We start from the raw sequence: 72,089 nt of genomic DNA, 5'->3' as shown, positions 1-72,089 counted from the left end.
CTAAATACAATTCCTATGTTTCGTTTTATTCGATTGTGACTTATTTTTAATGTTTTTTATGTGTTTGTCGATGTGGAACAATACAACACACATATGTCAAGGTTGGTAAATTGAATAATTTACTCTCTAAAAGGTATACTAAAAAGGGTAAAATATGTTTTTCATCCCTGCAATTATAGACCATTTGATTTTTCATCCCAGAGCTTACTAATCCTCCCATTTTGCCCTTGTAAAAATTAATCATTTGAAAATTCATCCCTCGTCAGATTTAATCACTGCCATGTCACTGATTTGATGACGTGGCACTGCTAATTGAATCATATGCACGCGAAATGACCAAAATGCCCTGACTCATTTTGAAAATTGTTTTTAAAATTAAAAAATATGAAAATAAATTTAAAAAACAATTTAAAAATTCTGAAAATAAATTTTAAATATTAAAATATTTTTCTGAATTTATTTTTTTTGTATAATTTTCAAAATAAAATTAATTTTTTTGAATATTATATATTCTGAAATTTCTGAAAAAAATGATTTTTTTTAAAAAATTAGAATTTTCATAAAAGAACAAGAAATTAGATTTTTTTAAAAATTATAATTTATTTTCGAAAATTATTAAATTATAACTTTTGAAAATATAATTGTCATTGTTTTCGAAAAAAAATTTAATATATAATTTTCAAATTAAAAAATCTATTTTTCGAAAATTAAATTTTCACATTTTTTTTCAAATTTTTTAATTCTAACAGGTTTTTTGTCAAAAAATTAAGTTTTCAAAAATTATTATTTTCAGATTTTTTTCGGAAATTTTTTATGATTTTTTATATAATTTTTAATTTTTTTATGATTTTTAATATACCAGGGGTATTTTTGTCAATTCCCATGCCATTTTGCTAATTTGATGATGTGGCAGTGATTAAATCTGACGAGGGACGAATTTTCAAATGATTAATTTTTACAGGGGCAAAATGGGAGGATTAGTAAGCTCAGGGATGAAAATCAAATGACCTATAATTGCAGGGATGAAAAACATATTTTATCCTATTAAAAATGCTCATAGTTTACCAAAACTAAAATAAATAACAAGGTGGGTTAAACTACTAAAGTGTTGGGATAAATTTAATTATTAAAGGGGAAAAGTTGAAGCTTAAAAGTAATGTTTCCAAATTAGTTTGGTAAAATAACGTCATAGTTTACCAAAACTAAAATAAATAGCAACGTTATATAAACTTAACATCATCCATCCATCCATATAGGAAAGAAAGACAAGAAAAACAAACAAATTTACATCATTGTTGGGAGATCGTTTTATAGATTGCAGTCTTTTTATTTACTTAATTTAATGGATTTTGCAAAGAGCAATGTTATATCTTTAGAAAAATAACATCAAGAATTCTTCAAGAATAAAGAATAGCCAATCACAATGCACTATTCGCCACAATTCAAGAAGGTGTTGCTGAAAAATAGGAAGTGAACAAATAAATCATCCAATTAAAATTTGCCAACTGTGTCTTGAAAAATTCTTGAAGCTATTTTTCTTGAGAAGTAACATTTTACCTGGGAAGAACATAAATATTTCCAAATACCTAGCAGAGCCAATAAGTGTAACAACTAGAATTTTTTTAACCCAAAGATTTTTCTTCATCTCCTCAACCCAAGTTCCTTCAATCTCATCGCTTATTTTTTGCCCCACAAGTTCTTTCTTTTCCTCTATGATCCCACTTAACTTCATTGAATATCAAGGTAATTGGAGGGTGGGATATTATGATGTATGAAAATAAGGTTGTTTGGATTTCGCAAACAACAAATGTTTATTTTTTAGGGACAAATAATGTTTTGTTTTTAAGAATTGAAGCTTCAAAAATATTTTAATTTTATTATGCATAGAGAACTACTAATATATATTAAATGAACTAAAACAAAATAAACTTAACTATTCCTTTAAAAATTGTACAAGAAGCAAAAAACGAAAAGAGGTCAAAAAGTTTGTTTCGTTGTCGGAGGGAAGGAATACAATAAAATAAAATGATTATATTATACATGCAGGTTCTAGCTATATTGTACTCTACATTTTTATTTTATAGATTACTACAAAGTAAAACTGGACTGGACATGTCAAGAATGAACTTCATCTGTTAAAAAAGAGAGAATGAACTTATCATTAAAATATATTTTATCCACTTCCTATAGTTATATATAAATTACACAACCTTTTCAAATGGAGGACTGAATATTATTTTAAAAGAAAAGATCAACTATCAAAAGCAGATAATCATCTCCCTTTACCCTCTTGTTTTAAATGAACTAATTTATATTACAAAAACATTGTCAATCAGTTACAATGATATAAAACTGGACTTAATATTAAAAAAAAAATACAATGATACTATTTACATGATTATTTTGTTATCTCACTAGATTCATCGAGGTGAATCAATTAATAAATGAATTGACATTTATATTTTATTTATATATGTGTATGTTCAGTTTTTTATATGAGGAAGAGAGAGATTGGGGATGGAAGAGATGCAAATGCGCGTGTAATGGATCTAAATATTGTGAATGTGTGGGTGGGGTTAGACGTTGGAATATAAACGATGTATACAATGTAATACTGGTGGTAGGGTTTGAAACTTTGGACATCTCTTTCTGATCTTGTGGGTTGATTGATTATATACTAACTATGGTTTATGTAAGTTGATTAAGTTAAGGTTAGAGCTAATTTTTATCATCATAATATAATAGTATATAGCTGGAAGCTTGAAATGTGAGGAGCTGCTACCTTTAGACTAATATGAATATGATATGATTATTTAATTGTAACAATTATAAACGTAGTCACATTCGATAAACGAGGGAGGGAGGGATGGCCTAATGGCTAATGGGCAAGTGGGAGATGGTGCTGCGGCGGGTGGATCCCACTCTTTGTCTTCTTCCTCTCCCACCATCCATGGAAGGACCCTTATTCCTTCATATTTTATAGAGAAATGATATTTTGACAACCACTTGTTGACAACTTTTGAACAACTTTCTCTCTCATACTCACATGATGTTGTTATTCTCTCTCTTCCTTTTTCTCTCTCCATTGTTTTTGACCAATAAGAAGTGAGAAAAACAAGGTTGTCAACAAAGTTGTCATCAAATAGATGTCAAAATATCATTACTATATTTTATATAGTCAATTCTAACGTGGAGAAGTAACGAGTCTTACGTGAGTTAATTTTCATTATTGGATTAACAGAATTTGACCATTTAATTAAATGTTATATGAAGTGATTTGTTGATCAAATGGTAAAAAAATATTTGTACATGTTGTAAGACCATTTTAAGGTATTCATATATACACGTTAATTACTAGTTTTTTATATCAAACATAACTCAATCAACATGTAAGGCAATGAGTGACACTTTTAAAACTCATTTAAGTTCTTATGTTTTTTTTATGTTAATTAAAAATTAACCCACTTGAGTTAGTCCAGTGGTATTGACTTGCGATTTGAGGGTGTGTTCCTTAAGGTTGCAATTTCAATTCTCTCGAGTGCTAATTAATCTAAGCTTTAATTAATAACCCTCATCACCAACAGGGGTGTTTTTAAATTAGGAGGATGTTTTTAATTACTATGTAAATATGTTATTCTTAGTTTTTTCGAAATCCATTCGATTTTTCAAATTTTAGGTTTTAAGTGCATCTCCAATTGCTATTTTTTTAATGAACTCATTTTGAGTTTCATAGAGTACCACCAATAGGTAGTCTGAAAATGTCACCTCATATTTATGCTACTTATAGATATTTTACTTCCAATTTAAAAAAAAAAATGCAATTCTTAAACAACTCACATTTATTTTTCATTTCTACTTAATGTTATCTCTAATTAAAATATTATTTGATAAATTTCTATAATGCATTTTATGTAAAATACTTCAACAAAATTTCTATACTACTCATTTTGTTACATCAAGTTCCTCCAATAGATTGAAAAACTAAGATCCAGTTCATCAACTTATGAACCCTCTATGACATTTTCATTGAAGATGCCCTAATCAGCTTTGGTTTGATCTCCTTAGCCGTTTCTTTATTTTCAATATTTTTGAAGTGTGCTACAAGTTATAATCGACATTATGATGTGTTATATATAAATGAACTTTATGACACCAAAAAGTATATAAATCAGCTATATATAACTACGAAACTTATCATGCATATGATCCTTACAAATCTTCCATCCCTGTTCGTGGTTATAAATGATTGTTATGTATTTGATCGATCCTAATCATTTTAGATCTTGGGCCGGAATTAAATCCTTCTGTTGCTGTATAGCTTAGCTTGGGTCTTGTAGCAATGGCATGTGTTGTGCACCATGATTTAAAAACAAGAAAAATATGATTCTCTATCAAAAAAAAGAAAAATATGATTCAAAGTCATACAAAAATCAGAATATTTTATGAGAGCAGGTGGGTCTGCTTCTTCAACTCTTAATTATGGAAGATTAAAGTATTTATGGATAACTTAATAAAATAAACATACTCTGTCGAAAATAATATATATTTTATATGTAACCCCTTCTATATGTTTTCTCTTTGTTTCTTCTTTCTTTAATAAAATATATAAATGGTTGTCTTTAATTATTCCTTGCTTGTTTAGAGGGGCTTAAGGTTCCTAGCTTGTTTAGAGGCATTGTTTTACAATTTTCTGAGGTTACAATTTCCTAAACCAAAGCCAATACTAAATAAAATTCTCATAAAACAATCTAGTACTACAATAAATAATTAAATAAACAATGGCGTTGGATGTCACATACCAATTTTCATCGTAACAATTAAAAGGTTCTTTGGGCATCAAGAAACCACATATAATTCCCTTCATAAGAAGAAAAAGGTTCTTTAGACATCAAGAAGCCAAAAACTCCCTTTTTATATTAGTATAACAATCAAATATTATTTTCATTCTATGTTTTTTTTTTATAGATAAAAATTGAAGCACATAAATGGAAGATTTATGTTCGAATCTAGATAACCACGAAAAAATTTCAACCTAACAATCTCGACATTGTTAATTGAATTAAGTATGACCGATATCCTATGTTCATTTTATTAAAGGGCAACTCACGCATATGTGATGTTTGGATAAACAACTTAACCTTCAACTTATAGAATAAGCACATATTGTAATAGTACTTATGAATACATTATTTCTAAAGTAAGAGATAAAATAAAGTTAAATTATTCTCGTATATAAGCTATAAACTACTTCCTCCGTATTTTATAATAAGCCGTTTTGACATTTTCACACATACTAAGAAACGTAGTTAATTTTATATTGTAGAGAGAAATTATGAATGATTTTACAAGATTGTCCATTATAATGATATGTGAAAAAGACAATAAAAAATGGAAAGAAGAGAGAGTAAAAAATGATTAAGAGTATGATGAAATATATTATTAATGATATATTGATATTGTAAAACGACTTGTAATAAAACCAAAATATTTTTTAAGGTGACTTATTATAATAAACACTACAAGAAAAACTGCATTTTGCGACCTTTAAAATGGCAGATTGCGACTGTTAGAAGGGTCGCAGATGTACAATTACGACCCTTCCCCAACAGTCACGGATGTTGGGGTCGCAAGTGTCTTTTGCGACCCTTCATAGAACAGCCGCACCAACTGCCGCAAAAGGCACTGCGACAGTTGCTAAGGGTCGCAAATGAGGAGATTCAAATGGATTTCAAGGGACTTGCGACAGTTGGGGAAGGGTCGCAGATGCATACAATTTATTTATTAAAAAAATATTGCGACAGTTTGCAAGGGTCGCAGATGTTGAGTTAATTTAAAAAAAAAATCAGTTTTTTCCTGAATTTTTAATAGAACTATTTACCAATAAAAAATATATAAAACTAAAATAATTCATAATAAAAAATATGAACAAATTCATAAACTAAAATATGAATTTTACATTCATATAAAATACCAACAAGTGATACAATAAGGTTTCTTGAGTTCCTAACATGAAAATTTAATCAATTATGTAGATGATATTTGGCGAGGAAGTTGTTTTGATCAACTAGAGATGAATAGACTTCAAAGAATGCTATGCTCTGTTTGGTGATTCTAAGTCTTCCACCTAAAAATAAGTCAAAGATTATATAAGACACATCAATTAACAAAAATAAGCAATAATGTCACGCAAGTCATGATTCTAACTTATCGCTCAAACATCATAAAACTCTTAAAACAGAAGCATCTCATAAAACTGAAGAGCATCTGCCTACTCATCCTTTGTACCATCTCCAATTAAAAGAAAAATCAATATGAACCTAACACTGAAGAGCAGACCTGCCAAATTTGCAATGATAATTCAGGGTGTTAGAAAAACACAAACTTCTTTGAGAAAACAGGTTAACATAAATGTAAACATCACAATACTCATCTTCTTATGATCAAACACACACACATGTGAACCTAGTTAATCTCAAAAGGGCTTACATAGTTACACACAAACACATTCACATCACAGTTACACACTTGTGCAAAACATTTATAAATCTTCATAAAAATAATATTCATCTCCAAAAGAGCTTACATAATTACTTTATGCTAACTTCACTCATCAAATATCCGACAACTTGTTCCTTCAAAAAACAATATCCAACAACTTCCTTCTATAATATTGACTTTTAATAATCAGAGTTCAGGTTTGATGAAGCATCAAGACATTGCAAGTCATCACAATTAGCATAACAAGCCAAATAATCAATTATAATGAAATCCCCAATATCTAATAGCAGCTTTTATAACCCTTCACTCTAAAATAGACCCCTTTTTTTTACTGAACAATCATAAGTCAAATTGTTGGCTTGTTAATAAAAAAAATTCAAAATATTCATCCACATGCGGGTAGCAGGGGCCTACTACTCATTCACTTTCACACTCCTACTTCGAATTGCCTATATAGTTCCAGCCCTAACAAGTTTAAATTTAAATCTAACTACAGTCAAATCCCAAATAAAATATAAATTCTATACTGTAAGACAAAAGGAAATCATCAAACAAGGGTGTACCTCCATTTCTGCATCGTCTTTCAATAGCTTTGTGGGAACCTCACGTTGGAAAGAGATTCAACCTTTACTCAAGTAGAGATTTGAGATGGTGTTTTCCATTCCCAAGTCCTATGGAACGCAATTCAGCAAAAAGAAAATCAATTCAATAGCATATGTAATCAAATTTGAAGATACAATTGAATCCAATAGACACAATTCACTAAAAAATCAATGCAGTAACATATGTGATCAGATCTGATTTGCATATTACATATCTGACCAAAACAGATATAATGCAAATAGTGACTTCTAAGTGAAGTGTGCGTGAGGATATCTGTGAGTATTAAAACTTAAGCTTACATTTTTTTGACAATTCTTTGGCGTGATTCAGGCGGAAATTGACCTCTCCAATCACTATTATCCATATTCAGTTCAGCAGCTTGATTATTGGTACCATTGAATGTAAAAAATCAAATTAACTGAAAACATGAAAAAAGAAAATCCAAATCAAAGTAGAAGCCAAACTCGCCAATACAACAAATGTTTCAATTACTAACAAAATAAACTATGCCAGAATACCTTTCAAAACTCGCCTACGAAAACTAGCAGTTGTACATTACCAAATCCTAGACAATCGATGCCGCACAACAAGTACATATAAAATCCTAGACTATCCTAGATTCCTAGCCAATAACTCACAATTATAACTCCCAATGCTAAAATGGCACTCTGTAACAAGATTAACTATACAAGTTACTGCTATTTTTTACACCAATGAACTCTTAAGCTACATATACAAGTTAAGTAGACGGGATGAAGTGCGAACGACAGCAAAACTCGACGGCGAAACCCGATTGCACAAAACTGAGAACACAACACAAATCAAGAAATTAACAAAAAAAGAAGGGCTACAAACATGATTAAAACAACAACGTGCTCCTTCTCCTATGCATTTCCAAAGGATGGTTACAAACAAGAGATAAAAGAAATCATGTAAAATGTCTGTAATAGGATTCAGGGCCTTCATATTTAATAGTGTATTATAACAAAGAACATATCATAAAAAATGAGTAATATTAAGATCACACTAACCATTCAGTTTCAAAATGCTCAAAAAAAATTTTTTTTTTTAAATAGTGTGAAAAATGCCAGAACCTATGGGCATAAGAGGGTGACTCTACTACCACATGATGTGACACAATATAACATACACACAAAATCAAATTCCACAAACTAACATAACAAGAACCATTCTGCATAAACAGAAGCTGCTAACTGAAAAACAGATAAGTTTATTGTAACAGACCGGCAAAAAAAAAAGGAGAAAAGTAACAGTCTAGCGGCATGTGCGCATACACGCACACACTTTAACAGCAATATAATTATCATCAATTAATTCATTCACTATACAATAAAGAGGCAACATATCAATAGTTGTTGAGTGTTGTCTTAAACACAACTGCATTCGTTATTAAGATTGATGAATCTTAATGGTTTAAGCAAAATCAAATTAACAAGAAATAATCAGCAATATAGTTATCATCAATTAATTCATTCACTATACAATAAAGAGACCACATATCAATAGTTGTTGAGTATTGTATTCAACACAGCTGCATGCTCTTAAATACAAGACCGACATAGCTTAAACAAATAAATACATAAAACAAAAAGTTATAGGCATATTCTATATTATACCCCCACGTAATAAGAAACAAAAATTCCATCCAAGTTGTTCATAAACTAGATAGACTCATAGAATTCTTTATAGTAGTGTGCATAACTCAGGTCTATGCATTTCACTCAATTCATTTCATGTATCAAACTAAATTTACAAATACTTACAAAACTATTTTTCAAGGCATGTAGCAGTTCCTGTCTATCAGCATAAAGTATATTCATAGAATTTTAGTTTTAAAGTTCATGTTGTTCAATCATAACAGGCAGGAAGACACAACTTTACATGGCAATTGTTTGCAAAATCATAGTTAGAAATTGTGATAATCATGTTTCTTTTCATTGTCAATAATGATAATAACAATAACTCCTAATACCATAAACACTTAGGCACATCTTAATGCATAACAATTAAAAAGAGAACAAATTTATTGTACGCATCAAATTTAAAATCTATACAAATGCACATGTGTATAAATGTTTAAGGATATATGGATTTCAATTAAATTGTCACAAGTTAATTAAACATCAATGTTGTTTTTTTCTTTCCAAGTAGCATTGATCATAAGGGATACTTATCTCGCTTTTCAAAACAATATTCTTGTGTAGTGTATTATACTATCACACATCATTATGATCTTAAACCATTAATCAAACTTGATTGTCTTATACCTTACACATTAATATAAAGATCTTCTTATGTAAATAAAAAATTAGCTTCATAAGAGATATTCAAGCAAGCTGAAGACATACCTCATCTCCTTGCTCAACTAAGTAAAGGCTGCTTGCCTTTCCATGGCCACTAAATAGTATAGTAAATCTTTATCACAGTATACAAACTTCACACCATAAAGAAATAGTTATGTAATGCATTATCTTCCAAATTAATATACTCCTATGCAAGAGAACTCATTAAGTTCAGCCTTCAATATCATTCCACCATGTGATCCTGTAAACCTCTTTGGATGTGAATTCGCATCTAATTATGATGCAAATCCACTTAGACAATGTTAAAAGTTGAATTGTTACAAGAATGCACTAACCTTCATTAGTGGGCTTGCTTCTTATGATTCTGAAGCGTGAGCAGAAAAATCCAGCAAATGAAAGAGCAACAAATCCACTAAAATTGGCATTAGTGGTTTATACCTAGAAAATCAACATAAAGACCATTTTTAAAATATAGTCTTCGCAAAAACAAAATAAATAAATAACTTTCAGTATCAGTATCAGATCAGTTTCCATTCTTTTTAAATATCATTTCCCATTCAAAAAGAATAAGGATTTGGTAATTTACACATGATATTCATATTCTTCGTTTGTTGCATGATCATCATGTGAGTCAGAATGAGAGCAGTTGTTTATAGATTTAAATCTCTTCTGCCTCATAACTCTATCCATTATCATATTTCAAACACTGCAGGCATATAGTATATAGCTGAAATGTCATCATCATAATTCATAAGGTTCACTCACACATGAAATTCATTCAATTGCAGTTAGGAACCAATCGGATATTTCAAATTCATTTCAGATCTAAGTATCAGTCACATTAAATTCAGAGGAAGAGTACGGTGGATTTCAAATTATCAGTTAGAAAACAACATATGAGAGACAGAACAGTTTCAAAGAGGGCTAAAGCAGAAGTATCACCAGCAGAACAGTTGGATTTGAATTTGGAACAACCAAAAAGTAAAATAAAACAAAAATACATTTTTTTCAATAGAAAAGAACCCATAATAATAAAGATAGAATTTTGATTGAGAAATCTCTCAATACCTTGGCACAGTACGGTGGATCTAGAAGAAGAAATGTTTCGAAAATCCAAAGGCAACTGAAGCACAAGCAATCAATCCTACTCGCTGCAGTTTCCATTCTTTTTAAATATCTTTAAGCAGTGATGGAGATCGAGGGTTTCTCCTTGAGTACCTGAATTCACCTTAAGCTGCAATCGGTTCACGTATTTGTGAATATAAATTCAGCTATCGTACATATTAATGAACAAATTAATGTTAGTTTCAGAAATACCAGATCTAGGGTTTGAGAGGATTCGACCGTGGGTTCACGGCGGATGAACAGAAAGGGTTTGCGTTGAAACATAGGCGCTTCTGTGATTAGTGATGCAGATCGACGGTTTCAACGGCGGATGGGTTCGACGGAAGGACCACTGCATGGCGGAACAAAAGAAAAGGTTTGAGGGTCCGATGCGGTACGATGGGTTCCAGTGAAGGAAGGGTTTGGGGTCTCTAGGTTTGAAGAATAAAAGGAATGGTTCTTGATTTGTTCAAGAAGAAAGGGTTGGATGCAGGGAAGAAAGGGTTCGTGAAGAAGAAAAGGGTTCTTCTCTGGGTTTGTAAAGCAGTACAAAAAAAGAATTAATTGAAAAAGGGGGAGTGAATAAATTGGGAAAGAGTGTGAATGTGGTATAACTCAAAACCTGCGGCTGTTTGGTAAGGGTCGCAATATTTCTCAAACCTGCGGCAGTTGGGCTTAAGGGTCGCAGAAACTGTCGCAAATGTACACTTTGAGGCAGTTTTAAGGTAAGGGTCGCAGATGAAGTGTCGCAAATTGAAGATTTTCTTGTAGTGAAAATACGGATAGAGTATTTTTCATAAGCTGTCTTGAAGAGCTTACAGAAATAAGATGCAAACAACTTATAAACATATGACAAGTTGTTTATCATAAACTTTCCTTACCAATCTTATCACAAGTACGTACGTCAATAGATAAACTCAAAATAAGTCAAATCAAACAAATTCGTGATGGTTCAATCGATTATGCATCCATTTGATGATTATTTCTTTTTTTTTTTAAAAAAAAAAAATCAGATTGAGTACATGCATTATAATTACAAAGTTCAATACCAAATGAATTATCCTCTAAAAACACATCAAATGAGTTATACGGAGGTGTTTACAATTTATTCCATGCTACTAATAATTTTCCATACCCTAACAAATTAATTACTTTACTAATTATAAAAAAGATATAAACAAATAAATTTTTACATATAAAAAAGAGTCAAACATTTAAAAGTTTAAGCATAATTAAACAAATTTTTACTTAATAGAAACTAAAACTACATGTTGAAAATTTTTATACGAACTAATACATGTAACTTTTGTTATGAGGATTAAATTTTTTTTTACTAAATTTATAGAAACCAAAAAATTATTTAACAAAAAATAACACTTTAATTTTCTTCGAGAGATCCTTTTATTTTGAAGAGGTATGTTATTTTTTTTTTAAATGGCAAAATATATTATATATATATAAGGGGAATAAATCCCAAGTATTACACCAACATGAGAAAATAAAACACCAAAAAAAACCCCAAAGAAAACCACCAGCAACCCTCAAACTGCCGTAACCCCTAACAAAAGCTCCTCAAAAACCACACCACCAAAAGTGGACAATCAAGCACCCGATAATGATTTTGCTTCAATACGCTCAACTTCGACCACCACTCAAGTTCCGGCCAATCGAAGGAGACATCACAATAATGACCTAAGTAACAAGACTTGCTCCCGACCTCGAATCAAAAGCGATCGGCCCACAAGACTCCCAACACAAGTCAAAGAGGCAACCCTCAACTCACGAACCACCAGAGCAGACACCTAAATAGACGGAATAGTAGCGCGAAGTGAACCAACTCGAACACAAACTCAAAACAAGCCACCAAATCACCCTGCATCACCACCACCCGAGAAGAGATATGTAATTTGAACAACCTTTTGATAGACAACTTATTTGACAACCATAAATTTACACAGAAAAAGTAGGTTTTAGTACAAAAATCAAAGCCATAGAGAGATAAAATGAAAACATATGTGAGTAGAAGAGATAAAATTGTCAAAATAATTGTACAAATATCATTTCTCTATTTTGAAATAGTCATTGAAAAGAAACTTTTGACTTGTTAAAGAAATAACTTGCTTTAAATATTAGTGGAGCACTGACGAGGTGATGATATGGTAATTTACTTATTAAAGTGTAATCAATATATGCTTTAACTAAACTTTTATAATGTTGGATATGACATATACTTGGTCTATCAATTAAATGGATGATTTGAATAAATGAATAAAGGGTTAATTAAGTTTTTAGCTCCTGTAAATATTCACAGTTTTGTTTTTAGTCCCTATAAAATAAAATCACATTTTTTAGTCCTTGTGACATTTTCCTTAAGCATTTTAGGGACCAAAACTATTGATGGAAATTTTTTACAGGGAATAAAAGGGCTGATGGAAAAATTTATAGGGACTAAAAATGCTGATGGAAAATTTTATAGAGACTAAAAAGTATGATTTTATTTTGTAAGGACTAAAAACAAAACTGTGAGTATTTACAGGGATTAAAAACTTAATTAACCCATAAATAAATAAATTATGATACTAGTATTCAATGCACTTGGTGAAAACTTTAGTAGGTTGAATAATATCACATCACATAAAACAAAAGATCTATAGCAGGTGAAATGGGAGAGTGTACGGATGGATGGTATGTGGCATTTGGAGGTGCAGTGCAGTTTAATTATTTGGCAGTGTTAGATAACACTTATGGTTGAATACATTGAACGTGAAGGACATGCATAGAGTTTCATTTGTTATCAAAACTTCCATTTTTTGTTTTTCTGTTTCAAGTGTTAACTATTACTCCATCCGTTTCGGAATATCTGACTCATTTACTAAAAAAAAGTGTCCCAAAATAACTGAGTCGTTTCAATTTTCAATACAACTTTCATCATTCCCAATACAATATAACTCTAATTAATATTACTTTCATCATTCTCAATTCAATATATTCCATTTTCCCCTTTATTTATACATTTTTCTTAATCTGTGTGAAAAACCAAACTGGCTCAGATATTCCGGGACGGAGGGAGTACAAAGGATTCAATGAATATATATAGTTGAATCAGTTACAACTTCCTAACTGACTCAAGAAACTCACACTGTATAATGTTTACTAGTACAATTATGTAATCCCTTTTGCCTATGCTCTAATATATCCCCTACAAACCAGAAACCATTTATAGTTTGTGTATTATTGAAGCAAAATTGCAAGGAGAAAGAGGCTCAGTGAGTGGATCTGCTGGTTGATCCGTTGCAAGAACATGATGCAATTTTAAATAGGAACTTGACATCAGACGTATAATTTCCAGCATATTTTATTTAGTTTTCAATTTGATATTAGTTTTTTTTTCTCTCTGATTCGAACACAATGAAATTGACCGTATTTCATACGTTGTTGAATATATATATATATATATATATATATATATATATATATATATATATATATATATATATATATATATATATATATATAAAGTTTTGTGGAGTAATGCCATAAAGTCATCCCTAACTCTATAGCACAACGGCAAAGGCTACGGTAGGCAACCTCCTTAGGTCTCCTACCGTAGGAGACTTGTTGTTGTTTTTTTTTTTTTTTGCAAATTGGATGTGAACCATTAGATATAGGAGGAAGCTTTTGAATGGATGAGATTTTAGGTCATGTGATTTACTGGGATTCTATTTCTTAAACATATACAATGATTTTAAAAAATTTAATTGATTTTGTAATCACATTTAACAAAGGGTATTTTTGGCATTGTTGAAGAAATTATGTGACGCATCAAGCTCAAACGTGCCTCTTCTTAATTCTCTCTAGGTGCACACTCATCCAGTGCAATTGCATGAAATTGTTCAAGAACAATTATTAGTCTTTACCGACACCAACGATCTTGAAAATTTTCACCAAATAAAAACCTATAAAATAAATTTTCTGTAATTAACAATGTATAATAATAAAAAATTCAGATGCATTAACCAAAATATTCAATAAATATATTTCGTTGCAGCCAAAAAAATGATTAACCAAAATACTGAATAAATATATTTCGTTGCAGCCAAAAAAATGATTAGTATAGAAATGGCAAAAAAAATAGATAATGTTAAAATTTATTTTGGCAATTGATACCGAATCTGGTATTAATATTAACAATTTGATAAATAGTTTGACCAAACTGTACAAAAAAAAAGTATCTAATTTTTATATATAATTTGTATGATGTGATTTATATCAGAAGATACTCCTTCCGTTCCTTTCTAAGTGTCAGATAGTATTTGTATTATGTGATTTATATCAGAAGATATGATGTAAATATTGTAGGAGTGTTTTAACGTCAAAATCATCGTCGATTGTTGTAAAAATATTTAGTTATTATAATTATAAATGATAAAAAAATATCTTATTATCTTAAAAAACATAAGTCATTTAACTATTAATTTAAGGAATTGGTGTACTAGTACACTTAAATTTTTAGGTGTTCCATAGAATTTGCTTTAGTCTTCTCGAGACAAACTTACTCTCTATATGAATCTTTCAAAATACTAACTTCCTGTCCATGCGAATCTTCCAAATACTAGCATCTGTTTTATTAGAATATTTCAAAGACTAATTTCTTATATTTAAGAATCTTTCAAATGACTAACTTTCGTTGTATGAGAATCTTCCAAAGACTAACTTTTTTATCTATAAAAATCTTTCAAAAAAATAGTATCCGTTCTATGAGAATCTTCCAAAGACTAACTTCTTATCTCTAAGATTCTTTTAAAAGAATAACATCCGTTCTATGAGAATCTTTCAAAAACTAACTTCTTATTTATAAGAATCTTTCAAAAGACTAACATCTGTTCTATGAGAATCTTTCAAAGACTAACTTCTTATCTATACGAATCTTTCAAAAGACTAACATTCGTTCTATATGAGAATCTTCCAAAGACCAACTTCTTATCTATAAGATTCTTTGAAAAGAATAACATCCGTTCTATTTAATCTTTCAAAGACTAACTTCTTATTTGTACGAATCTTTCAAAAGACTAACATTCGTTTTATGAGAATCTTCCAAATACTAACTTCTTATCTATAAGAATATTTCAAAAGACTAAATTATTTACATAAAGTTTATCATGTACACCCTTTAGTCAATATTATAAGCAAAATTTATTTACATAAAATTTATAAATTAGTTTTCCTTTTAAATCTTTAACAGGTACACCCTTTAATCAATATTATAAGCAAAATTTAACATTTTAGGTTCATAATTTTGACTTATTAAAAATAACAAAAAATTACACTAAAAGTCCTTTATCTTATTTATTTGTAACACTTGAGTTTTTTTATTTTATTTTTGTCCCAGTCAAGTCCTTTATCTTTTAAAACATACACAAATCAAATTATTTATTTATTTTTATTAAAAAAAGGCTGAGTTGAAAAGCCACATCGGATAATTTTTTTTATAAAAAAAATCTCTTTATTAAAAAATAAAAAACCAGGAAGATTATGAACATCATCACCATCTTCATATCTTCATCATCTTCTTCCTTAAACAAAAGAAATAATAATTACTCAAATACACCTCCAAATAGAATCTCAATATAATCTTCATCTTCATTCTCTTCTAAACTCAAAATTCAATTCCCCCAATTTAAATCTCATTCAGGCTGAATTGCGGCTGCTATGCCAAATATGCTACTTTTGTTTAACACCAATCCATTTTTCCTCATCCATGTACAATCTAAATTAACCACAAAATTCAAATCTCATTCAGGCACAACTTTGTCACCATATGGCAAATGCTTGTGGAAGAACAAAAAGAATGGTAATGAGTAAAAATAGAAGTCATTACTGTACAATTCCTTGATAAGCGATTTAGTAACAAAATTAGGGAACTCAAAATTGGTTGAAGAACCCTAAAAATTAATTTGGGGTTTTTCATGTAAAGGGATAAGAAATCAGAATACAGAGAAGATTATGAAATTAAAAGGCATGAAGATGAAGTACGGGGCTTTTTTATTGAAGAAAGAAGATTATGCAATTTGGGTTCTTTGATGTTGTTCAGGGAAGAAAAGAGAAGAAGAAAGATGTAATACAGAGATAGATCTAGTTGGGAAAAAAAATTATTTAAGAGAAAATCCCAATATTGCCCTTCAATTAAATGAATAAACTTAAATATAATTGACCTCCAACAACAGGTTACTAATGTTTACAAACCTGTAAAGACAGGTCATTGTAGTTACAAAAAAAAAGAAAAAAAACTTATATACACTCTCCTACCGTAGGAGACCTTTCCCCCTCTCCTACGGTAGACGCCGCCATAGGACAACCCAATTAGATTCCTAAGACACCGTTTGGAGTCGTTGCACTTTTTATAGTTTTGAAAGTTAAATTTGAAATGATTTATTCACTTACATTTGAAAAAATTTAAATTAAATTTTCACTTAAATCTCAAAACTATAAAAATAGGTTTTATAATTACATTTTTGTTTAACCCCCAACACGTGATCATCGACCACTACTCCGACCACCTTTGACAGGGACGGATCCCTTCAAGGTTGGGTGTGGCTATTGCCACACCAGCCCAGCTCATTTTTATTTTTATTTTAATATTCAATCCTAAATTTTATATCATACTCATATTTTTAATTGAAAATATAATTATATATGATGTATTGTCCCCGTGAGTTTAACTCAGTTATTAAGAACAATGCATAAAATATGCAAGGTCCGGGTTCGAACCCCGGCCACCACAAAAAAAAAATGATGTATTGGTTTAGTGGTCAAGTGCATGTTTTTCTAACTGAAAGTCTTGGGTTCAAGTTTGGACTATTGTTTTTGTCATTTTTTTAAAGAATTAATTAATATGATATAAATGTAAAAAAGAACATGACGGAATCCACACGGCATAAACTTCAATAATAACTCATCAACCATTGGACTATAGTGTTTGATATGTTTTATTATTTGCAACATCATCATATATTAAAAGTTTGTAACTTACTCGTACGTAATCAATAAATATATATAAAGGGATACATTTTATCAGGTGATATTTTTTACTTCGAATTGACCATTTATTTAAAATAATTTATCATTTTTATAATGTTATTTAAGTTACAATTAAAATAGGTTAAATTCCACTAAAATATGAACATTTTTTTTAGCTTAATTAACTTATCTAAAATAATTAGCCACGTTAGTAATTTCATCCCAGATCCGCCCCTGACCTTTGACCATCATTCTAATAATCACCACCTCAACCACGACTATTACCATCGTTGACCACCACTTTTACCTTTGTCAATCACCACAAATGACACTAATATGACCACCATCAGTCGCCTTTTGGACCACTGCCAACCATCACCAATCATTGTCGACCACTACTAATCACCACTCCATAAAACCATCCTGAACAAGGTCTAAGATAATAAATATTTCAAAAATGTCACTCATTTTGTCAAATGTTACTCATATTAATCATTTTATCAATATTAAGGATCAAATTGATAGTAAATTGATTGCAAACATGTATTTTTCTTCTAGGTTCAAAACTTGACCTAGTCAAGAATGGTGTGTCTGCTACCACGAACTATAAAAACATATAAGAACATAAAAAATCGGAAGGTCGAACAATATCAAATATAAATGGAGACGTTTCGATATCATTTTGTGAAAATCATTAAGATATTAGACCAAATTTCATTTTTTTTAAATCGAACCAAACCGCATAAATAATTTTTTTTATTTGTATAATATATTACATTAATCTATTTTTTGTTGTTTTAAATTTTTTTAAATGGAAATGTTAACGAGTGCCCCCGGGGCACTCTTTAAGACCTTTAAAAGGTAACATTTTTTGAAATTTTTTGTAATCAATGCATTAGAAATTGAAACATTTGACTTTTTTTATGGAATAATTTCTCATTTTAGAATGCTTAAAGAGTGCTTCGGGGGCAATTGTTAACAAGACCCATTTTTAAAAACAATACATATTAGTTGGGTTTAATCTATATTTACTACATGTGGAAAATAAAATTAAGTTTTTAATCTATATTTTCACTCCGGATTACTATATTTTACTAAAAAGATTTTAATGAAAGGATAAGAATATGTCAGGCTTGAAGAAAGAGAGTCTGACTCGTCAAAGATGGCAACAAAGAGAGGTTTGTGAGAGTGTGGTTCTGTCACTGTGCTCAGGGCTCTCACTCTTAGAGCATCCACAATGGTAGTTTCCTAACAAGGACTCCTTAAATGGACCCCACGTGACACATCACTTATTTATAATTTTTTAATAAAAGTATCTATTAAGGACTCAATGACTCCAATGGCAATACACTAATAAGGACTCCAATGAAAAATATTTAAATATGTTCCACTATATTTACATATTAAACAAAATAATTTATCTATTACTGATTTTTACAAGTGGGACCAAGTAGTACACATTTTATTACTTCTTTATGCAAGTGGGACCAAGTAGTACACATTTTATTACTTCTTTATGCAAGTGGGACCAAGTAGTACACATTTTATTACTTTTTTAAACGTGGGACCCGTTAGTTACTCAGGAGAGAGAGGGTCCTTATATAGTTGCCCGTTCCTTAACGGGGACTCAATTTTTCTTCCTCCAATGGAGGGTCCTTAACGGGGAGTGATCCTTGTTAAGTAAGGACCCCCCATTGGAGATGCTCTTAGACTTCCTATTTTTTCAGAGTTAGGATTCTTTCTCAGGTCAGTTGATGATGCAGGTGCGACCGTCATAATTGCTCCACATCACATACATCACATTGTTGTTACTACTAAAAGGACAAACCCACGAGTGCTGACCAAATCACTACACATTGCACAATCCAAGTGTAACCCTACAAATTTGATTTATTTTTAATTTTTTTTAAGGAAAATTAGATTTTTTTTTATTAAATACTTTAATTCTTGTAAAAAAAAGTAAATACTTTAATTTGATTTTGTCAATTTAATTTGGGTGGTAAAAAGTTAACTTTAATTCGATACAAAATAATACTCCTTCTGTCTATAATCGTAAGATTATTTATAAAAAAAGTTTTTTTTTGATAATGTTATAAAAAAAATGTATCATTAAATAATAAGATTATCTATAAATTTTTAGATGTATTTATTACTCCTTTTTCAAATATACCATTTATTGTCCCCGTGAGCATAACTCAGTTGGCAGGGACATACATTATTATATGCAGGGGCCGGGGTTCGAACCCCAGACACCCCACTTATTCACCTTGAAAAAGGTGAATTCTAGCCACTAGACTACTTGACAAAAAAAAAACCATTTATTATTATTATTAAATGTATTTCAGAATATGATAAGTTAACATTAATATATCTATGTACAAAGAACAATTTGATAATAATTAGAGGTTTTGTTCGGATGTATTCAAATCATTTTCTTACTCAACCACATGATTTAGTTTGGTTTGTTGTTTTATTATACCAACCGAACCAAACCAAACCAAGGTAAACCACAACATAAGAAAAACATTAGTTAAACATATGTCACATACCAATACTTATAAAACCTCAATGAAAATTTTAATAAAATGACAAAAATAATTTATTCTTAAGTTTCTTCATTACTTTTTATTTCAAAAACGTATTTATATATGTGCTACTTAAACTTTTAGAGAATGACAAAATATTAGTCTTGTGCATTTCTTACAAAATATGATTACTTTCTGACCAGGTTTTTAATTTGGTTTATGTTGTTAAGAACATTGTTAAATGAAAATAAAATTATAATGTTTGATGAAATTTAAAACATTTTTGGAAACATTGTTAAAAGTATGTTGTGTTTTAGCTTTTAACTTGACTTTAATGTTAGAAACAAAAATTGCATTGATTTGGTTTACTCTGAATTTTATTTTAAAAGTCAACTGAACCAAACAAAACCGTATGATTTTTTATTTTGCAGTTCGGATGACTTCTAACCTCAAAATCGAATCAACACACACCGCAAACACCCTCTAGTAATAACAATCACATACAACTGTGACTAATTTATTATTACAACAACTTTCTTAATACCCTTGATTTTTGTATAATAATTCTATAAAAAGAGACGGAGGGAGTATTGTTTATATGTTTTGCACATACCTTTTTTTATGCTTCGATTTACGTATATATTTCAATATTTCATTCACAAAGTTTTTTATTTTATATAGTAGCAAGAACACACTTCAATTCTTCATGACCAACTTATATAAAACGATAGTAGTAGACAACATCTAACATGTTTCGAATAAATTTAAAAAAGATATTGTCAAATAAAAAAAAATAGTCCGTGCTTTTTCCTATGGTCTCAATCATTTATTTTTGTTTTTTTAGGCTAAATTAACGACGCAATTAGTAAAAGAGAGAATTGGGGTTTGGATAGTTCTATGAGTTAAGTGTAAAATAAATAGAGATCTTGGGTGAAAATTTTGTCGAATGAGAAAAAACTAATTTAAAAATTAATCATTAATATTGATCATTTAAAAATTAATAAAAGGTGAATCAATATATGTATTGTGGAGGCTTAAAAGGTGACACCGAATGAGTGTATATAGACACACAACAAAAACTCGTCTCTTTGGTCACTATGCACGTGTTCTTGTAAGTATTAAAGTTTTTACAACCATTTAGAAGTCATTAATCTCCATCAGCGAACCAATGACTTATATAAAATAGATTTTCTTATTCTAACCAGATTTTTTTTCATACACATGTGCGAAAATTGAATCTTTCACAACATATTTAAGGAATCTAAGTCCCTTACAACTTAGGCAAATTCATTGTTGGTTGTCTTTTTAATATCAAATACTATTATATTGATTCTTATTATTACAATAGAAGAGAAAAGTTTAAAGAGAAATGATATTTGAATATCTATTTTGTGACAACTTTCATACTCACATTATTTTTTTTGTTTTATATCTCTATTATTTTGGTTTTTGTGGAAATACCTTTTGTTTCTTTATAAATTATGGTTGTTCCATAAATTATCAACCAAACGGTTGTTTAAATAACACTCCTTAAGTTTAAAATTATAAATTTATAAAACAATAAATAAAGAGTAAATAATCACTTTGCCTGACACTGCACCTCAGTGTCACAAAGATCCCTAGATATGCATTCCTATTAAATATAAAGTAGTCTCTAAATATGCACTTCCGTAATTATTTTAGCCTTTGACATTAAATAATTCTGTTAACTAATGACATGACAAATGTTTTATGTGGAAGAAAATATAAGGTGGAGGAATCAAAATGACCATTTACTAAATAAATAAATGAACACATGGAAGAAAAGACGAGACAATTAACAACCACTACCTTTGACCTGATGATTGGACATGCAAGGATATGTAGTTAGATAGGAAGATATCCACTAGAATACAACCTCGTGTAAGTATAAATTCTCTTCCTCCAATCAAACCTACGAGTACATCTCTTTCTCCCCTTCACATCTAAATTAACGTGTCCATTAATGAGATTTCAAAACCCTTAGCAACTTGGTTCGGTTTGGTATATGCTCTGTTTTTAAGACCTACCTTTATATATGTTGCTTAACCTCTAGGTATCTGCATGCAGACCTAGCTAGCAAGTATATGTATATCGTCGACGTAGTTATTTCAGATATTGCAGGACGAGCTTCCGGATTTCACGGTTGGCAAGAAGCGTTGCCGTGCGCCTCTCTTGCATGTCAGGTTGCTTAACTGCTGCTCTCAGCTCACTCTTATACCTATGTCATGTGATTCTTGAATTTCCACTCCTTTCCTATAACACTCCTTTCAAATGATGCAGTGGTTTTGGTGACGGATAAGTCATTATGGTTTTAATTATTTTTTTTTTTATTTTATAAAAGAGATATATAGATAAGATGTGAGAGAGAGGGGAAGGGACATCACAATAAGAATAACACTTATTTGTGGTGAAATTAAAATACAATTGATAGCCAAAAAAAAAAAAAACCTTACATATTATTGGTTGAAAAAGCTTTCACAAAAGTTAAATTTCAACTTAGTGTGTGTTTGGTTTAGAGTTTGAAATCTACCAAAGGTGAAAAACCACAACCTGTATAATGGTGGAGTGAGAAGTTAGAAATTTCAGCTTCAATCCAAACTTGCGTCTAGCCTCTCCAAAAGCTACACCAACCAGAGGCTTAGTTGTTATTTGTAGCAGAAGAAATTGTCACAAATAATAAATAAATTTTGTGAAAGACATTTCGATTGGTGAGGGAAAAAAACGGTAACAAACCATGTGGAGGGAAAAAAATATTTGAATTAATGACCGTTAAAAACAATCACAAATGCTTATGTCATAAAATTGACATTTGTTGTCTTTTATTCCACCACAAAATTTAATCCTTTGTAACATTTGTGTTCGAAAATCTTAGATTTTGATTGGTTTATTTAAATTGTCATATCCGCTATGCTAGCTCAGATCAGATTTATGCGCAGTCATAGACTGCATGTAGTCATGCAATCGGTAATCTATGACCGTCTAATTAAGATCAAATGTATGATTCAAAATTTAAAGTCGATAACTTTAGTTTTTAATAAATCAAAGTATACTTATCTTAGGATTGCTCGATCTCAATCGAACGGTCATAAATGTGCGACTACATGAGTGCATATTGTCGTGACTGCACCGAGTCCAATTCCTTGCTACCTCTCACACGGAGAGATTATAGGCTTAAACATGAACATCTTGATGGCATTATTTTGCCGGCAGCATATTCACTGTTGCATTGGGCTCTTGATTGAACACAAGGAAGTAGAATGCATGAAATGGTATTTCAAAATGAGCGAATAGCCATTTTATTTTCTAATTAAATTTATAACGAGTAGCCATAACAGTGTATCAATGTATCAAAATTGTAAAATAGTCTCTGATCGTATACTTCGTTATTTATTTTTTGAACAAACAAAAATGAAATTATATTAACACCAGAAGTAGATGCTTCTATAACACAAGATGTATCAAAGAAAACAACTAAAGTTTACAACAAAGTCCTCACTGAATAATAGAAAAAAAAAAAAAAAAAACTACTCGATACCCAAACATACAAGCGGGCACGACAACCACCGCTAAACACCTAGCACAACTATAGCATTAGCAGCCTATAAGAAAAAAACTAACACATGATGTATATGTAAACTATGAGCAATCCGGATACTCCAAAATGGTGTCGTACCCGTGTCGGATAGGTATCGGATATCGATACTCCGCGGATACTCCCGGATACGTATCCCAGAAGTATCCGAATGATTTAATTTAATTTTTATTTAAAAATATATTGGATACCTTAAGGATATGTTAAGGATACTCTCGGATACGTATCCCAGAAGTATCCGAATGATTTAATTTAATTTTTATTTAAAATTTTTATTTGTATTTTGATCACAAGTATTAATTTTTGTAAATTGGGATCATTATATTGACCATTACTTGAAAAGGGTGACTATCTTCATACTACCTTGGTATCATCATAGTGCAGGTTGTTTATATGGTATGTTTTGGTTTAAAGGATATCTTAGTTGGTGAATGGTCCATTGTATTTTGACTTGGTGTAATTAGTTTTAAGATTTCACGCTATTTATTTTTTGTACGTTTATGTCTAATATATATATATATATATATATATATATATATATATATATATATTAAAAAAATTGTAAACGTATCCAAGCCGTATCGTATCCTAAATTTGAAATTTTTGACGTATTCGCGTACCCGTATCGTATCGTACCCGTATCCGTATCCGTATCGGGGTTTCATAGGCTATATATCAAGAAAGATTTTATCAAGAAAGATTCAAGAATGACATGGCAGAATAATCACCCTTAGATTTTATCAAGAAATTGCCCCGAAATTAATGTTAGCCAATAAAATCTCAGCATGACCGGAAATCATGGGGTGGTGGGTGTTATGTATTTTTTATTTTATTTTTTATGACAGGTTAATAAATAAGACTGAAATCTAAGGGTGATTATTCTGCCATGTCATTCTTGAATCTTTCTTGATAAAATCATTTTTGATATCTAGCATTTTCCTAAACTATCAAAATAAACGGTCAATTTAGGGAGAATCAGTATCAAATCTTGGCTTGAAGAAATATTTACATTTCGTATGCGACACGACCTCAAATAAAATTAAAATTGTAGACCAAAATTATGACAAGCTGGAAAAATAATTGTAATTTATTTATGGTGAACATAATATCATTTTATATATTATATTAATTTAATTAGTTAAATTATCATTTTGATATAATTGTTACTACTGAGAATTTTGATATTTTGATATAATTAGATACAACAAAAAATAGCAAAGAATTTTCCTTTATTTATCTACTTCCTCCGTCTTATTTAAGTTATGCATGATTTTTCCCCTCAAAAAAAAAAAGTTATGCATGATTTTTAAGAATAGTTAGTTTTACTCATTTCAATGGTAAAATGGATTTTATTTATGAATGTAGTAACTATTAAAAGTTAGGAAATAAGTACATTAAAAGTTTTAGTTTAAACTTATTTTTACTTACAAAAATGTATTTTTATCTTATTAAGACACAAATGAGTTGTTTATATATTTAAAAATATATAATACATGTATTGATCAAGTAATTTGGCTCAAGTGGTTAATGAGTTTCACCAATGACTAATTGTTCAGGAAAACCTTCGTTTGATTGTTTACTGAAACAATTATTGTCTAAACTTTACTCATCTTTCGATCGAACTCCGAATTACTAGACCCCTGAAAACCGGAGGTTTTTGATTGTCACCCAGCATGGGGAACACTATAATTATATACTAGAGGTTTTTGATTGTCACCCAGCGTGGTGCAATGCGTTTGGACTATATTGGAGATTAGAATAAAATAGAGATTTAAGAATGAAATGATGCTAGCAAATGTGGTAGATAGAAAGCAATTTCTTGTCTTATAAACGTTTTGGGTTCCATTTCAAAAAACTTCATACGGGCCGCAAATTTTGGCATCAAGAGGCTCATTAAAACTTAAGAATTTGAAAATTGCTCTTTAGGCTCCTATTGATTGCTCACAAGCACCTCCAACTGATGAAAGTATCTCAAATGACAATTAACTACCGTCCACTTTGAAACAATAGTTAAAAACCAATCCTAAGAATTGCAATTAACTGTCTTTGGCAGGAACTGTAGTTAGTAATAAGTTATAGAAGAAGAAAAAAAAATAGTGTAGTCCTTCCAATCTCTACGCATTTCATCGCTCCACCGGAAAATTCCCTCTGCCCCTACCGTACTCTAGCTTAGTAGTTTTCACCACCTGTCCAGGGTTGAACCCTGGGATTTGACGGCGAACTTAAAAAGCCACCTACAGACGCTTTAGCATAAACTCATATTTTTGTGTACATTTTAGACACTACATACACAAACAGTCATCCATACCTTAAAATTAACATTCATTTATTCATAAAATTAGACACAAACATTCATGCATTCATTCATAAAATTAGATTGAGAAATCTTAAACGATATTTGACCTATTGAAAGTTGCCATGACTAATCCCCTGTGTTAGCCCTTCCTAATTTTGAGGATGAATTTGTATTGGAAACAAATGCTTACGTGGCTGGTATCAGTTGTATTGAATCAAAGTGAAGCTTCATTTTCCACTTTAGTAAACACAATTTTTTTTGAAAGACTTTAGTAAACACAACTATCTTGCACGAACTTTGTATCATCACTTCCGCTGTAAAATAATGGCATACATACCTACTCCAAAGAAAGAACCATTCATACAAATCAAAAGATACACGTGCCAAAACAAAAATTCTATTTCGCAAAATTTTTGGGCTACTCTTACTTGATAATTTACAAATTGTGTGCACAAAATAGGGAGAAACATTTGTGTGGACCAAGACCAAGAATTTTGGTTTGGTCACATACAAAGAGAGAAGAGAGAAGAGAGAGAAGAGAGAAGAGAGAAGAGAGAGAAAATGTAAAAGAGAGAAGAGAAGAGAGAGAAGGAGAAAATCTTGTGTGTGTGACCAAACCAAAATTCTTGGTCCTGGTCCACACAAGATTTTCTCCAAAATAGGTGGTCGATTTCTTATACATATCACAGTGAGTGAGTTAAAGAATACATTTTAGTGTAAAAATAAACATTTTGAGGGTAAAGCTACAAATTACCCAAACACATAAAAATTAATCGAGTGGTATGTCTCTAGAATCATTTAATTAGCCACTTTCATACTCACCTACCTACGATATACTCCCTCAGGTCACTATTATAAGCAAAATTTTACTTTATAGATACATTGAATAATTAATGTATCTAGTGTATGATAAAGACTAGATACATTAATTACTCAATGTATCTAAAAAATGAAATTTTGCTTATAATAGTGACCGGAGGGAGTATGAGATTACGAGTAATGCTAGTAATATTAACTTTTAGCATTCTAAAATAATGAAGCCTTTAAAGAGCTCAAATGAGTGTTTCTAGAACTTTTAATGTGATGATTTCATGTTCATGATTTTTGGTAATTTGATATTCTTTCATTTCTTCAAATAAATGGAGGAAAGATTTACCATAGAGATAAACACGTTTTTAAATGATTTTCAAAAGTTTAATAATAAAAATAATTTGATACTTTGTCTATGTTTGTCCTGATTGAGCAGTCCATTTCCAATCTTTGTACTCTCTTAATTCGATAAGTATTTTTAAGAAAATGTTAATGAGTGCTTTAAAAACATTTTTTAGCAATAAAAAGATTTTTTGGTACACATGTTCAAACTATCTTTCACCTAATGTTTGAGTCAACCCTCACATTTAGATTAGACATCTAGAGTGTAACTCGTATGATATAGTAAACCTGATAGAATGTGGTTCAATAGATCTTGGATATGTCCTAATACCATATTAAAGTTTGAGTTGAACCTAACTCAATCTTACAAAACTAACTTAGTAAGGTGATAATTGAATTGTGTTAAGAGTTTCACATTTGATGAAAGATATCATGAACAAATGCTTTTAAGTGGTGGAAGTCTTCACCTTACAAAGTCTATTTTGAAAGGTCGAATTAGGCTCAACCTAAATTCTGAAATGGTATCAGAGTCTATCCAAGATTAATTGATCCCCATGTTATCAAGTTTTCGTTATCGAGCCACACATGTCAAACTCTAGATGTCCAACTTTAGACAAGAGAGGTGTGTGTGCGCTAGTCTCACATTGAATAGGAGATGACCTGCACATAATGATGAGTTAGGTTCAATCACAATCTAAGAGTTCGTATCACGGGTTCTCCTACCACATGGTTAACATGACAATTAGAGATGACAAAACAATGATGTGCAATATGATTCGACGATGTTGAATTATCATCAACCATAAAATTAGTAAGTTCAAAAATCTATTTCGTAATTTTATATAATGAATATAATATCATATTTTGAAGTTCAAAAATCTAAATAAGAGATTAAAATAGCGTGATTTTAAAATGTAGAAACCTATTTCGCGAGGGACTACAAATAAGATCAAAGTTATAGTAGTTACACCTTAAAGTTTATTGTTTAATTTGTCAATAAAAGTTATGTTTCTTTTAGGTGAAAAGCTCTCTTTTAGGTGGAAAAGCTCTCTTTTAGGCGGAAAGCTCTGAAAAGTTAATCAAAACTCCAAGATCGATCGAAGAAGAGGAGAACGTTGAACTATTTTTTTTCCCCTTCTTCTAAGTAAAGTAAATACTATATTCAAACATATAATCAATAAGGATACTTTAACCCAAATACAAAAATATATATAAACACGGTAAAATCTGTATCCAGCCTTTCCACCTTCATTTGATAAATAAAAAAATCGATGAAAGATATCACTCTCATTGTTGGCAACATCTCAATCCCACGTTTTATACTTTTCAAAAGGCCATCGGAAACATTTGTCTGGTAAAATATTTTAAAATCAGTGTTCAGCAGTAAAGGTAGCAGTTCTTTTATATATTTTAATATACGTTGCATTAAAAAAATTAAATTATTTTGGAAATGTCTTTGTGTGTGTGTCTATATATATATATATATATATATATATATATATATATATATATATATATATATATATATATGGATTTGCTAGAACACACCCACTATTTTTTATGTGGGAGTGTTTTAGCAAGCTACACCTTAGGGTATATTTAACTACTTTTTAGTTATAATTTGCTAAAACACACATTCTAAAAATTAAGTGGGTGTATTCTAGCAAATGCCTATAGGAGTTGCTAACATACACCCACTTATTTTTTAGAAGGAGTGTTTTAACAACATTCACCTTAAGGTGTATTTAACAACTTTTTGGTTATATCTTTGCTAAAACACACCTTAATAAAAACTAGTGGGAGTATCCTAGCAAACCCCATATATATATATATATATATATATATATATATATATATATATATATCAATATTTTTTTTATAACCACCCCTCAAAAAAAATTTTCAAACTTTTTGCATGTTAGGTCATAGGAATCTGAAATTGCAACTCCAACCACTTCTATTAATAACCTTTGTTATGATAATTTTTGGCATAACTTTTTCTTACTAATGTTGTATTTTTACACTCTTTCTATATATCATTTGAATATTCATGTCAATATTTATATTTCACGTAAATTATAGGGTCATAAATAATAAGAATCTCGAATTACACGGTTAGAATACGTGTTTTTATTTTATAGAGTTATTTTTCAAACTTTGCATATATTACACGGTCAATTTCAATAATTAACTATATTATTATCACCTAATAAGATTCTCTGCAGTCCATTCCAAGGGGTCTTTTTGAATTCAAAACAGTGAGATGGATTCCTCAACATGACATCACATGATATTTATTCCACATTCCCAGCTCGAGGGAGACCATACGTAAGAGTATAGATCTTGATAGATCGATACCATTGTATTTTGCTTTGTATTTTTACGACTGGTTGTATATATTAACATACCTTTTTTCAATGATAAAATTTATAAATTAATTAACTTTGTTCCTATCCAAAGCATTATTACTCCATAAAACACTGCAATTTATTATGAAACCAAGATTTTCCCCACGTGCTTTATTTTAATAAATTACTTAATAAATCTTGCATTTATGTTCTATGGAGACTGTGTGGCTAGTGGCCGTTGAGGAATTGAAAAACCTACCACTATATTATAGAGCAAACATAGGAGTGAAGTTCTGAAGTACATAAGCTAAGACTGAAGTCTCACTCTTCCTTGTTTCAAGTAGCTGCACTACACTTCAGTACACAAGTGTTACTCTTTCAGTTTAACCTTGTGACTCATGGAGCAAATCAACAATACACCAATGAACATATCAGCAGACAGAACCTTGTTATTTGATTTGGTGAGAAATTCATGCTTCCTGTCTCTCAAGTTTTTTTTTTTTGTCTTTACCCTCTTGTCTTAGAAAGAGATCGGGTAATTTGTAGTTCAGTCGGACCGTAAATAAAGTTTAGCTAGTTGTTTCAGTCAAATTTGAACTCGGATCCTCCTGTATTCGTGCGTTTTGTTGTGATTTCCAGGAGCTTTAAATACTAGCTTGACTCTTTACCGTGATTTCCATCAAACTCCGTTTTGCAAACGCAATATCAAACATGCACTTTGTCTTTATAAGAGTTCATTAACCACTTCAGTTGGTTCACAAATGATTTAATAATTCTTTAATCATCGTGCAGGAAAAGGTGGATGAATACATGTTATTTGACAAGGAATGCTACTTGAACTTGCTTGATGCTGACGTGGTAGAAGAGTTTCTCTCACGTGACATGGCTAGTGCCATTGCCTTTGAGGAACAAAGAGAGACTCTACAACAATGTATTTCCACCACTCTAAGCGAAACATTCAATGGTGAAACAAGTTTTGAGTCTTTTGACTTTGATTTTGAGAATCCAACCAAGAAGCTGAAATTTTTTGATCAAAGTAACAACATAACCAAAAGCTTTTCACAACAAATTTCCGCATCTCCATCCTCTTTTCAGTCATCTCAGATTCCGTCTTTTGACAACCCAAACCCAACAGATTTATACGGGTTTGATCAAAAACAGAAAGAACCCACTTCAGTGTCATTGCCCAATTTGGATAACACACGTTTTTCAGCACAACCCTCAATTGAGTCTTCAAAAAATCAGAACTTGGAAACTAAAACATCACAATCTAAGAGGTCTTCGGCTCATGTAAAAGATCACATTATGGTTGAGAGAAAACGAAGAGAGAAACTCGGTCAAGCCTTCATTGCTCTTGCAGAACTCATTCCTGACCTAAAGAAGGTAAGAAGTAACTGTTAGATAAATGTAGATCTAGTTTCAAAAGAAGTGACATTGTTGATTGTTGCAGACATGCCAATACACATCTTTAACCTATATCTTTAACCATGTATTAGCAAAACTTATAAATATTTGATATTTTGAATATATCCGTCGAAACAAATCTAACATTATACTACCATTTGTTTTTATATATAATAGTAAAAGAATATGGTCAAAGTATCTTATTCTTATAACGACTCACACTTTAGATCGAAGACATACCAGGTGTCTCGGTCGAATATATGTTAATGCAGTTAAATTTGACCACTTTAATTTTCTTAAATTATATAACCTATGACTATGTCTTACTAGTCACGTGTAAAATATGTTAATTAGAAGGACAAGGCTTCAGTATTAGCAGATACAATCAAATACCTCAAAGAGCTTAAAGAGCGTTTGTCAATTTTAGAAGAAGAAAAAGGGAAGAACACAAAGGAAGATCAATCGATGGTGGTTTCCAACAAACCAGACCACTATTGTGAAACTGAAAGTGTTGGTGATGCTACTGCTATCAGGGTAGAAGCAAAAGTGTCAGGGAAAAAGATGTTGATTAGGATCCACTGCCAAAAGCATGATGGACTTCTTGTTAAAGTCATCACTGAGATTCAAAGTTTTCAACTATTAGTTGTCAATAACCGTATTTTAGCCTTTGGAGATTCTTTCCACGACATTACAATCATTGCTGAGGTAAAGGACATTCTCTTTTAATAAAAGACTCAGATTTTTTTTCTTTCTTTCCATTTATTCTCTACATCATCTTTTAAAAAAAAAATATTAATACTCTTTTTATATATCATTTTTTACTAATAAAATATCCAAATCATAGAGTTTATTTTGTTGTGTATTTTTGACTTTGTTTATTTTGTTGTGTATTTTTCACTTTTGTTGTTGAGTAGTGATATTTATAGAACTATTTGATAACATCGACAACTATTGTGACAATCTTCTTTTTTATCTTTTTATTGGTAAAAAATAATAGAGAGAGAAGTATGAACATGGGCGGATCCACGGGTTCAATTGGGGACAGCTGACCCATAAGCTTGATTACTTTTTAACCAATCATTAAATATTTTGATGTTTTGCTCTAGAGGACTCTCCCGTCACAGTCACTATAGCAGATTTGCTCCCCTTTCAAATATTGTGTTGCCCCCACAATCTCAACTTATGAAAACATACGATTGAAAAAAAGCTATAACCATGCCAGCTCGGTAACCAAAACGTTTTCATTATTTAAGAGAAGCCATGCCATTATTCTCTTTGTCAAAAAAGGGATGCTAATAAATAAATAAAATACTTCTCCACATACTACCACACCCAAAATACAAACTGCAAGCTTTTTACTCGTATTTTTTGTATCATGAACTTAAATTGTAGGGCTTAATACAAGTAAAAAGGGTTTTCATAGTAATAAATTTTGTGAAATATGAACTTTTCATAGTTTATATGGAGATATTTTTGAATGATTGTCTAGAGTAGTAATATTTGATAGTGTTGAAAGATAGTTATCTAATTTTTTTTTTTTTATATGTAATGCTATAATTTTTTTATCTCCATTGTTTTTTTAAAGAGAATGATACCATCATTTTATCGCTTAAACATTTATATAATTTTTGTATGAAAACCACTGTTCTCTCATTTATATTTGAGAATCTATTTCTCAAATATTCACTCATTTTATAAAAAATTAGGTCCATATTTTAGGAATAGATTCTACGTAAAGTCGTGAAACCTATATGAATTTCATCTAATAAAAGAGTGAATATTTGAGAAAATGTTCATAACTTTTCTCTTTTTGTGTGGATTTCTTAATAAATAAATCACTATGGCCCCATATATAAAAATTTCTAGACCCGTCACTAATGACATGTTTGGATCAGCGTTGGCATGCCAAATTTCACTTCCCAATGCATGTTAGACGTGATATTTATGAAGCTACAATATGTAGCTTTTGCTTTGCCATGGGAATTCACCGCACTTTTGTAAAAACAAACGTGTATCTAAACACTATCTAAGTATGAATGAGAAAGTTGTTTAATGGTTGTATAATTTCTCTCTGGCGTCACCACTTATTTGTATTGATTGTTAATTCTATTATTGTTTTACAGATTGGTGAAGGCTACAACTTGACCTTAAAAGAACTCGTCCAGAATCTACGCATGGCAGCATTGAAGTTTATGTCATCGTAACATTAACAAGACATGCATCAGTGTTGTTGTTGGGGTGTGCCTTTTGACATAAATTGATATATTTGTACAATCATTTTGTGATAATTTTTTAACAACTCTCTCTCATACTCACATTATGTCCTTACTCTATTTCTTCAGTTTTCTTTTTCTATTGTTGTCGACAAATAGAAAGAAAAAGTTGGCACAAGAGTTGTCATTAAATGGTTGTACAAATATTATTTCTCATTCGAGTCCCACACATAGTGGAAATGATGAATTCACATGAATATCTTTCAATAATCAAGTGTTTTGAAGAGAATTAATGTGTAGTTTCTTTTTTAATTGTAGCTTAATTAGTAGTTTAAACTCTTCCGTTAAGTTTGTTTATAATGGATCAGCGGTGAAGCGAGCAACAAATTTACGGAGGGGCCAACTATAAACAAAAAATAAAATATTTTAAAACCAACGTATTAAATTTAAGGATAAAATATGTTTTAAAATATGTCTTTAGTCGTATAAATTATAGTTTTTTAGGTTTAGTCCTTCAAAAAATATTCAATTTTTGTCTCGATTTTTTAAAATTTTAAAAAAGAAGTGTTTTTAGTCTAGGATTTAATCCCTGTAACAAAAAGTTAAGAACTAAAATTTAACAAAATCTTAGGAACTTAACTTAAAAATCGCAAGTGTTGTAGTGACTAAAAACAAAGTAATCTGAAAAATTAGCCAATACAATTAACTTAGAGCAACAACAAATGATAAAAATTGACAATAGCTATTCAGAAAAGTTGAACAAAATGCTTTTCAAGAAGTCAATTTTATCCATAATTGACCGTTTATAAAATAGATTAATAATGTCTTTTATGATGTAAAGAAATAGGCTATTTGCAAAAAACTCATAGCCCATTTGAGAATTTTTATTATTGAAATTTTTTTCTCTATAATTGTTATTGAGACCGGAAGTACTAAACCAATACAAATAAATCTATCAATCATGTAGTAATTTTTTTTACTTTTTTATTTATGCTAATTTCCGACAACTGAACTTGTTTAGCGTAATTCATTGTTTATTATTAGAGGTAGCTGAATATAAATACATACCAACCATTTCAAGAATAGTATTTTTTTGGAGTAGTCAAGGGTACCCCTTCTACATGAAGGGCTACGCCCCTGTAATGGATTATGGTCTTATCGATTACAGTCAATAATTTAAAGATTTTTTTTAGATATTTATAAAAAAAGTGTAATATATTTATCAAAGTCAGTTTTTTTTAACGATTCGTCCTACTGAAAGTTCATTGATCATTCGAGTTCAATCATTTGGTTAGATTTTATTTTTATTTATGATAATGATAAATATAATCACTTTTGTTTTAAATGATTTAGCTTTGTTATACAACTGTATTAATAAAAGTGATATCCTCTTTAAAAAAGTGATTTTTATTTGTTAAAAAATGAGAAATGTTATTTGAACAATCCTTTTGTGACAATTTTTGTGACAACTTTCTCTTTCATACTCGCATTATGTTTTTACTTTGTCTTTTTATTGATTTGGTTTTTGTGTCAATACTCATCATTGTATATTTAGGTTGTCCCACAAGTTGTCAACAAAAATGATTGTTTAAATAACACCTCTCTTAAAACATTATGTACACCTTTTGACAATTATTTCTCTGTCTTTTATTTTTTATTTCTTTCGAGAAACTAGCTTTTATATTTGTGTAGCACTTTGTGTAACGCCCCGTTTTCCCAACATAAATAAATATAAATAATATCAGAGTTTCTTATCAGAAACAGAGCATCACATTCATCTTACAACATATTCCACAATTATAAATAGAGCAAAATGTTATTTATTAAATAACCAGTCTTTATAAAAATCCAATAATTCAATGCAGCAGAAATAGTTTTACATCATCTTATAAATCCTTGGCGCTAAAAGGCCACAACTTAACATCTTAAAATAGTCTTCATGAAATTAGTCCAACAATAATAAAAGAAATACGTAACAAGGAAAACAATGCATCAAACAATCCCCATCCCGTTACGTATCAGAACATCCTAGACGACACGACGGAGATCACTCATAACTGCACTATTCTTCGTTACCTGCAAGTTACTCATACGAAGAGCAACATTTTCAAGCAGAAGGGGTGAGATTTCACATTCATAAGAATAATCAACAACATATATTTAACATTAATATCATCATTTAACAACATTTAATAAGGATAAAGCAACAACATCCTCAAGAACAGAAACATCTTAAGCAATCATCATTTATTTCATGTTATGACGACTCTACAATGCAACAATAACTCCTCGTCTTAAAACAACAACACCTTAGACAAATTCAATATGCATGAGGTACCACCAGGGCATTAAGCCGTCATCTCTAAGGTCATAAATGGACCTGTCGGGCATTAAGCCCCCATCTCTAAGGTCATAAAGGACCTGTCAGGCATTAAGCCCCCATCTCTGACTATGCAACGACACAACTCTAATGCAACGACTTCATCTTTAACGTTAATTTCATCACAAATTATTCACAAGGTATCAACATATCAAGACAACACTACTGGAACAACAATTTAATCAGTAACGTCTTTCATATATACATCAGAATCTATCTCATCATGGAAACAAGCGAAAATACAAGAATTCGCAAAAACAGCAGGTCTGTACTGCACTAGCTCGCGAGGTGAGCTACACTACTCGCAATGTCGAGCACAACAGGGGAGCTCGCGAAGCGCATGGAATCACTCGCAGTGGCGAGCTAAGGGTCTACTCGCGAGGTGAGCATATTCACTCGCAATGGCGAGTGATGACAGAAGGGTCTGTCGCAGACCCTCTGTGCTCAAACTCAGACATCCAAATCCACTACCCAAGCCCCAAATTCGACAGGAATCATCATCTACACGTTTTCTATGTCTGATTAATGTCTTTCTACATCAAATTACACAAAAGTTCACTTAAATCTTCCATTTTTAATGATTCTTCACCTAATTCCCAAATTCCTAAAACTACCACAATTGACCAAACTTCATGAATCAAAACTTGATACTAATGAGAGTTAGTCTCACCCTTACCTTAGATTATTTTTCTGAATTCCAACGGGTGCGTTCTTCGTTCTTAGGGTTCTCTCTGACTTCTCCTCTTTTCTCCTCTTTTCCAAATTGTACGCGTTATGATTTTCTTTCTCTCTAACTGACTCTTAACCCCTTCTCTAATTGCTCTTCTCCCTAAAAACTACTCTCTTCCCAAATAATTATTTATAATAATACTCCTCCCCCACATAATAATGATATTAATACTTATAATATCAATTATTAATATATATTCCATCAAAATATACACATAATAAATCATATAATATTCTAATAAAAAGGCAATAAATCAACTAAATAATAAATATTAAAGTAGGTGTTAAAACTCTCCCCCACTTAGAATATTTACGTCCTCGTAAATGTACCTTGTTCAAACAACTCTGGTTAGGATTCCCGCATCTTACTCTCCGATTCCCACGTCAAACTTTCACCAGCTGCTCCTTCCCAAACGACCTTCACAAGGGATATTTCCTTGCCTCTAAGCCTCTTCACTTCACGGCCTTCTATTCTCACCGGTAAGGTCTCAATCATAAGGTTGTCCCTTACTTGCACATCATCTCTTGGGATCACATGGGATGGATCCGTCACGTGCTTCCGAAGTTGCGACACATGAAACACATCATGCAAGTTCGAAAGATGTGGTGGCAATCCCACCCTATAAGCAACCGTTCCAATCCTTTCTGAAATCTAATACGGACCAATAAACCTCGGAGTTAACTTCTTTGACTTCAATGCACGTCCAACACCTGTCACAGGTGTGACTCTCAAAAACACATGGTCCCCTTCTTGAAATTCAAGATCCTTCCTGCGCTTATCATGATAACTCTTCTGTCTATCTTGCGACTCTTTCATCTTTTCTCTAATTAATTTCACCTTCTCGGTAGTTTGTTGGACAATTTCTGGTCCCAACACCACACTCTCACCGGATTCAAACCAACACAACGGAGTTCTGCATCTCCGACCATACAAGGCTTAGAAAGGTGTCATTCCAATACTAGAATGGTAACTGTTGTTGTATGTGAACTCTATCAGCGATTGATAACTATCCCAAGTTCCACCTTGCTCAAGCACACAAACTCTCAATAAATCCTCCAGCAACTGAATTGTCCTTTCCAACTGTCCATCTGTCTGCGGATGATATGCTGAACTCAACTTCAAATTAGTACCCAAAGCCTCATGCAAACTCTTCCAGAACCTAGACGTAAACCTCATATCTCTATCCGACACAATGCTCGATGGGACACCGTGTAGCTTTAAAACATCTCTAATATGAATCTCTGCTAACTGAGACACAGGAAAAGTAATATTAATCGGAATGAAATGAGCCGACTTCGTCAGTCTGTCAACAATCACCCAAATCGCATCATGTCCTCTTAGAGTGTTCGGCAAGCTTGTCACAAAATCCATGGATATACTATCCCACTTCCACTCTGGAATATCTAGCGGTGTCAACAACCCAGCAGGTTTCTGATGCTCAACCTTCGACTTCTGACAAGTCAAACATGCATACACAAATTGTGCTACATCGCGTTTCAAACCAGACCACCGAAACATCTTCTTCAAATCTTGATACATTTTCGTAGCTCCCGGATGAATACTCAAACTACTTCTATGGCCTTCTTCAAGAATCATCTTCTTCATCTCATCATTATCAGGAATACAGATTCTTCCTCGAAACCTCAACACTCCTTGATCATCAACCTTAAAGTCACTGTCTACAGCAGGATCGCTTGTAACCATTAAATCTACCAACTTCACATCTACTTTCTGAGCCTCTCTGATACTATTCAAAAATTCACTGTTTATCTTCAACATCCCCAATTTCACACTCTGTGGCGACACTTCACAAACCAAACTCAAGTCTCTGAACTATTTAAGCAATTCCATCTCTTTAACCATCATCGCCGACAAGTGTAAAGTCTTTCTGCTCAAAGCATCTGCAACAACATTAGCCTTCCCCGGATGGTAATTCAACCCAAAATCATAGTCTTTTAGTAACTCAAGCCATCTTCTCTGCCTCATGTTCAACTCCTTCTGATCAAACAAGTATTTTAGACTCTTATGATCACTAAACACTTCGAATCTAGCACCATAAAGGTAATGTCTCCAAATCTTAAGTACAAAAACAACTGCAACCAACTCAAGATCATGAGTAGGGTAATTACGTTCATGAATCTTCAACTGCCTTGATGCATATGCTACTACTTTACCATCTTGCATAAGTACACCACCTAAACCCAGCTTGGATGCATCACAATAAACAACAAAAGGTTCGTCAGACTTTGGCAAGATCAAAACTGGAGCCGTCGTCAACTTCAACTTCAATTCGTTAAAGCTGCTTTCACACTGACCATCCCACACAAAAGCTCTACCTTTACAGGTCAACTGAGTTAACGGGAGTGCTAACTTGGAAAACCCCTCAATAAACCTTCGATAATAACCTGCTAGACCCAAAAAGCTTCTAACTTCGGTAACTGACTTTGGAGTCTCCCATCGTGATACTGCATCAACTTTAGATGGATCCACTGCAATACCACTACTAGAGATAATATGGCCAAGAAAACTTACTTCCTTCAACCAGAATTCACACTTAGACAACTTGGCATATAACTTCTTTTCTTTCAATACTTGCAAGACAATCTTCAAATGTTCAACATGTTCTTCTTCAGACTTTGAATATATCAAAATATCATCTATAAATACAACCACAAAACGATCCAAATAGTCATGAAAGATACGATTCATGTACTCCATAAACACACCTGGTGCGTTAGAAACTCCGAATGGCATTACAGAATATTCATAATGTTTGTAACGCGTCCTAAAGGCCGTCTTCTGAATATCATCATCTTTCACTCTAATCTGGTGATAAGCTGACCTCAAATCAATCTTGCTAAATACATGTGCACCCACTAACTGATCCATCAAATCATCAATTCTTGGAAGGGGATATTTATTCTTTATCGTTACTTTATTCAACTGACGATAGTCAATGCACAATCTCATGCTCCCATCTTTCTTCTTAACTAGCAACACTGGCGCTCCCCAGGGTGACACACTTGGCCTTATAAACTTCTTATCTAGCAAATCTTCTAATTGCTTCTTTAATTCTGCTAACTCCGAAGCTGACATACGATAAGGCGTCATAGACACTGGCTTCGTTCCTGGAACAAGATCAATCGTAAATTCAACTTCTCTCTCCGACGGCACATCAGGAATTTCATCAGGAAATACTTCTGGAAATTCACACACAACTTGCAACTTATCAATCTTTGCTTGGTTCTCAACGGACAAGGATGCCATCAAGGAAAACAATTGGCTTCCATCAAGCATCAGCTGCTTCAACTGCTTAGTAGTTACGAATTCAGTCTCTGCTTCTTCTTCTGGAGAAGAAAACCGCACCGTCTTGTTGAAACAATTTATGTGCGCGTAGTTGCACTCTAACCAGTTCATACCAAGAATCACATCCATTCCTCTCAATGGCAAACAAATTAGATCCATAGCAAAATCTCTACCATACATAGACAAAGGACAACTCAAACACACTCGAGAGGTAGTTACCGAACCATTAGATGGGGTTTCGACAACCATCTCTCCATTCATTGGTGACACATCAAGACTCAACCTCAAAGCACAATCAGCAGCAATAAAACAATGTGTAGCACCAATATCTATAATAGCAATTAAAGGAATACTATTAATGAAACAAGTACCTCTGATCAACCGGTCTTCACTAGCTGTCTGAGTACCAGCTAAAGCAAACACCTTACCCCTAGCCTGGGTCTTCTTTGGTTCGGTACACTGAGCAATAATATGTCCCTTTTCACCGCAATTGAAACAAATAATGTCGTCATGCTTGCATTCTGAAATTGTGTGCCCCTTAACGCCACAACGGAAACACCGCTTCACTTCATTCTCACCACAAGCATTACTCTTGTGACCTTTTTCTCCACATTTGAAACAAACAATCTCAGCAGGAGTCTCATTCTTCCTAGGCCTTCTCTCATCATTCACCCTTTGCTTTCCCTTATCAGTTGGAGCACTATAAGGCTTCCCACGACTTTGTTGTTGCTTACTCCTCCTCTTATTCATGATCTTATAGTGAGCCCTTGAATCTTCCTCATAAATCCTGCAGCTACTCACCAAATTAGAAAAGTTGCGGATCTTCCTCATTAATTTTCTTAGAAATACGGATGTGGATTTTTCCTCGGTTAGTGAATTCCCGTTTAATTGACTTACATAAGTTTATCATCCTTAAAAGAAAGTGAGTAAAAGAAATATAACATTTTATTGAATTACTATTTAGGCAACTTTTATTATAAATGAATACTAACTTAATTTTCTAGAATTGAATCAACTAACATTTAGTAATTATTGTTTTATCTTGGTTTTCGGGTGTCAAACATTGATTAAGTTTGAACCTTTTTAACCGGTGATATCTCATTTTTTCTTGGGAAGGGAAAAAATAAGCAAAACCCTTGAGAATCGAGGTCCGGGAGTTGTTTTCGCTACGGAAAGGTGTTAGGCACCCATAACGACTATAGTATTCTATAGGAACCGTCTTTACTTTCTACGCGCGCGCTTTATTTTTAAATGCTATTTTGAAAGATGATATTAAGCCTAAAAGTATTCTAAGTGAAGAATTGGAGGGAGAAGAATGTTTTTGAATTTTTATTTTAGTTGAATTGAAGGAATTTTGTTCCTTGCCTACGTACCCGTTTAAGGGATCAAATCCACCGTAGTTCTCTTCCAAAAATGTTTTTGTTTTTGTTGGTTGATTTTAAGTTTGAAAATGAATTTTGAAGAATAGAGATTGAGAGGCCTCAAGGGCATTGAGATTTAAGAAAAAGTGGGGTGGAATTAGTTATTTGCAAAATATGGTCTAAGTATGATTAAAATTCTTTAAGATTTTTGTTTAAGAAAATAAAAGGAAAATTCAATGGGATTTTGATCCCAAGGTTTCTTTGGAAAATTATTTGAGTGATGTTGTTCATATTTTTTGGAAAATTGATTTTTCTAAGTTTGAAGCCTAAACATTCATCTAAACATACAATCCTAAACATACATCTAAACATGCATATTCTAGCTATATATCTAAAGTGGTGTGTGTGCATGTGTCGGTGCTTGTGTCGGTGTACATCATTAGAGTCCATTGTCCTTATTACATCATGCCCTAGATACATTCTATGGTCTTGCAAGAAATTTAAATTGCATAGAAGTAAAGTACAAAGGAAAATCCTAAATGTTACATTCTAAGTCTTGGTAAAAATTTAAAGTGTAAGAAGTAAGATGGAGAGGGAGATGAAGTGAGAATGCTTATGAAAAATATGAGACATGAAATGAAATGATTAGTAACACATGGTAATATCAAAGGAAATAAAGCAAGAAACACACTATAGCACAAAGCATAGAAAATAAACCAAAATAAAGGCAAAATGAGTGCAAAACATGACTATAATTTGCTCATAAAGTGCAAGACTCATGTGACCTATAACTCTCACATTCCAACACATCTTTAAAGGTTTAGAATTAGATTTTGGAATGGGAATTAAGGCAACATGGTTAACTTGACATTTCGGAAGCAAACTTAGGCATATTTGCATTATTCATTTACACAAGTAACTTGTAAACTAAGTAATCAATCAAAATTCACACTCATACAGCAACATCAAACACAAATAGTAGCTAAAACTTCATAAAAATCAAGTGGTATAAGTCACAAATGTTCATCAAGAACTTGGAATTGGGATCAAGCAAATTTCCATCCATTTTTTAGCACAAAACATCACAAAATAGCAAGAAAATTAACCACATTATTCTTACCAATTTTAATATGCAAAAATCACCACAAGAATACCACAAAATTATCAAGAAGTGTGTATGAAAATTTTTAGGGTTTTTTGGAGAATTTTTAGACACAAACATATGTAAAATTTCACAATTTTTAACAAAAAATGGTAAACTTTTAACAAGAAGATACTACATATTTTTTAACCATGATTTAACACATAAAAACACCAAAAAAATGTCAAAAAACAAACAAGAACACATAAATTTTTTTAGGATTTTTATGAACAATTTTTGGACAGGCAGGGGTGTATGTAGCAATTTAGCAAGAAAGGCTGGAAAAGGGGGGGTGCGCGTAGCACCAGATGCCACAGACATGCAGGAATGGGCTCTAGGGGGCAGGCTAGGTCGGGCAGGGTTCAACCCATGGGTTGAACCGGTTTGAGGGCATATATATAGCATGAACCGATCCAAACTATCATTTTAACCCTCCCTTTCTCTCTCTTACATTCTGCAGACTCTCTCCCTCTCTCTCTAGGACAGGACGAAGAAGATGAACAGAGTGGTTTTCCGGTGTGGTGGCTGCCGGTGGCGCCGCCGCACCGGAAAACGAAACTTGCTCCTCTTTTAAAAATTTTGTACCAAACTAAACCTCTTCTCTTCCTCTGTTCGAATTTGCAAGCAATTTTTAGAAACAGTCACGCACACGATCTAGATCTACAATCTAAGTGGCGAAAATTTAAAGAGGGGAAAAAGTGAAAGGAGTACCAAATTGTTGATGCCTTTGAGAACGTTGTTACGTGGCCACTTTGTTTGGCTTCGTGTTGTCTTCTTTGTCTCTTGATTCTCTGGAAATTGCTTTAACCCTAACTGGTTCAGTTTTTTCGCAGATTCAAGGTTGTTTCCTTGCTAATCTTCGGTTTGAGGCTTAGTACGAAGCCTTAGGGTTTTGGATTGGCTCGAATTGAAGTTTGATTCTGTTTTGTCGAACACTTTGTTTCGGTTTTGGTGGAACTGGTTCGATCTTGATGAATCTGCTTCCGTTGAACTTGATTCGATCTTGATACTAGTTTTCTTGATCCTTTTCTTCTTCTCTTCAATCCTCCTCTTGTGATCGCATTCGTGCTCGAATTACAAGAGGAAGGTTCGATGATGATGATTCTCGCAGAGAATCACTGAGAACCTTCGTAGCTTCGATCGAATTTGGTCAGAATTTGTCGAATTTGGAATCTGGTTCGATGGATGATTGCTGAAATGAATCTGTTGTGGTTGAATCGATGAGAATTGGTATGAATTTGAGAGGATTTGGAGGATTTTGTGGTGATCTTGATTCAGTTAGGGTTTGAAGATGGTGATGATCTTCATCGTGTTCTTCATATTTGTGGCTTTTTGATCTGTTTTTGTGGAGAGAGGGAAAGTGAAATGTGTTTTTGTGAGTTGGCAGAAAATGAATGGGTCAATCTGACTTTGACTGTGATGTGGCCTTTTATAGGTGATGACTTGTGCAATCTGGACCAATAAGGAAAAGACACGTGTACTTGGACTGTAACTAACTGGATCAATGAAAAATTGACACGTGTACTGGACTTAACAAACTTTTGGACTAAATTGCAAATGACTAAAAATAAAGGACTGAAATGCAAAAAATGACAAAAAAGGACTTAAAAGTAATTAATAATAAAATTGGTAAAAAACGTAATTTGGAAATAAACGTAAAGTGAAACGATTAAAATTGACAAAACGGACTAAAACGAACCAATGGCCTAGATAAGGTACTTTAAAGTAACCTCTCTCTGCCGAAATTTCGTGTGAAATGACCAAAATGCCCCTGGTGCTAAAACGACTCAAAACGACTCAGATAAAATTTTAAAATGGATTTTTAACAGGGAATTGAAACAAGAGCTTATTCAGACAAATTAAAAGACTCAGAGACAATTTCTAGAATTAAACAGAGCTTTAACACATGAAAAGACCAAAATGCCCCTAGGGGCAAAACTGACTCAAAATGACTTCAAATGCAATTTTAAAATGGATTTTGACATAGAATTGAAATGAAGACTTATTCAAACTATTTGAAAGGACTCAAACAAATTTTTAAAGATTGAAAGAGATTTTATCATGGGAAATGACTAAAATGCCCCTAGGGGCTAAACTGACTAAAAAATGACTCAACTGATATATTTTTTTGAAATGAATTTTGACATGAGATTGAAACAAGGACTTATACAAACCAATTTAAAAGACTCAAACAATTTTCAAGGGTTAAAATGAATTGAATGTAGGAAATGACTGAAATACCCTTTTCCATGAATTTTGCAAACAATATTGAAATAAAATGCAGAGAAAGATGCAACTGATCAGAGACAAATCAAATGACTTGAAATGCAAGATAAGAAGAAATGAGTTAGTATTTTTAGGTCCAAAATTAGGGTATAACAATTATATTTTAAAACAAATATAGTTACACTTTTTTAAAGAAATAAAAATTTTCTTTGTAATGTCTTGGATGGAAATTCAAAGCCTTACATTATCCTTCAATATTTGTTCTATTTCTCTTCACTACATTATTCATAGTGACTATGACTCAAGAAGTCACTTGCTATATCTTCTAAAAAGCATAACACAATTATAAAGTTATCTGGCTATGATGAATTTGATTTGGTCAAAAGTTTTCGATGCATAATCTCAGTAAAAAGGCAATTTCTTAACTAAAACATTCTTAAAAATGAGTCAAATAACTCCAAAATTAACACTAAACACTGCTACGAGTGAGATCAAATAACTCTATTTTAGTTATCAACATTACAATTATCAGACATGTCATCTCATTAACCTTGTTTAGTAATGATCATTGACAAAATGACAAAACTAACATTTTACAACAATAATGAACATATTAATATATTCATAATCTTAAAGACTAAATTGAGAGCGTCCTACAAAACTATAGATCTAAGAGTGTCCTTTAAAGTCTCTTTTAATAGTTTACTTTTAATAAAAAGGAGAATGCTAACTTATTCCTTAAAGGCACAAGTTAACGTGTCAAATGTGGAAATATGTTTGTGGAATCCATGTTATGAATTTAATTTATTTTATTTTTAATTAATTAAATAAACAAAATTTAAGAAAATATTTCCATTTTTAAATTGCCTATAATGTATCCTTAGAAGACAAGTTAACATGATCTTAATAAAAAATACTAGCAATTAAATATGTTTGTTGGGTATGATATTGCACACATATAAATGATACCCCAATAAAATAATAAAAATTTTATCAAAGAGACCTAATTGTTGACTTGATTCGACTCAATTATTGAGATCGATGCCTTAACATCACATGATTCCTATTCCACATTTCCAAATACAGAGACAGAGAGGCACACAGATAAGAATATAAATTTCTTTGCATCTAGCTTGCTAGTATTTATCGTACCCAAGTTTTTAGGGAAATGATCTCTAGAAATTATTCAAAATTCCATCAAAAGGTGGGGTATAATAAAATAATGATCTGTTACCGGAAAAGGAAGATTTGAATTCCGATTCTCTCCATCGATCCTTGTTTAATTGGAACCGGTTAACAATCTTGTTTGGACAAGAACTAGCAGTTAACCAATTAGAACTAACATACATCTAATACTTTTAAGGTTTAATTGGACATTTGATCCCCTATGTAATTTGTTGTTTTTATTTTGATCTTATAATTCGTAAAATCAACGTTTCAGTTCCTCTTGTTTTGCTCTGTCAATCAAAAAGATCCTTTCTATCAAATAAGTCACTTTCCCGTTAGTGAGTGCACGCATGGAGGATCCAACATGACACGTATATAAGGCATATTCTTAGACTTAAAGAGAGAATACAAAACTAGATTTAGAAAGTAGAAAGGGTTTTTAGAGAGAGAGAGAGAGATAGAGAGAGAGAGAGAGAGAGAGAGAGAGAGAGAGAGAGAGAGAATATGAACAGTTGAAGAAGAATCAAAGAGGAAGAAACTTCGATTTCGCAACTTGAAGACGGAAATGGCTGCAGAAGATGACGATTTTGAAGGTCCAATTGACGAGGTATGCGTTCACCCTCTTGTTTCTGGGTTTTTCGTTTTGGTTAGGATTTGTTGATATTTACAGTTTAGGGTTTTGGTTTCTGGTTTTTCGTTTTGATTTCTGGGTTTGAGATGTGGTTTAGGTTTAGGGTTTGGATAAAAAACATTATTTTAATCAATTTTTTAATCGGTTTTAGGGTTTTGAAAAAATGATTAATATATATCGTTTTAATCTTGTTTTTTATTGGATTAAGTTGGTTGTTTTCAACTTGTAACAGTTGGAAGGTAGATTTTTGGTTGTGCTTCACCATTGGGGGGGGGGGGGGGGGGTAAATTTCACCATGTTGATTATGATGGCACACTAACTGTGTTAGAATGTGACCTACATTTTTGGAGTTACTTTTTTTTTGCTAGCAACTATTAGGAGACTAGGTTACCCCATGATTAGGAGCCTTTGGTACCATGACCGTCATCTAGTGGAAGACTTGGTTAGGTTGAGAAATGACAATGATTGTAGAAGGATGCAACATATAGTAGAAATGAATGATGCGTTCATCTTTATGTAGTACACTCTGTAGACCAACCAAACATTCCTAATTTGAACCCTTTAGATGAAGCCAATGACTTCCTTGTACCAAATGTTGGAGTTGTGTTGGAGGAAATTGCAAAGGATGTGGAAAATGTGGGAGGTGCAATGTTGAATGTTCATATGATTGAATACCCTGTAGAAAATGTTGTTGAGATTGCAGTGGTAGAAGAAAATGAGAGGAATGATGGGGATATTGTGGAAAATGAGGGAAATGAGGGTGGTAACGTGGTAAATGAGGGGAATGAGTGTAATGTGGTAAATGAGGAAAACCTAGTAGGAGGTGAGGGGAACATCGATAGTTGGCATTAGCCTGTCAAAGAATGCCTTTTTATCCACAAAATGATTTGCGGTTGTTGGGAGGCCAATAGAGTTATGAAATAAACCAACCCTCATAACTCGAATAGAACCGTCTGAGCTCGACTTGTTCGACTAGTTTAAAATTCACGAATAGTTCGGTCCGGCTCATAAGTTAAATTCATTTGTTCAAATCACATAACTCAAAAGTCAATTTTTTTGTCAAAACAAAAAACAAAATGAAGAAAGTAATGAAACGAAGAGCAAACATTATGAAGAGATTATAAATTATTGGAGAGAAAAACTACATATGAAGTTTGAGTTACTACTGAAACAAGAAAACGAAGAAGAAATAATGTTGATCTCTAATTGCAATAGTAATTTAGGTAAAGATTCTAATTCTAAAGGATACACACAGAGATGAGGGGTATCTAAATTTGAATATATAGGTGAAGGAAGAGGAAGAATGAAGAAGGGAAAATGTTTTCGAAATGAATTGAATGAAGAAGAGGTGTATTAAACGGTTTGAAGAGGAGAAGGCAATAAACGTGTGTTGGTTTTAGCGACCGAAAGAGATTTTTTTCATGATAACACTATATATAAAAAACTGAGTGCAAAAAAAAAAAAATTGTCCCCTTACAAACCTGGGTCTTAGGTGGTTGCACCTCAAGCTTAAGCCAAGGGCCAACCCTATTTTTCACAAGGAACCAACAACAAGAAAAAAACTTTAATTAAATTCACATCTCTTCCGCCGATAATACACTATCGTTGAAGGTTTTGTCATTCCTCGTCTTCCAAATCCCCTACAAAAATTAAAAATAGTGAGCAAGATCAATTTAAACAAACTTTTCGCCTTCTTGCAATTTCTAATCCCTACTAGACTTGAGAATAAAATTAGCATATTTGGTGGCAAAATTAGAACTAATCTCAACCATCAGAAGACTAAGTACCAAATCTCTAAGAAAAAATTACCACATTTCGGTTTGGAATTAGCCAATTTAATATCTGGCAAGGAATTCATGCTTTATCCTATGAAATTTAGCAAATGAAACTTGAGAGTGGGTTAATATAAAGAGGTAGTTAGTGTGGTTCTCTCAAAATAGTTATTGCCTGCAAAAGAAATGAAATCATTGCCTACAACTACTTGATGTATGAAAAGAAATTTTTGTTATTCACGACTACAAAAATGGGCTTATATAGCGCTTTTTTTTAGCTTTAGATAGCGCTTTTGAAGCGCTACTGTAAATGGCGCTGGTAAAGGTAATATAGTGCTTTTTTTATGTATAAAGCGCTATCTAAAGCAGGGTTTATATAGCGCTTTATGTCAAAAAGCGCTAACAAAGGTTCTCCTTAGATAGCGCTTTCAAAAACAAACGCCAACTAAAAGGGGTTAAAAATAGCGTTTTTTGTTTTAAAACGCTATGTAACACTAGGTTTAGATAGCGCTTTATACAAAAAAAAAGCGCTAGGAAATGCCTTTAATTTTTTTTTGGTCAGGCTTTTTTTTTTTTTACAGATAGCGTTTTTTATTAATTTAAAATAATATATATAATTTTTCTAAGGGAAATATATATATTTTTTACACATTATAATTGAGACTATTATTTATCAAATAAAACTTAGATATATCATAAAATGTATGTATATATAGCATAAAAGTCAGAAATGTATAGCCACTAATTTGGTAACATGGATATCTCTAAGTTACAACTAATTAGTTAACCTAAAGATCAAAATCTTCTAAATGGTAGCGTGCAGGACTTTTCATCTATCTTCTCGGTCGTCTCAACATTTTTATCCAAAACAAGCAGGCAAATCGTTACTCATTTCCGAATTTCGTTAACTCTCTTCCACCTGAATATATAGCAGAAAACATCATTAAGCAATAAGAAATAACACTATTATATTATATTAGAGGAAAATTCAAAGTACTCATGAGTACAAATTCAAAGTACTACTTATGAGTATAAATTAAAGCAAAATTATAATGTAGATTAAAACCACTACCACTTTGTTTTATCTTGGTCTTCGGGTGTCAAACATTGATTACGTTTGAACCTTTTTAACCGGTGATATCTTATTTTTTCTTGGGAAGGGAAAAAGTAAGCAAAACCCTTGAGAATCGAGGTCCGGGAGTTGTTTTCGCTACGGGAAGGTGTTAGGCACCCATAACGACTATAGTATCCTATAGGAACCGTCTTTACTTTCTACGCGCGCGCTTTATTTTTAAATGCTATTTAAGAAAGTGATATTAAGCCTAAGAGTTTTCTAAGTGAAGAATTGGAGGGAGAAGAAAGTGTTTGAATTTTTATTTTATTTGAATTGAAGGAATTTTGTTCCTTGCCTACGTACCCTTTTAAGGGATCAAATCCACCGTAGTTCTCTTCCAAAAATATTTTTGTTTTTTGTTGGTTGATTTTAAGTTTGAAAATTGGAATTTTGAAGAATGGAGATTGAGAGGCCTTAAAGGCATGAGATTTTAAGAAAAGAGTGGGGTTTGATTAGTTATTTTGAAAAAAGGGTCAAGGTATGATTAAGATTCATTAAAATTTGATTAAGAAAATAAAAGAGAATACAATGAGATTTTGGATCCCAAGGTTTATTATAAAAAAAGATTTGAGTGACATTGTTCATATTTTTTTGGAAGATTGATTTTTCTAAGTGTAAACCCTAAGCATTCATCTAAACATTCAATCCTAAGCATACATCTAAACATGCATATTCGAGCCATACATCTAAGGTGAGGTGTGTGCATGTGTCGGTGCTTGTGTCAGTGTACATCATTAGAGTCCATTGTCCTTTACATCATACCCTAGATACACGCTATGGTCTTGCAAGAAATTAAATTGCATGAAAGTAAAGTACAAGAACTCCTAAGTGTTACATTCTAAGTCTTGGTAAAAATTTAAATGTGCAAGAAATAAAGTGAAGGAGGAGGTGAAATATGGAATGCTCATGATGTATGAAATAAGAAGTAGAATGGTTAGTGAAATTAAGGCACAAAATGATAGAAAGGTAGGCAAGAATGCACTAAACAAAGAATGGTGAAAAAATGACAAGAATAAAAGTGTCAAAATGTAGTAAAAATTCACCATAACCTCTCAATAAGTACATGACCTATAATTTTCTTATTATGGTAATTTTCAAAGAGTTTTATTGTAGCCATAATATGGGAATTATAGGAATATACTTAAGTCAAAAGGTGTGATACATTTTTTAGACACATTTGACACTTTGTTTTCACAAGACTTGCAAAACAAGAAACTAACAAATCAATCATACAACAGTGGAATGGACATAACAAAACAGTGGCAAACACATCTTAAAAACACATATTAAGTACCCATATCATGCATCAATACATCATGACCAAAATCATAGCAAAATTCCTCGAAAATTAACAAGAAAAGTAAAAAAGTAACAAGAATTAATACACACATTTTTTGTCAAATTTTATTATGCAAAAATATTGTAAAAAACACCAAGAAAATCATCAAGAGTTCATAGAAAATTATTTGGAATTTTTGCACAAAATTTTGGCATGCAGAAGGTGTAAAAAGCAAAGTTCAGTACTGAAATAGCAAGACCAAAGCAAAAGAACGAAAATCCAGTAAAAAGGAACTCAGGCCCAGGGTCTTTGATGGATATGGATCATCCAAACACCTTGGAGGCGTTGGATTAACCCAATCACACCAAAAACCCTAAATCCAAGGGTCAGGAACGTGCTCCACATGGTAAACTAATTCAAGTGCACCGAAACCCCACATCATAAGCGTACACGTGATGGACCCCTTGATCTAACGGTGAGGAATCAAGGATATGCCAGACCGGTATGAACCAAACTGGTTTGCATGAACCGGTTTGGTTCACACACACTATAAAACAAAAGGAACCGGTCTACAGCTCATATCCTTCAATCCTTTCTCTCTCTAGGGTTTTTTTCAAAGCAAGATGCTCTTCCTTCTCTCTACATCCCCGACGGGTTTCACCGCCGCCGGCGACGATTCCGTCGCCTTCTACCTTTGTAAACCCTAGACTCTCTGATCTATGACTCATCTCACTCATCTTTTCACAACAAACACGAATCCATGGCTTAATAACACAAGAGCTCAACGAATCAGTGTAGATCGGGTTCAAACTCTTACGGTTTCGAAATATTTCCAGATGTTAAAACCTTTTTTGACGAAAGCAGTTCGAACTCTTTTGATCTACACCGATCTATGAATATACGTCATACATGCGCCTTTGTTGAGATCTTGGAAGAAAAGAGAGAAGATGAAGAGTTTACCTGTGGTTAGATCGGAGAAAGACGAGGCGAAATGCTTCAGAAAACTTCGCAGAAACTTCTGATTTCTCTGGTGAGTGATTTGTTGTTGTTAACACCGAAAATAAATCGGTGAAATTCCACTTTCTTCTTCTCTGGTTCAATTCTTCTTTGATTCCTCTTCTTCTCTGACTTACACGCGCCTCTGTGATCTGTGCTTGAGCTTGTTACACTTCGTAACGAACTCGCACTTGAATTGCAGAAGTTGCGTGATTCTTGCTCGATAATGATGAATTTCTGAGAGCTTCTGTTGATTTTGACCAACTAGATTGAACTTAGGGTTTTGATTTATGGATTTTGTTGGAAAATTGGGCGGATTAGTGTTTGTTACGATTCGTAACTAACTCAGATGGTGTTTGTTTCTCTGGAATTTTGAATTATGGCTCAGTGATGACGAATGTTGATGATGAATATTGGTGAATCAGTGACGAATTGTGATGATTTCTGGGAAATTTGATGAATTAGGGTTTGAACATTCAAGAGTGTTCTTGAATGTTCTTGAGTTTTTTTGTGATTTTTTGTGGTGTTTGATCGAAAAAAGTGTGGAGAAAGAGATGAAAAGTGTTTGTGCTGATTGTTGCTGAGTTGTTCAAATCTGAATGGAATGGTAATGATTGGGGCCTTTTATATAGTTGACATGTGTTCTGATGCTCCAATAGAATGTTGACATGTGGACTTGGACCCTAACTGATTCGGCCTTGGTGTATTTTTGGACTCAGGGACCATCCTGCAATTTTGGAACTTAAGGGACCAATCTGCAATTTATGGAAATTAGAGGACTAGACTGCAATTGACCCAAGAAAGGACTTAAAACAAAAATTGACTTAAAGGACTAAAAATTAAAATAAAAAATCTTAAAAGAAATAAAATGACATAAAAGGACCAAAGTGCAATTTCTAAAAGTTTAGGAACTAAAATGAAAATAACAATAAAATTGGAATAAAATTGGTAAATTGGAAATAAACGTAAAGTGAAACGATTAAAATTGACAAAACGGACTAAAATGAACCAATTACTTAAATGAGGTACTTCAAAGTAACCTCTATCTGTCGAAATTTCATGTGAAATGACCAAAATGCCCTTGGGGCTAAACTGACTTAAAACGACCCAGATGCAATTTTAAAATGGATTTTTAACAGGGAATTGAAGCAAGAGCTTATACAAGCAAATTAAAAGACTCAGAGACAATTTTAAGAGATTAAACAGAGCTTTCACACTGGAAATGACTAAAATGCCCCTAGGGGCTAAACTGACTCAAAATGACTCCAAATGTAATTTCTGAAATGGGTTTTGACATGAGATTGAAACAAAGACTTATTCAAACTATTTGAAAGGACTCAGACAATTTTCAAGGACTAAAATGAGCTTAGACACAGGGAATGACTAAAATACCCTTTTATATGAATTTTGCCAATAATATTGAAATAAAATGCAGAGAAAGATGTAATTGATCAGAGACAATTCAAATGACTTGAAATGCAAGAAAAGAGGAATGGAGCTAGTATTTTTAGGTCCAAAATTAGGGTATAACACACTTCTAGCAAATATATTTAGAAACATGAAACTCACTTTATCAAAAAAATATCATATAACTCTTAGGTTGATCATGAACTGACACCATTCTTCTTGGATTTCTATTAGTTTATCTTTTGAGTATGTCAAACACTTGAAACCATCAATGTACTGTATGTATTATAGCATCAAAAATAACCATGTTACTTAATAAACCTAATTATATACAAATATTATACTTTACTATAAAAATAACATACCAGCTTTGAAATCTCATTTAGATTTGAAATGAGAATCTCTTTCATAAACCTCATCACAAAGTACCCGCAATCTATACCATTTTCTTGGCGAGGACACTACAAAAATAAAATTAGTAATTGTATTAATAAAATTATTTATATTTATACACAAATTTTTTAAAGTGGTTATGTTATATTATTAACACCTGATATCACCTACACAAATGTCCCCTACAACAATAGTTTCTAGTGAATTGTGTGTTTGGTGCATTGAGCTTTCCTAATAATAAGCATTATGGTCACTTTTCAGCAAGGAACTTCTAAAAAATATCCCTAAATCCACATTTGTAATATCCAGTTTACTACAACAGTATTAGCGTAACAACAACAGCACACCAGTAAGTCCCAACCCCATATTCCATACCTTGAAGCACAAATATAATAGATGACATCATAATATTTTCCTTAACATGGCTCTTCCTCACACTATATGTATCACACCTTTCAATATTCAATTTCCTTAGCATTAATCAATTCAAATATGCGGAATTTTCATAGTTATAGTGAACTTAACATCAAGCTACATCTTCATAATATCTGGCTTGTCACATCCAATAAAAACTATTATCAACTAAGTAAAAACTATCACACAATTTTCTGCAAAAAATTCAAAGGAGTTGCATCATCTATTTAAGATGAGAATAGTCACATTGTTTCTAAAACTTCATGTCAATTTTCCTTCTTATTACATGTTAAAGAATATTTCCAATTTAAGTTACTTCTAAGTTAAATTTATTAATTTTTCTTGTAGGGGGAATTGAAGAATAATATATCAAAAAGAATTTATTAACTTTTTCAGTATGTTATAATATGACTTATCTTATATACAGATCTTCACTGCAAAGATCTTATAACATGGTAGTTTAGAAGCCTTTTATTTTGAAATAGCTTACTAACAAGGATTAGTCTCAATTGTGCAAAAACTTTTATAATTAGACACTTACTGTCATACCCCAATTTTTGACCCAAGATATTACAGACACGTGTCCTCGAACCCTGATCAGTCTTAGACTTTTCAGCGAAAAATTCGGCAGAGAGGTATTTTAAAATACCTCATATTTGGTTCCGAGTCGGGCCCTCTTCTCTCTTTTTTATTTATTATTAGTTTTAGTTTTATTTATTATTCTCATTATTATTCTCTTTATTATTATTATTATTATTATTATTATTATTATTATTATTATTATTATTATTATTATTATTATTATTATTATTTATTTATTTATTTTAAGTCCAAAAATATCCAACACAGGCTGTCGCAGGCCTGTCAAGCATTTCCCTTTCATTCCTCTCCAAGCCAAAACAGCCTGTCGTGTTCCTCTCCAAGCAACACAATGTCTCAATCCAACTCTATAAATGCAAGCACCTGCAACCAACAAAAATTACACAAAATTTTCCAGCAATAAACACAAACACATAAGCCAGAAACAGAGAGAATTTTCGACACAATTTTCCAGTAAGAACAACAATAAAAATTCTTCCAACAATCCACAATTCATCAATCTGAAATCACAAACACATATCGGCTTCCACAATCAAACCAGCAAGCATATTTCCAATCAATTCACAACACATACACAAACACACGCACACAAACACACTCACGCATACACACACACACACTCACGCACACAAACACACGCACTGCGACACATACACCGTCACGTACACACACACTGTCACATACACACACCGATTCAAACACCCAACCACCAACATCTTTCAAACCAATAGCCACGAATCCCTTAACCAGAAGGTAGTCCTTTTCTCATTTTGTTTTGTTTTTATAGATCTATAAGTTTAGGTTTCGTGTTTGGGAGTTTTGGAAAAAGAATCACGTAGAGGAGAGAAAAAGAGTGAGGAAATCGCAAAAAAATAAGAAAAGAAGAGGTTTAAACCTCCGGTGCGGTGGCGCCGCCACTCCGGCCGGCCAACCACCGCACCGGATAAAAGAAGAAGAAGAATGTTGAGGGGAGAGAAGAGAGAACGGAATAGAGAAAGGAGAGAACTTCTCTCACTAGAGAGAAGGTTAGAGAGAGAAAGAGGGTGTAAAAATGAAAGAAAACCAGCAAACCCCTCTTTATACTCTTCTCCTTGAACCGGTTTTATTTAATTAAACCGGTTCACTCTAAAAAACCGAACCGGCCCAACACCCAGCCTGCACTACTTAAGCCCAATCAGCCTTCATTTTAATTCTTGCACCCCCCTTTCTATTGCCTGCACACCCCAGCATCTAACTTTATTTATTTTGCATGCATTTTAACATCCTCTTGCAGTTTCATATTTTCTTTTGCATTTTTATTCTTTTACTTTTATGTTTATTACATCATCATGCATATTTAAATTTTGTCCATTCCTCAATCCAGAGTGCTCTGGTCCATTTTATTTTCGCATGCATTTTATTTTACTTTCGCATTACATTCTATTATCTACTATTATCATATGCATATTTAAATTTTGTCATTAAATATACGCATCAATCCAGAGTGCTCTGGTCCTAAATTAACTATTAATATTATTTTATTCTCCAGAACAATCTGGTCCTTGTTAATTAAATTTATCCAGAGTACTCTGGTCCTAAATCTATTTTCTTTCACGCATTTTAATTTCTCTAGCATTTTTATTTTCGTTCTCATGCATTTCTATTTTATTTCTTGTTCGTATCTCATCTCATCTTATTTTTTCATCGCATGCATTTAAATTATTGTTATTTCTTTTATTTGCAAAATTTAGCATGTAATTAGGGCCAATGTAAACATAAACGAAAAATAGCGTGCGTGTGTGGGTCTTTTATTTCTTTACAGCTTTATATATTAAAAAATGCAAAAAGATTAGGTTAGGGACTATGTAGTAATCCAATGTCATTACAAGTCCACACGTTTTTTTATTGCTCTGTTAAGTCTAAATTTCAATCATTATTCAAAAACAACAAAAAACATGCAAATATATCAAAATCACAAAAATATTTTCATAAACAAACCTTGATCTTAAATCAAGTGATCGTGCATTTTTGTTTCCTTTCTTAATCAAATCATCAAATCAATTTAATTCTACTTTGAGTCATCTTTCTTTAAATATAAAAAAATACAAACAAATTCTAATTTGCCAATTGGCCTTTTTTATTTCAAACCCTTTTTTAAACTAATATAAAAAACACAAAAACAAATCAAACGTCAATTTCTACCCCGAACTACGAGGTTTTGATCCCTCACGGGTACGTAGGCAAGGGACACGCGTCCTTCCAAATCAATAAAAATGTAGATAAATTAGGTCTCTCTTTTCTTCCATCATTGCAAATTCCATTTTTTTAAGCAAGCAAGTTTATAGCACAAAAGTTTAAATAAAACAAGAGGTTCTCGTAGAGTACTACGAATATTTAGGGTGCTTAACACCTTCCCTAAATATAACCAACCCCCGAACCCTTAATCCCTAAAAATGTGGTATTTGAACCTTTTTCCACTTTCTCTTGAAAAGAATTAAATGTTCAGTCGTGAAATCAAAAGTGGGTCGAACGCCAATCAAATGGCTTTTCGACCGTCCGAAAAATGGCGCGACAGAAATGACGACTTCACTGGGGATAAAAGTAAGAGGGTTAAGCCTAACTTGGCTTTATTTAAATTTTGTGCTATAAACTTGCCAAAAAATAAAATTTTAGTAAAAGATGGAAATATGTGTATATATGTTCTTCCTTCTTGTTTCTTCATTCCTAAATATGAGTGGTGAGATAAGTCCTAACCCGGGCTTGAGAGAAATATAAGATAGGAGTGGTAAACTCATAGTGTCATACCGAGGGTATACTCGTGTCTTGACACATGTGAGATGATCACACTTAGCGGAGGAGCTTGAAGTGATATTTGTCGGCGTGTGTTTTCACGTTTAGACTTTATTGCTCTTAAGTTTCCGTTTGCACGCTAAGGACCTTTAGTAACCCTTAACCCATCTTGGCTTTTTAGGACGTAGTGCGGTGGCTAACCGGGTGTTTTCTCGGAATTAGTCGACACGCGATACTACACTCAAACGAGACTTTCCTACGAACGTTGTTGGACCGGGTGTTTTCTCGGTATCCGATAAAATTCGGAGGGGGTTGGACTTTGGGAACTTGGTAGAACCCTTGTTACAAATGCAAATTAAACCATAGTCCTTACCAAATGGCGTTGTTACCTTTGACTCCAAAATTATGGACTTATACTTCACCATGTTTTCACCGTTTGTGTAGCATAAATCATGCATACATGCATTCATCCATAAATTTTTTTTCCATCCATTAAAATATCGAAGGACTTATATAGGATTTTCTTTGTAAACATCATAGGATATGGAGGGTGTCGGAAGAAGAACTCACGGGTATAAATTCAAAAGTCCGGATGTAGAGAGTTTAAAGAGTCTGACAAAGATGTTGAAGGATCCGGATCGTTTTCAGAAACGGTATGGTAATTTACTCGATATTCTCAGGACAAAAGTGGATGTGGTACTTCTCAATACTTTGGTCCAATTCTACGATCCGATCTACCATTGCTTCACATTCCCAGACTTTCAGCTTGTCCCCACTTTAGAGGAATACTCTCATTGGGTTGGTTTACCCGTGCTCAACGAAGTACCCTTTCATGCTTCTGGACCCACTCCTAAGATCCCTACCATCGCAAAGGCCCTTCACCTTGAGGTAGCCGATATAAAAAACGAATTCACCCCCAAAAATGGTCTCCAGTGCCTACCATACAACTTCCTTCACCAAAAAGCCACCACTTGTTTTGAGAAATCCCAGACCGTTGCCTTTGAATCTATCCTCGCCCTGCTTATTTATGGTATGGTCCTCTTCCCAAATGTTGACAATTTTGTTGACACGAATGCCATTCGGATCTTCTTAACCCAAAACCCGGTTCCTGTTTTGCTAGCTGACACCTATGTTTCTATTCATGAACGCACTCGTAAAGAAAAAGGGACCATCATTTGCTGTACACCTTTACTCCACCGCTGGATTACTTCACACTTACCCCGTCCCAAGCTTAAACCAGAACGTCTCCCTTGGTCTCAGAAGCTCATGACTTGGACCCCGAAGGACATAGATTGGTTTAACCCAGTTTGTGACCCAGAGTTTGTCATTAATAGTAGTGGGGACTTCAACAACGTACCTCTTCTCGGTACGCGTGGAGGAATTAGTTATAGCCCGGTTCTTGCTAGACGACAGTTTGGTTATTATATGAAGATGAATCCCGTGTACCTCATCCTAGACAGGGATTTCTTCCTCTACAAAGAGGATGATGGGAATCAAGGAGCACAGTTCGAAAAAGCTTGGTATTCCATTGTCAGGAAGGATAGAAATCAGTTAGGAAAAAGGTCGGTTATCGCTCATGAAATTTATGTCCAATGGGTCATCGATCGAGCTAATAAATTGAAGATGCCTTACCCTCGACAAAGACTTGTGACCTCAACTGTTCCAGCTATACCTTTACCTTTACCTCTTGAGTCCTTGGGAGGGTATCAGGAGCAGTTGGACATCGAAAGGCGTGAGAAGTCCATGTGGGAAGGGAAATACCGCGAGAAGGATCGAGAATTAGATACTGTGAAGAATCTATTAGATCAGCAGATTCGGGCTAATCGCAAGGAAAAAGATGAAAATGCTAGATTGAAAGCCTTTATCCAAGAAGACCAGGATTTGCTGGACAAGATTTGTCCTGGGAGAAAGAAGAGACGCATGGATCTCTTCGCAGGGGCACACCCAGACTTTGAGGAGTAATATGCTTCAGGGGTTCAAGAATTTCCCATTTGTTCTCTTTTCTTTCAAGCTTTCCATCATGTACTTGGGAGTCTATCCTTGGCTCGGTTTTGTTAAAAGGAAATTACCTTGTGTTTATTTCAATAAAATTTTTTGAATCATAATGTTTACGGAAATTGCTGTTATAAGTCCTTCGATAAACAAAACAAAAAAACAAAATATATGTTTTTGCATAAACATATCATGCATCATCCTGCATTTCATAAATTCAAAACTCGAGTCTCACCAAATTTTCTTGTCCAAAAGGTCAAAAGTGGTCCGATGTCTTCATCCATCTTCGGCTCGCATATGCAAACACTCGTGCAAACACATCAACTTGATCAGCTGGAGCAAGAAGTCCATGAACTTCGTGGAAAGGTAACAACACTTCGGGTTGAAATAGGGAAGTTAACTAGTCTAGTATCTTCATTGATGGCTACAATGGAACCACCGTTTGTCAAGCAAAGGCTTCAGCCACCATATCAACCAATGTGTATGCAACAGCCTCGACAACAGGCTCTGCATCAGCGCACTCCTCCGAGTCCGGCCCCTCAGTCGGTTACTTCTTAGAATCAGGCTCAGGGAGTATCGCAATTCAACCCAATTCCTATCAAGTATGCGATTTTGCTTCCTATCTTGCTTAAGAAGAGACTTGTTCAAACCAGGTTACCGCCTCGTGTGCCAAACCCCTTACCATCATGGTATCGCGTTGACCACACATGTATTTTCCATCAGGGGGCGCCGGGTCATGACACGGAACAGTGCTATGCTTTGAGGGATGAAGTGCAGAAGTTAATCAAAGATGAATCATGGTCCTTTGAGGACCCAGATATAAAAGTACTACTTCAACCACATCATCTGGCTCCTCACTCTATTGCCGCTGTTAGGCCCACCATGGATGCTGTTCAAAATCCGGGTCATCAGCCCCAGTTTCAACGACATCAACAACAGCCTCGGCAACAGGCTCAGAAAGCTCCGCAATATGACCCGATCCCTATGAAGTACGCCAAGTTGCTTCCGTATTTGCTTGAGAGGAACCTTGTTCGGACAAGGCCACTTCCTCTAAAACCAAAGAAATTGCCAGCTCGATGGAGACCTGACCTCTGTTGTGCCTTTCATCAAGGGGGACTAGGTCACGACACTGAGCAGTGCTATCCTTTGAAGGAAGAAGTCCGAAAGTTGATTGAAGACGATCTCATACCTTTTGAAGAGTTTGAATTGGAATGTGCAAGTTAATCCGCTATCGGATCTTGGAACCTGATGTTGATGCATTAGCTGCAATTGGGTTTTTGTTGATGTTTATTTCTACTACTCATTTGTTCAAATAATATGTTTGTTTGTTGCTTTATGTTTTTTCAAAACAAAAAAAATCCTCCCGTCCCACCCGAAACGGAAGTGAACTTGTTTAGGGCTTTCTGCTTTATGTATTTTCATCATTAGTAAAAAGTCGCTTCGATCCCGACTTTGTTTTATTTTTGTGCTTTTCTGGAAAAAATGGTAATACAAAAAACCAAAAAATATTTTCCTTTAATCATCTCCACATATCTGCATAATCATAATGTTTATATCAATAATCAAATCATGCATTATTAAACCCGTTGAACACTTAAACCCTGTACTCTCTCTCGACTTTGAGTTCCTTATATCCAAGACTGAAGAGGAGGATGATGAAGAAATTTCCAATGAGATTTCTCGCATACTGGGGCATTTTGGTCGTCGAAGCCGCAATTATCAAGAAAGATTTGTCCAGGAGAGGACATTCATGTACAAAGACTGACACAATTTGCCTCACATGGGTATTGTACTTCAGTACACACTTCAACAGGGGCAATCCCCCTCTATCCCTCAATATACAACGTAAAGGCAGTGCTTCTCGTGGAAGTCAAAGTCCCGTCAACAGAAGTTCCAGTGATATAAAAGTGTTGCCACTGTATGTCTTGGACAGTTATGTCAAAAGGATAAAGCAAGTATGCGACAAATAAAGTTCGTCCCCCGCGAATGTCAAAAAGTGACTTTGTGCTCAAAAGTGTTTTACCCAATTCCGGGGGCAAATGGATGCCAAATTACAATCCATGGTAGCAAACATGTATGTCCAGATGCAGTCAAGAAATACTTTGTCAAAAAAATGAAAGCTCGATGAGTCACAAACATGATAAAGCGACTCAGGCAAAAATGAGCGTCTCGGTGGATTGAAAACCTGAAAGGGCGGTCCAGGCAAAAATTAGAGACATAAACAAAAATGATTATCCTGATAGATTGAAAACCTAAAAAGGCGATCTATGCAAAAATTAAGGATCAAATGACAAAGTAACTACATCCAATCAATAACAATCCGCTTGGAGCATGCCTGCTATCAAAGAACATCCAATTCGAAGCTTGGGGCATTTCAGTCGTAAAAAGTCCTCCAATTTATGGCAAGGAAATTGCATCAAATCAGACATGGTTCATCTGGGGCATTTTCAACTGTCAAAAGGATCTCCGCAATGAAGCATCTGCAAATCAAGACTCGGAACAGTGGAATTCAAAGTTGTCAGGGAGTATAACAGTTATTGTGTTCAACATACCTTTCCCTTTATAATTACCATTTTCCAAATTTTTTAAAATCTGTGGAGCCACGCCTTTGGCATGCTACCACTCCATTACATTAATTTGAGTCTATGCCTATTTATTTGAAATTCTCGTTTATTTGGTGTGCAAAAGTTTTCTTCTATTTTTTGATATGAATACTTAAAGCAAAAAAATTTTAAAACTTTTTCATGTCTTTTGGAATGCATAAGCAACTTGTACGGTTTCTTTGAACTTATGAGTAGAGGAAACATACATCAACATCCATATCAAGGACATTTAAACTCTGCAAGTCTGACCAAATGTTGGACGATGCCTCTGTCAAAAAAAAAAAAAAAGAATCAAAAAAAGAGAGAGCTCGCTGAGTCGAAAACCTGAAAAGGCGACTTAGGCAAAAATGAGCATCCCGGTGGATTGAAAACCTGAAAGGGCGATCCAGGCAAAAATTAGGGATTTTCAAAGCAAAAAGCATGACTGCTGAAGCATGCCAATGAAGGAACACTCTGCGTTGGTCTACAAATGACAACTTCTTCCAGACTTCTCGTCAGCAATGGGCTTTATCCCCAAAAGGCATCAGTTGCTACTTTGTGCCAGATTTTACACCGTCAACGGCTCTATTTGCTCACAATAGTATCATCTTCAAGGAAGTTTGCCGAGTGTTTGTACTGCGTCGTCAGTCCACCTCCCATCTTACTTGTCTTGTCTCGTTTCACCGAGTCACCTGTCATATACAGTTCATACATGCATACATTCCTACATTCATAACAATCATATATTCATACATTAATATTTTCACATTTCATTTATTCATGCATACATAACACGTATACAACATCATTCATACATAACTACATCAGTCACCTAGAATCTCATTTCGGTCGTGTCTCCTCAGTCCGGTCTTTACTTATCATGGTGTCAAGCCGCAAGTTTCTATAAATGAACATCTTGCATTTACCTTCTTGTCATCAAAAGTGTCATCCCCAGTGTGTCTGGTCCAGAGATGTCACTCGTTATGAGCCCGTTGGATTCCGGCGAACTCTTACCAAGCCGGGTGGATTCTCGCAAATTCCAGCAAGTACACAAAAAAAAAAAGAGAAAAAAAAAAGAAAAAAATACATTTCATAGCAGAGATTATTATTCTAACCGCGATTTCTACGAGAACAAATCTCCATAGTCCAAGCCAGGATCAGTAACGGTAAACCAAGCAATACCGCTATTGCGACTTCAATCTCTCTTAGAAACGCCATTTCTTCATCTATTTCTTCATAATGGAAGATGTCGATGAGTAGAAGAACGAATGCAAGGAGAGTGATGACAATGAGAAGGAATATAGTCATTTTAAGAAAGAATGAGGATGGAGGTTGTGAAAAAATAAGAGATGAATGTGAAGTATTTATAGAAGGAGGGAGGAATGTAGCCGTTAGGGGGAAAGAAAAAGGGGTTACTTTTCACTATTCATGACCGTTAAAAGGGGGAATATAACCGTTTATTTAGACGCTGGAAGGCTCGAACGGTACACACAGATAAATCACCTCATGGTAATGAACAAAGATTAACACTTCACATATCAATCACGTCAAGCTGTCAGTTCACCAACGAACGCTTGAGTTTACTTTTTGTTTCAAGTCACAAAGTTCACCAACGGACGCTTGGGTTTACCTTTTTATCTTGTTTCAAGTCACCAAGTCCACCAACGGACCGATCAGGTTTACTTTCATCATGTTTCAAACGGCCAGTTCCAACTAATGAACAGTTTGAAATCACAATTCAATTTCAATAGTGTCATCCCCAATAGGACTGATTCAAAGAGCGTCACCAATCAAATTTGTTTCAAGTGGCAGGTCCCACCAAATATTCATCTTTACCAATGTCTATCCAAATCTCCCCAGTAATTGTTCAAACCTTATCTCAAGTGTCTTTTGTTAAACACACACGTCTTTACTAATTCAAAAGTAATAGACGGTTTCATTTCTCATTATGTTCGTCTTTGCCATTTCAAAGGTAATAGACACGTCTTTACTACTTCAAAAGTAATAGATAGTTTCTCTCCTGCATTGTGGGTCTTCACCAGTTCAAAGGTAACAGACATTGTCCTTTACTAATTCAAAAGTAATTGACAAATCTACTTCTTGCACGTCTTTACTAATTCAAAAGTAACAGACATTGTCCTTTACTAATTCAAAAGTAATTGACAAATCTACTTCTTGCACGTCTTTACCAGTTCAAAGGTAACAGACATTGTCCTTTACTAATTCAAAAGTAATTGACAAGTTTACTTCTTGCACGTCTTTACTAATTCAAAAGTAACAGACATTGTCCTTTACTAATTCAAAAGTAATTGACAAATCTACTTCTTGCACGTCTTTACTAATTCAAAAGTAACAGACATTGTCCTTTACTAATTCAAAAGTAATTGACAAATCTACTTCTTGCACGTCTTTACTAATTCAAAAGTAACAGACATTGTCCTTTACTAATTCAAAAGTAATTGACAAATCTACTTCTTGCACGTCTTTACTAATTCAAAAGTAACAGACATTGTCCTTTACTAATTCAAAAGTAATTGACAAATTTATTTCTTGTTCGTCTTTACCATTTCAAAGGTAACAGACATTGTCCTTTACTAATTCAAAAGTAATTGACAAATCTACTTCTTGCACGTCTTTACTAATTCAAAAGTAACAGACATTGTCCTTTACTAATTCAAAAGTAATTGACAAATCTATTTCTTGTTCGTCTTTACCAGTTCAAAGGTAACAGACATTGTCCTTTACTAATTCAAAAGTAATTGACAAGTTTACTTCTTGCACGTCTTTACTAATTCAAAAGTAACAGACATTGTCCTTTACTAATTCAAAAGTAATTGACAAATTTACTTCTTGCACGTCTTTACTAATTCAAAAGCAATTGACAAATTCTACCATGTCCATTTTTACCAGTTCAAAGGTAACATACTTCGTCTTTACTACATCAAAAGTAATAGACGGTTTCTTTCCTCGTAATGTTCATTATTACCACTTCAAAGGTAATTGGCATTCTCTCCTCCCCAACAATCATTATCCGTTTGTCCCTCAGTCGGCATATGTTCATCTTTGTTGCATTCATAATTGCATCGCATACATACATACCATGATATTCATAAGCATTGCATTCATAACATCTTAGGTCAAAATTGGTGCACTTTCGGTATTTAAGTCTCTTCGGCCCGTCAAATCAAATATTTCATCTTCAAATCGCCGGACGAAGAAAACTTAAATAGGGGCATCTGTCATACCCCAATTTTTGACCCAAGATATTACAGACACGTGTCCTCGAACCCTGATCAGTCTTAGACTTTTCAGCGAAAAATTCGGCAGAGAGGTATTTTAAAATACCTCATATTTGGTTCCGAGTCGGGCCCTCTTCTCTCTTTTTTATTTATTATTACTTTTAGTTTTATTTATTATTCTCATTATTATTCTCATTATTATTATTATTATTATTATTATTATTATTATTATTATTATTATTATTATTATTATTATTATTATTATTATTATTATTATTATTATTATTTATTTATTTTAAGTCCAAAAATATCCAACACAGGCTGTCGCAGGCCTGTCAAGCATTTCCCTTTCATTCCTCTCCAAGCCAAAACAGCCTGTCGTGTTCCTCTCCAAGCAACACAATGTCTCAATCTAACTCTATAAATGCAAGCACCTGCAACCAACAAAAATTACACAAAATTTTCCAGCAATAAACACAAACACATAAGCCAGAAACAGAGAGAATTTTCGACACAATTTTCCAGTAAGAACAACAATAAAAATTCTTCCAACAATCCACAATTCATCAATCTGAAATCACAAACACATATCGGCTTCCACAATCAAACCAGCAAGCATATTTCCAATCAATTCACAACACATACACAAACACACGCACACAAACACACTCACGCATACACACACACACACTCACGCACACAAACACACGCACTGCGACACATACACCGTCACGTACACACACACTGTCACATACACACACCGATTCAAACACCCAACCACCAACATCTTTCAAACCAATAGCCACGAATCCCTTAACCAGAAGGTAGTCCTTTTCTCATTTTGTTTTGTTTTTATAGATCTATAAGTTTAGGTTTCGTGTTTGGGAGTTTTGGAAAAAGAATCACGTAGAGGAGAGAAAAAGAGTGAGGAAATCGCAAAAAAATAAGAAAAGAAGAGGTTTAAACCTCCGGTGCGGTGGCGCCGCCACTCCGGCCGGCCAACCACCGCACCGGATAAAAGAAGAAGAAGAATGTTGAGGGGAGAGAAGAGAGAACGGAATAGAGAAAGGAGAGAACTTCTCTCACTAGAGAGAAGGTTAGAGAGAGAAAGAGGGTGTAAAAATGAAAGAAAACCAGCAAACCCCTCTTTATACTCTTCTCCTTGAACCGGTTTTATTTAATTAAACCGGTTCACTCTAAAAAACCGAACCGGCCCAACACCCAGCCTGCACTACTTAAGCCCAATCAGCCTTCATTTTAATTCCTGCACCCCCCTTTCTATTGCCTGCACACCCCAGCATCTAACTTTATTTATTTTGCATGCATTTTAACATCCTCTTGCAGTTTCATATTTTCTTTTGCATTTTTATTCTTTTACTTTTATGTTTATTACATCATCATGCATATTTAAATTTTGTCCATTCCTCAATCCAGAGTGCTCTGGTCCATTTTATTTTCGCATGCATTTTATTTTACTTTCGCATTACATTCTATTATCTACTATTATCATATGCATATTTAAATTTTGTCATTAAATATACGCATCAATCCAGAGTGCTCTGGTCCTAAATTAACTATTAATATTATTTTATTCTCCAGAACAATCTGGTCCTTGTTAATTAAATTTATCCAGAGTACTCTGGTCCTAAATCTATTTTCTTTCACGCATTTTAATTTCTCTAGCATTTTTATTTTCGTTCTCATGCATTTCTATTTTATTTCTTGTTCGTATCTCATCTCATCTTATTTTTTCATCGCATGCATTTAAATTATTGTTATTTCTTTTATTTGCAAAATTTAGCATGTAATTAGGGCCAATGTAAACATAAACGAAAAATAGCGTGCGTGTGTGGGTCTTTTATTTCTTTACAGCTTTATATATTAAAAAATGCAAAAAGATTAGGTTAGGGACTATGTAGTAATCCAATGTCATTACAAGTCCACACGTTTTTTTATTGCTCTGTTAAGTCTAAATTTCAATCATTATTCAAAAACAACAAAAAACATGCAAATATATCAAAATCACAAAAATATTTTCATAAACAAACCTTGATCTTAAATCAAGTGATCGTGCATTTTTGTTTCCTTTCTTAATCAAATCATCAAATCAATTTAATTCTACTTTGAGTCATCTTTCTTTAAATATAAAAAAATACAAACAAATTCTAATTTGCCAATTGGCCTTTTTTATTTCAAACCCTTTTTTAAACTAATATAAAAAACACAAAAACAAATCAAACGTCAATTTCTACCCCGAACTACGAGGTTTTGATCCCTCACGGGTACGTAGGCAAGGGACACGCGTCCTTCCAAATCAATAAAAATGTAGATAAATTAGGTCTCTCTTTTCTTCCATCATTGCAAATTCCATTTTTTTAAGCAAGCAAGTTTATAGCACAAAAGTTTAAATAAAACAAGAGGTTCTCGTAGAGTACTACGAATATTTAGGGTGCTTAACACCTTCCCTAAATATAACCAACCCCCGAACCCTTAATCCCTAAAAATGTGGTATTTGAACCTTTTTCCACTTTCTCTTGAAAAGAATTAAATGTTCAGTCGTGAAATCAAAAGTGGGTCGAACGCCAATCAAATGGCTTTTCGACCGTCCGAAAAATGGCGCGACACTTACTAACCATTATTTCATTAAAATATAGTTTCAGTATGATCATATTATAACAAACAATCGTTAAGTTTCAATTTCTTGGAATCTAAAAAAGAAACGTGTAAGTTGGGATGTGAAGTGGTCATTTACTCATATGACATGCACTCTACAATGGATATAATAAACAAAATCAGAATAAAGCAAACATAGAACAAATACTAATGTCTTGGATTATTACATTTTAAGACAATGTGGCATGGACTAATTAATTAAACATCAAATACCAAGTCAAGTTTCTAAAAGTGAATTTCATTCCCCCATGATTGATCATCATGCACTACCAAGAGGACTACTCGTACATGATTTATGTACAAAGGCTAAGAGTAAAAAGAGTACCTACATGTATGTCTAGACACTTAGTTTCACTACTTTACCTCTTTACCTGTGTGTAAGCTAGAACCAAGGTTTATTCCTTTGCTAAATCTTAAAAAAAAAAAATTGCAGAATAAAAAGGATAATCATAGCAACTAATCACAAGCAATCATTGAATCACATACAGTTGGTTTTAAATTAAAATTTACAGGTTGGTCAAAAAAAAAAATCAAAGCCATGGTAATAGAGAAGTACCATAGAAATAGAAGTTCATGTCAATCAAAAGCCCAATTTTCCCAATTTTAGTTTCACAACACAATTTCAGTTTTCCTTTGTCAAATTCAGTTTCACAACTCAAAGATCCAATTTCCGATTGTTAAATTATCCAAAATACTAACACAGTTGTCTTAATTTTAGTTTGAACCCTAAAACATTAGATATGAAAAATTGAAGATTAATTGATTGAAATTGAATTGACAGATGAAAGGTAGGGAAAGAATTAAGCAGGTACCTGGAATGAAGAAGAGGGAAATCAGTCGACAACGGCGGTGAGAGGTGGTTCTCGATAGGTAGGTGAGAGACAGCAGCGGTGAGAACTGATGGTCGTAAGATAGGCAGCAGGTGATGAATGAATCGAAAGAGAGATAGACAATTGATGGCTAGCGATGAGAGTGATGAAAATGAATGGAAGGGGAGAAGCAGTTGTGGAATAATTGAATCACGATCTGTAAAAGATGAAAAGTTTCGTTTAGTTACAAAAAAAAAAGGTTTTCGGTTGATTTTTTCTATTTTTTGGAGGATCCAATAAAATAGCACTTTTTGTTGTTTTTTACGGAAGAACTTTCTAGCTTTTAGTTAATATATAGCGTTTTCATAAAATTAAAATAAAAAAAAACATTAAGCAAGGATCGAACAAGCAAAAAAAGGTTTTCGGTTGATTTTTCTATTTTTTGGAGGATCCAATAAAATAGCACTTTTTGTTGTTTTTTACGGAAGCACCTTCTAGCTTTTAGTTAATATATAGTGTTTTCATAAAATTAAAATAAAAAAAACATTAAGCAAGGATCGAACAAGCAACCTCAGGACAAACTATACCACCCTCTACCACTAGGCCGAAAAATATCAATTGAAAGATAGCGCTTTTTTTAAAATATAAACGCTATCTTTCTCAAACATACGACAGCGCTTTTAAAGCGCTATTTATGGTTGAGTCATAAATAGCGCTTCCAGTAATAAGTGCTATTAATGATTAATCTGGAACTTTTTATTATATTTATTATTTTTTAATTAACCTATGCTGGCGTTTTTAAAATAAAGTGCTATATAAAGATATCATCATAGATAGCGCTTTTCTTAAAAAGTGCTATCTAAGACCTCCGTATTTGTATATATAGCGCTTTAATGTTAAAAGCGCTATTTATGGGGCGCTATATTTTCCCAATTTTGTAGTAGTGATTGGAGCTTTGAAGAAATCAAAAGGTGGTGGAAATTTTACTATTGGAGTTTCAGGTGCCTATGTAAGGAAATAAATTTTTCTATCCACTGTAAAGATACTAGTATTTTATCTTGTAATTTACACAGGCAAAAAATTTGATTAAGTTTTTAGGTTAATTTAAGGCCAAATACATCCCCGGGTCCTTTAAGTTTCATGTTTGTTTCAGATAGATCCTTTAAGTTTCTAATGTTTCAGATAGGTCCTTTAAGTTTCGAGTTTGTTTCGGATAGGTCCTTTAAGTTTCTAAGGTTTCAGATAGGTCCTTTAAGTTTCGAGTTTGTTTCAGATAGGTCCTTTCTATCAACCTCCGTTAAGCCAAAGTTGATTTGTTCGTTAAGCCAAACTCGAAACAAACTCGAAACTTAAAGGACCTATCTGAAACCTTAGAAAATTAAAGGACCTATCTAAAACAAACTCGAAACTTAAAGACCTATCTGAAACCTTAGAAACTTAAAGGACCTATCTGAAACAGACGTGAAACTTAAAGGATCCAGTGAGGTATTTAGCCTTAATTTAATTAGATATAACTTGTTTTTTAGGTTATGACATTGCAAAGCACAATAGGAATGTTCATGTAACACTCACAAAGATAAAAATTAAGCCTACTCTCTCATCTTCACGGCCAACACTCGCTGAAAGCCTCCTTGATTGGAATCAACTAATGAATATTGAAACCGGTTTTGCAGAAGGAATTGTGTGAGTATTATCCCTCCTTTCAATATCAACTTATGCATCTGTTATTTTTTGTAAATAGTAAATACTAAAATATAACCACCTTCAGATGTCTTGACATCCAAGCAACACATGTGACTACTTGAGTTAAGGGAACCCTTGCACCAAAATATGCTATGTTAGGCAAAGCAAACGAGAGTTGTGCTTTCTACAGTTTGCCGATGTTGCATATTTTTCAAATACTGTCATTCTTTAACCAAATTGTTTCTCTTTCGATAATATGTGGTATTTTCTGTCTTCCTATAGCTTCATAAGATGGAATTTTGGTGTATGTTTGTCTTTAAATGTTCACATAATGCTTATTTGTGTTTCTTTGTTTTAGTTTGAAGCTAATATTAAACCTAAAAGATTGAGATCTTTGCAGTATCAACTTTATATAAGATATATGTTTTCTTCCTAAACCCATCAAGTATGAATTAGGACAGTAATAATGAACTAATTAAAATATTCGACACGGTAGACATGTAGGATAACTACAATTACAATTTTCCTTCAAGAGGACAAACTTTTGGCTGGGTTATCATTTATCATCTTTGATGAAGGTTTATATCGTTTTGGGCCAAATTTAATACAATTCTTCGAATTTTTGTGATTTTTTTCATAATCTTGATCAATACAATTGTTTGCCCTGCCTTATAGGACTGACTTACTAGTATGTCAATCTAGAGTTTTCAAGCTTGGTAGTTACATCATGGTAAATTTGTTATTTTATAGTTAAACTTTATTACTATGAATATGTTTGTTATTCTTGTTTCTTTAGTTTTAAGTGCCTAACAGGGTATTATGTTCAGCAGTACGTAAGATTAGGAAGATTCAGTTTAGCGTCGGACAGGCCGACTCTATAAGATTTAGTTGACTTTTAATAAATTGACTTTACCATCCATAGGGTTGACTCAACGATTCATTAGACTGTTTTGATGTTGACTTTAGCGTCAGAGAGACCGACTCTAAACACTAATGTGACATTTATAATGTTAACTTTAGCGTCAATTGTGCTGACTCTACCTGATAATTATGTTAACTTCTTTGATCTTGAATTTCTTAGCTTGGCTGAGAGTATATTTTTATGTTAAACTCGGCCTAGCGTCAATTGTGCTGACTCTACCTGATAATTATGTTAAACTCGGCCTAGCTGACTCTCCTTTGGCCTCAGATGCCCAATGACCAACGCTACATGTTAGCTTCAACTTTTTAGCCTTGCCCCTGACACCGACGCTAAATTAGTGTTAGCATCCGTTTTACCCGTAGTTGTCAAAATCGGTCGCCCTAACTACTATAGCGGTGCTGAGCGGAAAAATCACCACCACCGCGCCTGGTCGCGTCGGCGCGGGTCGGATGTGGAAAGCTGTGGATATGCAGCGGTGCGAAGCATGTCAAACTCGAGTCAAAGTGGCGCTACATCCTTTTTCACAGTCAAATTTAAAAGGAAGGAGTAGAAGTGGAGATACTTGAATAAGAGCGACGAATATGAAACAAGCAAATCGTACAAAAAAAAAGGATTCAGCCAAGCAAATCATGAAAATTAAGAAAGCATATCTCAATGTGTGGTTGCGGCTGATGGGAAAGAGAAAGAAACTAGGGTTGATTGCTATTTCATTCTTGGCTTAATTGAACGGTTGGTACATTAATTAATTTCTTGTTTTAATTTTGGTCTCATAACTGCTAATTCTTACATTTTGGTCCTTCAAGTATAATTCTGCTAGTCAATTTGGTCCTTAACCGTTAATTTTAACTTCAATGATTCCATCTTTTAATTTCAACGATTCCATCTTTTTTTTAGGGAAAACGATTCCATCTTTTTTTAATTCTTACAAACAATGTTGGTCCATCATAACATTTATTAATTCTTTTAATTTCAACGATTCCATTTTTTTATCAGAAAGAGATCGTTAGATCATGAAGGTTCATTGTATCTTATTGTATACCATCAATAGCTATTTTTTTTTCTCATTTCTTCTTCTTCTTCCTTCATCTTCATACCATCTTCATCAAAAATCCAGATGACCTAACAGATTGGGCATTCTCTTTCACCATATTTTTTTACTGTTTTGTTTTATAAGTAAATAACAATGGTTCTAAAATTGTACCAAAAAAAAACAATGGTTCTAAAAAAAATGGCATCAATATTAAATATTAGCATTTGAATACTAAAAACAATTAATAATCTTTAATTTTTATATGTTTCATTTATATGAATACTAATTATCAAATAGTTTTATAATAGTATTTAATACTAAAAACAATTAATAATTTTTCATTTTTCATTTATTAATTATCAATTAACAATTATCA

The 72,089-nt window shown here is 32.9% G+C and overlaps 1 protein-coding gene and 2 long non-coding RNA genes across 6 annotated transcripts; 1 reads left to right on the top strand and 2 right to left on the bottom strand.

The window, feature by feature from the left end:
• Window positions 1–5,934: 5,934 nt before the first annotated feature.
• LOC146901255 (uncharacterized) lies at window positions 5,935–11,079 on the bottom strand. Of its 4 annotated transcripts, none has more exons than XR_015021796.1 (6): window positions 10,743–11,079; window positions 10,494–10,659; window positions 7,401–9,863; window positions 7,062–7,169; window positions 6,205–6,336; window positions 5,935–6,124 (listed from the first exon to the last, which is right to left on the bottom strand). It is a non-coding gene; the product is annotated as an uncharacterized LOC146901255 (long non-coding RNA). The 4 variants fall into 4 exon arrangements; XR_015021798.1 differs by having other exon boundaries at window positions 5,935–6,336; window positions 7,401–7,519; window positions 9,471–9,863; XR_015021797.1 differs by having other exon boundaries at window positions 5,935–6,336; window positions 7,401–9,666; window positions 9,761–9,863.
• Window positions 11,080–29,703: 18,624 nt separating this feature from the next.
• Window positions 29,704–33,384, top strand: LOC146901254 (transcription factor bHLH18-like). The gene is made up of 4 exons (XM_085734656.1): window positions 29,704–29,941; window positions 30,273–30,863; window positions 31,239–31,589; window positions 33,008–33,384. Exons 1-4 carry the CDS (start codon window positions 29,879–29,881, stop codon window positions 33,086–33,088), a joined length of 1,086 nt encoding a protein of 361 aa, XP_085590782.1. The 5' UTR covers window positions 29,704–29,878; the 3' UTR covers window positions 33,089–33,384.
• A 15,118-nt stretch (window positions 33,385–48,502) lies between these two features.
• Window positions 48,503–68,357, bottom strand: LOC146901253 (uncharacterized). Its single transcript, XR_015021825.1, has 4 exons — window positions 68,082–68,357; window positions 52,973–53,068; window positions 52,770–52,883; window positions 48,503–48,730 (listed from the first exon to the last, which is right to left on the bottom strand). It is a non-coding gene; the product is annotated as an uncharacterized LOC146901253 (long non-coding RNA).
• Between the last annotated feature and the right edge of the window lie 3,732 nt (window positions 68,358–72,089).

The sequence above is a fragment of the Medicago sativa genome, chromosome 8 (genome assembly GCF_051527215.1).
Source record: "Medicago sativa cultivar Bolivia chromosome 8, Bolivia_mono, whole genome shotgun sequence".
NCBI lineage: Eukaryota > Viridiplantae > Streptophyta > Magnoliopsida > Fabales > Fabaceae > Medicago > Medicago sativa.
The sequence above is the reverse complement of the archived record's forward strand: the minus strand, read 5'-3'. Positions and strand labels throughout refer to the sequence as shown.

Bases quoted from the DNA above. Each gene is read 5' to 3' on its own strand.
- LOC146901254 (XM_085734656.1), top strand. From the start codon at position 29,879: ATGGAGCAAATCAACAATACACCAATGAACATATCAGCAGACAGAACC. The intron at 29,942-30,272 runs GTGAGAAATTCA...ATCATCGTGCAG, and splicing joins GAACCTTGTTATTTGATTTG to GAAAAGGTGGATGAATACAT. The intron at 30,864-31,238 runs GTAAGAAGTAAC...TATGTTAATTAG, and splicing joins TCATTCCTGACCTAAAGAAG to AAGGACAAGGCTTCAGTATT.